The sequence below is a fragment of the Haliotis asinina genome, chromosome 2 (genome assembly GCF_037392515.1).
Source record: "Haliotis asinina isolate JCU_RB_2024 chromosome 2, JCU_Hal_asi_v2, whole genome shotgun sequence".
Taxonomy (NCBI): domain Eukaryota; kingdom Metazoa; phylum Mollusca; class Gastropoda; order Lepetellida; family Haliotidae; genus Haliotis; species Haliotis asinina.
In genome coordinates, this window is record NC_090281.1 from 96,867,989 (window position 1) to 96,936,444 (window position 68,456).

The window sequence follows — 68,456 nt, forward strand, 5'->3', positions numbered from 1 at the left end:
GAAAATGCCTTCTGCTAGTCAAATTTTAGAGTGGCGGCAAATTTGACTAGGATTACGATATATGGTATGTAGCGATAAACTTCATTCTGAATCTTCACATTTCTAAATGTGAAAGAGAACTGAGGACCATTTTAAATTGTTAAGTTTTAAACAATAGAATACTACATAAATATTCAGTAGTATGAATGCATTGATAATCTGTTTATTTTCAGATATTTAAAGACCTCTTTCAACAATGTCAGCATTGAGAAGAAGATCCAAGTCCCTTGACTCTTTTGTTGTTCCAGATACTAAACCATTTAAACTTCAAAGAGTTGCCAGTTTTCAAGTCTATGCTCAGAAAGAGAAAGTTCGTCTAAGTACCCTTTATCCGTTTCTAACACAGGAGCAAATCCATCTGAAAATCAAGGACAGATGGAATCACATGAAACAAGAAATGAAACAGAACTACACCAAAGCTGTCCTGTATACAACACCTACTAAACAACATACCTGTAAGAAATCCCCAGCTGAGTCATCACAGTCAGTACTGCCAATGGAAGATGGACAGTTGAAATTGTTACAAGACAGGAAGCAAACTGGTTATGAAAATGATGTTTGTGGGAATGAAAATATGCTATCCAAATCTGTTGCAAGCAAGGCAAAAGTTGTGGATTGGCTAAACAATCCTAAGCAGAGGAGACTTTCAGACCCAACTGGACTAAAGAAAACTTATGAAGGGACAAGGTACAATCTGTCTTATGGAATACCTACAGTCAATGATCCAACACCTTTCACACAAGCAGGCATTCTGAAATGTGGAAACAGGTATGTAGGCATTGGTACCTGTACTTTTTGATACAAATGATGATATTGATCAGCTGGTATCTAGGTTACATGGAACACAAAACACAACTTTCGGATTCTGATACCTTTCGGTATGGACTTACAGAAACAAATCATCAAAAATGCAAATTCAGCTTACTAAGTTGAAAAATAACTTAATGAAACAGGGATTGGGAAAGATGAGTTTTGAATGGGCCACTGCCCTTGTATCAATAGTGAACTTCAAAATTGTAATGGGCCATTTTTCATTCTAATGTGCAGAATGGCCCATGGCCCCTGGCTTTCCCAATCCCTGATGAATAAAAAGCCTGTGAAATCAGAGTCCAAATGATTCACTAATTTTCACCCAGCACTGTCGGAAAAAGTGGTTTCATCAGCTATGCTGCGCTGTGCTCATAGCGCATGCGCTGTGATTAGGTTTGTGCAGCTTGAACCTGCAACGCAACTCATGCAAACACAGCAAGTGATGCATGCAAGGACTATCCCTACGAACGAAGCTGGAGAAGAAGAGATGATGTTTGTTTCATTGACACCAGTGTGTCTGCTAATGACAATATGCAGTAGACAGTTTCAATCACTGACCACATGCAGTTTGATCTTAACACCTATCAGGCTATACACCTTAAACAGAATACACTCATTTATGCTTTTGCGACCCATGAAGGTCTGGTGTAGAATAGGCCTTCAGCAACTCATGCTTGCCATAAAAGGCCACTATGCTTGTTGTAAGAGTCCACTAACAGGATTGGGTGGTCATGCTCGCTGACTTGGTTGGCACATGTCATTGGTTCCCATTTGCGCAGATTGGTGCTCATGCTTTTGATCACTGGATTGTCTGGTCCAGACTCGATTACTTACAGATTAACACCATACAGCTGGATTATTGCTGAATGTGGTGTAAAACTAAATTCACTCATTATTTTGTACACCTGGGTTCTGTCTCTGTCACATTATTACACAGGCTGGTGTGATACTTGTACACATGACATGTTATTGTATCTGTGGGTTGCAAACAAATTGCATCCTTTTCTCGCAGTTGACTGGATCCGATGGAAACCAGTGCAAACTCAGATTGTCAGTTTCAAGTTCTGCTTTTTACTTGGATGAACAACAGTTTTCACCCATGTAGTAGTTCACCAGCTCAGCATTTGTTGATTGGATAGCACACAAATGCATGTATTTACAAAACCCAACATCTCTGTATACATTATTTGTGGATAACAACTTCTATTGTATATGATGCAAAATTCCAGTATGGATTCTTATACTGTTGCTTGCTTACTGTTGCTTCTCATCACTCTTGCTTGACAACAGTATATGAATCTGTACCGAAACATTCTTTACAATAAAAGAGGTTGTTATCCATAAAAAATCCTTCTTCCTCAATACTCTGCATACTTCTCACATGCCAGTCAAATCGATCATCTCCACAAACACACAATGAGCATTCATCTTATCAGCAAATGCATGAACCAGTCTATGAAAAGTCTTTGTTTCACTTGAGTGCACATTAACCTGCTCTGCCTGGGTTTGGAATCCTAGGTGCTTCGTTTTGACGAAAGTACATCCAAGGACAAAATATTGCACTTTTGATTCGCGATTGTATGCATATATATAATATTTCGTTTATTTCTTTTTTTTTCACAATCAGCAATGTACATTATATGTCATGAATAACTGATAATTCTGTTTCAATTATGTTTTTTGTTTTGGTTGCATGTGACCTTTAAGTGAAGCACAGGTAGACACACAGCTGAAATGGTCATATATAAATAGTCCGCAGTGTATTTCAGTAGTCAAAAGTTGCTTTGTGAAAAGAATCCCTGGTCATTAAATACGGGGGGAAAAGTTTGCATTTTGAGGAATAGAAGGGATTCAGCTTTCATCTCTGCCATTTGCCCAGTTTTCCAAGGAATGCCATCCGTGCATGGGTCTGTCTGTGCAAAAATAATGTTTTTGGAAGAGGTCATGGAAACTAAAGCATTTCTTTCCCAGACTTAACATACAGATGTATCAGTGAACATGTGTATTTTCATAGTTCAAGATTATAAATGTATGATATTAGAGTTTGGCATAATGGGCATTGCTGTATCTCCATTCCAATTGCCCTGGAGCAATCATAGCTTTATTTTGACCCTCATTCTCATGACAAGATATTAAAAGCTAACAGATAAATCACATTACTCTCTTGAGTGAGGCAAAAGAATGAGTAATTCTGTGCTCAAAAGTTTCAGTTGTCTATTTAGAATGGTAAATCTGGGACCTCGTGACTTTTTAACATCAGGGTGACAAAAATGTCTTAAATATGAATGCTGATTACAACATATTTTCTTGAATGTATTCATGTTATAGTGAAAAGAAGAAACAACCAAAGAAAAGCAAAAGAGGTTCATGTGTCAGTTTTTCACATAGTAATGAAAGTCTCACAATACCAGATTCCCCAGCAGAAAAAAGAGAAGGAAAGCCAAAGAAAAATGTCAAGAAGACTATGAGCTCAGAATACACCAACTTAAGTAGCTTGTACTGTGAGGACACTAATGAGAGGCGTGGTGAATGTGGACAGGGTCACTCAGCGACAAATTCAGAGTCTAGCAACACAGGAGGTCTAATTTTTCATGAACACATTGAAGATGAATTGTCCACAACACCAGAAATTGGAAAGATACCTCTGCAAGAAATTGGTAAAGCTCCACGGAAGAGGAGGTCATCAGAAACAAGGACAGAACGACTTTATAGTCGAAGTAGAATTGCAAAATCAGGTAAACAATCAAAAATGAAAACCTTAAACATAACAGCAAAGGAAAATTCATGCAACTCTATTGAGTTATCATCAGATGTATTTGGAAAAAAAGTGTGGGCAGCCACAACTTATTCTAAACAAGGGAGAAAAAGGACGCCCAAGAAGACAAGTGGCAAGAAAACTGACAAGAAAGCTGAAGAGAGAGGAAGATGGCTCAGAGATGCAGATGATGGTATTGTTAGTGGGAGAAAAGAAATTTTGTTAGGTCCAGTGAAGAAAGATTCAGATGAAGATGCTGCAGAGAATTTCATCAGGGATAGAAGAGGTTTGATTGTAGGACCTGTAGACTGTGATTTTGATGATATGGGTGATGAAGCTGGGTTGTCTGATGAGAGTGAGAATGACTTTATTAAGAACAATGAAAGTGACTGGCATGATGAGAAGGATTTGAAGTTTAGGAAAATAGACCAAGTGCTTGACAACAAAGATAATGAAAGGCAAGTCTCCAAATCGAACCGAAGATCAAACCAAACAGCTGGAGACTCTGCATTTAAGGAACAGCAACTAGGTTTTAAGATGAAGAAATCAACAAAGAAAGGGATGAAAATGAGGTATTGCAGTGACTTTGATGATGGTGCTAATATTAAGTCCACCCAAAAGGAGACTGAAAAACAACAAAAGAAAGAATCAAAGAACTCAAAAACAGAAGAAGACATATTTAGTTCAGAATCTCAGTTGAAGCATGAGATGTTGTCATTGTGTAAAGACTTTGTTGTAGAGAAACCTGTGTCCCCTATTATTTCTGAAGGAGACAGCAGCCTCAGTGCCTGTGGAACTGATGATCTGTCCTACCAAGGAACCACTGCGAATATGGATGGAAACCCAACACTCATGAAATTTCTACGAAAGATGAAACAGATCACTTCACCCAGTGTTGTTGACATGGGAGACACATCTCCTAAACTGCTGTCTCCAACTCTCTCAGGCATTACTGAGGTAAGATTATTAAATAGTTTTCCACATTTCAGTACTTTATAAAATAGGGGAGGTAGGCCAAAAAATCAAGATATGAAATTGATAAAAGTTCTGTAAACTGAAGTGAGTTAAATACCTTAACTAGTAATGAAGATTTCCATATGGCCTGCAGTGTCTAACAGTAGGAAGCTGGCAGCTTTGTGGAAAATGTGTCTGTGAGATTAGAAATAATTTGACTGTACCAGAATGGTATGAAATGTGAAATAAGAGAAAAAGACCCAAAAGCTTGAGGTTAAGGGCCAGGGACTTAAGATTAGGATTGGTCTTTTCACAAAAAAACATTATTCCTATTACGCACTGAGAGCTATTGACGCTGACACTAAGCAAACTTTTCAAAGTACACATTTCCTCTTACTAAAGTGTACTTTGGACATGAGGATGATTGTCTTCAATGTGTGCCTAATATTTTCTTGTATAAGTTATCAAAAGGGTTGATTGATACAGTTAATAGTTCATAATATGTTAATAGCTGTAGAAGTGGTTAATTACTTCTCAGACATACAGTTGGATAAAGAAATTTTATAGAAAACAGTTTAGGACAGAGCATTGTACAAGGTCACTGCCTCATTTGACGCATATTGTAAAGCGCATGATATTTCTGTGAAGGGGGCAGATGTGAGGGAGAGAACTCTTTAGCATTTAATGTACATTGTTAAAATCGACTATACAATGAGGGCTAATTACTAGTAATTACCTGTAAATAGATTTCAGAAATACAGGCTAGGATTTGGTGTGAACACAAAGGATGCAGTGATATTGACTGACTACTCTGATCTTATGAGCTTAATCTTTCCTACCCTTTGTAAATCCTTTTTGTGTGGATATTGCTTACTTCAATCGCTTTGATATCTTTCCATAATTATTTAAGCCCATGATTATCATTTGTACCACACAATGTAGTGAGGGCTACAAACATTCCAACAAACCTTTTCAGCAAAATGTAATTAAGTAGGGCTTGATATCAATATACTGGTATATCTTAGACATCAAGAATCATGACCTCAGTATGAATCAGTTATCAAAAAATGCCGGAGAAGTAACTTGGAGCAAACATGCAAACGAAAGTAAAAAACAAATCAACATATTTCGCAGCAGTAGAGTAAACGGAAATGTTTATGCATCAGCCACCATAAAAATCATAATCTGGAAATGGCCCATGAATAATGACATTATTTTGTGTATGGTGTGTGTAAATTAAAACTTAATTTCATGACAATTGTTTATGTGAGATAATATTGATTACACAATGTTCATTTCGATAATCCCTTCCATCAATGATTTTTCCAATGATCAGTCTTTAAAGCTAGTCCTACCACTGTTGAATAAGTATCAAATGATTATCACTAAGAAACACAGAAGTAACTTGCAGCATGACTGTAAGAGACATCTCCTACAAAAAATTGAAAAATATTTCATGTCACTGGTGAGTGATCATACATGTATGGATTACTGAAACAAGAATATGGGCTAACATTTTGTAATTATTTCACAAGGAATATTTAATAATCATGTAGAAATCTGGTAAGGATTTTTTAATAGGATCAAAGCTTTATTTTATCACAATAGTTTATATGCAATATATTACCAATAACACAATTTTTTTCCAGTGATAGTTGCTAATTTTCAGCCAGTCTTAGAGGTATTAGTAACAATGAACCTAATGAGTAAATCCTTTCATTGTTCAGCTGTCAAGCCTGTCTACAACATCAACTGCCAAAGAGTGTGATGAACCTGTCCAATCACGATTAAGGACTCGAAGAGCCAGTGATGTGAAACAGCCACTTGAGGCAGAGACGTTTCCTTCAACCTCCAAGTCAGCTCTCAGACACAGCAACAATGTAGGCAGTCTTGGCTTCCTTGTTGCATATATAGTCATTTTAAATGTAAAACAAATCATTATAACAATGTGCATTATAATTCAAAAGTTGGAGGCCTGAGTCTAATATGATTCTGTTCGTTATAGTAGAATGATCCAACCCATGAAGATCAGGGTTATAACTGATCTTCAACAATTGATGCTTGTAAGAGGTGACTAACGAGATCAGGTGGTCAGGCTCCAGGTGGTCAGACTCGCTGACTAGTTTGACACATATCATCAGTTCATACATTGCTTAGATTGATGCTCACGCTGTTGATCACTGGATCGTCTGGATCAAGTTCTATTATTTACATACCCCTGCGTTTTAGCTGGAATATTACTGAATGCGGTGTAAAATTCACTCAGTAAGATCATCTGATAATTCTTCTATGGCAGACAGGCAGACAGGTGTCAATAAACCGGACATTGAGTTTTCCCTGTGACAGAGTCTGCTTATCACAGTCAACATGCTTTTGTTTTATGTAACAAGTAGATTATATTACCTCATCAGTGTTAAACTTGGGTGAAATTTTGAGTGGGTCCAAATTGATGAAATTAATGTTTCTGGACCCCCTCCAATGTTAAATAGATGGGCAGATGTAAAATAGAGGGGGTCCTCACTGAATTTGATGAGTCAAAACACTCCCAAACCATCTCTTGAGCCAACACTGCCTCATACTCCAGACAGGTATACTGTTTCGAACCTATCCACTTCTGTGTGTGTTATGAGTGTGGCGCAGCATAGCTGTTGAAAGTTGGAACCACTTGTTCTTTTCAGTGCTGTGGGAAAATTAGTGAATCGTTTGAACTCAGATTTTCTGTGACTTTTTTTCATTGTGGGTTGTTTTTTTTCAAATTTTTAGGTTGAATTGGCATTTTTGATGATTTGTTTCAGTACATGCATACCGAAAGTATCAGAATCTGCAAAGTATTTTTTTAGGTTGCATGTGACCTTTTAGATTTGTTGTTTTTTATATTTTTTAAAAAAAATTTTTTTCACATTTATCTCTACAATTTATGTTCTTGATACACGAAAGTATGAAATATCTGTTAAACTAAGTTCGGCCTAACTACAGTTCCAATAGTATGGAGATAGGAAATGTCAAAAGAGGACTTTACTGAGGTCAGATTAGTGCACAAAGGAGCAACGCAGATTGCCCCCCACCAAAATCCAAAGTGACTTATTTAGAACAGACCATGGCTTTATGCAAATTAGTGTGCAATCATATTGTATTACAAAGGACACTGAATGCCCATTTTGAAATTAGGCTTAGCTTTATTAGAAATGATAGCTGACATAAAAAATAACAACTTCCATGCTGAACCTCTTAAAGATGTACCACCCATGGAGTCTTTCTATACCTATAGAAAGAAACAGGTGGGAGGGGTTGTCTCTAAAGCAAAACCAGGACAGGTGTAGCAGTTGATGATTGGGGGTCGAGCCAGGGGATAGACATATCAGCTAATATATGAAATCCATTAGGGGAATTATACTGTAAGAAAAGTACAAAAGTAAAAGTACATGGCATGTCATAACAATCCAGTCTTCCTGATCTTTAGGTTTTTATACCACCTATAATTTTTGACACATTTAATACAAGGCTTTTCTGTGGGTATCAGGTATCATACTCTTACATATTTCAGCATGAACCTCCTTAAAGAAAGACACATAAGATGTAAATCAATAGATGAGACATATTCAACACACATTAAAAAGCACAAAATTTCTTTGAGGTGACCCCCAGTGCCAGTTGGCAGCGCATGTATTTCATGCCAGGTGAGTTGATGGTCTGTCATCATACCTGACTGTGCGACCTAATTGCCATCTATAGTCTGGTCTGCTGTTTTCAGCAGCTAGTTGTATTTTTTCTAACTTTTGCCCAACTTTACAAGTAAACATGCTGTTCTGGAAATCCCCTTACACATCCCACTAAGTGGGTTATTTTGACATATCCTATTTGCCACTGGGTAAATTTTAGGGGTATCATATATAGTAACAGTCTAAAAACTTATTTTCGTCTATTTCTGACAGTACTTTCTTGGGTGTGAAGGGTAATGCTCATTATAGATAATGATTTAATGAAACTACATAACTTTATAAAGGATAATTTTATCAAAACATTTTTGCATATTGTCAAGGACACTTTCAAAAACACATTGGTACTACAGTTCAATAATAAACACAATACATTCAGCATAATATTGTTCTGGAAAAAGTTAAAATACAAAACAGCATACCTTTGAGTTTGTCATGGGTTTTTCGTATGCTTAAGAACATCCATTGTTTCCCAGAACAAATGTAAAACATATCACTACCTGATCAAACTGCTGTCCAAAAACATATGATATCTGAAAACACACAACTCATAATTTGTTTGTTTGAACTCACATTTAGTTAGTTTGAATATTACAAACTTATATCTCTTCTGCATACAAAAAATATTATACTCACTGCATTACATGGACTGTTCTTGGTACAGGACCTTAAACACAAGTATATGTTTTGCCCCAGTAGTGAGTCGTTTTACACCACATTTTGCCTCATGTAGAGTGATGAGATTGGTTAGAGCTGTATTGTCTGTTGCAGGGACAGAGGGGAGCCAAGGAATACACGCTGTGCAGCATGTTCCAGGATACGTCACAGCCGACACGGGACATTCACAAGTCCTCAGCAAGGAGGTGATGCTTCCTATTTTCTCCAGATATGCCTGTATACGTTTAAATCACATATATTTTCCCTTTCATGTCAGAAGTCTTGTTGTGAAAATTAATGATAATCCAAAGCTTTTCAATTTAGGTACACCATGATGCAGCTTTGAATATTATTCAAACAATGTTAAAGGCTTCTATGGTTATGGTAAGCCAGGTATTTGGTGTGATAAGTAGTGCTGGAGCGACTGATCATTTGATTGACTGTACTTCCATCAGCATGTATCAGTTACAGGCACCCCCCTAAGTAATTGAAGGAATTACAGCAAATTTGATGGAATTGCATCTCAAATGTAAACAAGCGCAGCCCACTTGCAAAACAATAGCAGCGATATCGGTAGTTTAGCGGTAATAGTCATGCCCCTAGAGGCTCCCGATGTTCAGACATAGACAACCTACAGGGGCATGACTTATGACGCTCCTCTGCAGTGACGATCTTTTCCTAAAAAAATAATCAATAGCTCCGACGACACCTCATACATAAACGCATTCAACACGGGTGGTCAAAGGTGGATAATTATAAAAATGAAATAGTAGGAACTAAATACAAAACTCACCGAAGGGGTGCTCCTTCCAGTGGTGCCATGTTATGATGTGTGAGTTTCAGGACTGACAAATCACAGAACAGAGCCAAGAAATCTCTGGAAATGGTTGAGCGTGTTTCAAGTATTACCGACATTGCTTCAGATAGGGGCATTGTGTTTATGTAATTACCGCTAAGCTACTGATATTGCTGCAATTGTTTCGCGAGTGGGCTGCGCCTGTTTACATTTCAAAATGCAATTCCTTCAAATTTGCTGTAATTCCTTCAATTACTTAGGGGCCCCTGAGTTATCCAGGAGATTAATGATGCATCGAATTAAACTTAAGAGAGCATGTTTCTTATTGTCATGTGTGTTAAACAAAGAAATAAATAACTTATGCAGTTTCCTGTCTCATGAAACTGCAATGTGAACAACATACTTGCATGAGTGTCTAAACAGGAGGTACCCTTGGCTGCCTTGATCATGGTATTGTTGGCAAGATATTATCCTGCTATTGCCCACATGAGTTTTGTGGTAAGATGCACCATTATAATCAAATGCTGAGATCCGATTATCCAGAGATGCCAACATCTACGATTTTTGCTACGAATTTTAACTTCAAACTACACCAATATGATTCCACTAGAAATCCTCTGAAATTTGAACAAAATGCATTAAAATTTGTATATAGAGATAAAACCATACATTTTCAACAATGAAATACTTTTTCGGACTTCATGTACCTTCCATTCATCAAATTTAATGACATATTTGAACGGGAATGATTGCAAATAACAAACGTAATTTAAGCGAAGGTGATTTGAATACCTTTGTGATTTGACACATTTAGTTGCGGCGGTAATAATTTAACCATGTGACCGTAATGTCATTCATTTTTTCTCAGAATCCATCATGATTTAGTTTATTTAGTTGACTACTAATTTTATGGTCAAACTACTAATTTTGAATGTTGAAAGTAATGAAACTACTATTTGCAACACTTTGAGGTTGGCATCTGTGGATTATCAATCTGCATTTTGTGATCAATAACCAGCACTAGTGCAATGTGACCACATCGACAGCTTGTCTACCCAATACAGCTTTAGAATTGTCTTAAGGCTCTAAAGGGATACCTTACATCCTGTACTGACTGGGAGGTGTATGTGGAAAATATCTATCCCTATAAAGAAACTAAATTAGAATATCTACTAACTGGTAACATTTATACAAAAAAAGTCATTCAGTTCTTCAGTTAATTGTAATTCCAAAAATTTGAAATATTGCTTGTGTTATTATGGTAAATATTGTTTTAGGGCCTTTATTGTAAAAGTTTGCAGTTTATTTTTTGAAATATGCATTTTGGCGGATTATAGTAAATAACATTTATGCTAAACATGCTTATATTAAACTGATAGATTACGCAGACCTTTTTTGCCACTTGAGGTATATTATATCAACATACATGTAGCAAACTACAGTTATAAAGAAATAAAATTCACATTTCTGTAAGTCTGTAGCATTTTGTCAAAGCAGACTGTACCTCAAGTTCAAACTGTTGCCACATTTGTGACTGCACAATGAAGGACTGAGATATGATGTGTCTATTAGCTGATTCTGACAAATTACTTGATGATGTACAATAACACATGAATATTCCTATCTTTGCTTCGTTTCAGACTTGTTAGGAGCAATTGTATGCCAGGCAGAAGCAACTTCGATGACATGTTTGAAGACCAGGATATATTCCAATGAGCTGTAGACCCTCTACTGTTTGTCATCTAATCATGTGACTTATTGCCATGAGTTTCAACTCAAACTGAATACTGAATTACATAATCACCTAGATGTCTACCAGTCTTATATTGACAAAACATGAGAGTAGCTTTGGTAGTTGTGTCAAGAGAGTGTTGTTTTGAATATTTTCTCTGTTCCAGTTTCCATCTCTAATGTCAGTGTTCTTTGTCACTGTTAATTAGAATTTACAACCTCTATACACATCATGAAAATGTTATTTTCTGGCATAAATGTAACCAGTATCTCTTCGATATTTCTGTTGTCACACTCTGTACCATAAATCAGAAAACACTGGCAAAAATTTGTTACGTTTTGCTGCATGTCCTCAACCAGTTTTAGTTAACTTGATCTTTACTAATCCCCTCGAACACATATCCATCGGTCAGTATGAACATTACTGCTCTTTCACTAAAGGATCATCTAATTATACCAATATGCATATGGTATCTGATCTAGGACAGTCAGAGAACTGTACATTAACATAGCTTTGTATATACATACATTCAAAAGCCATAATTACATGTTCATTTCATACACAGTAATATTTTTACCTATCTCTTGGTATAAAATGTTTGTCTGTTTTGTCTGATATAACATTAGTTGGATATTTCTAGATTCTATTTATATTCAGAAAAAGCTACACCATATTCACATGTGGAAATCAAGCTGTCAAATCTCAGACCAAGAGTCACAACAACCTTCTTTCATGGTGAAAGTGAAGTTATCATGTTGAACACAAGACTTTAGGATGTTTTTTGTTGACTGTTGTTTTCAGAAAATGTTGTTTCATTGTATTACCAACAAAAATAAAATATATTGTTGAAGAAATGATTGCAGTTTCATTCTGTGTTATTAATTTAATTTATGCAGGTTTGGTTCTGCATATGCTTTCAGCAGAAAGCTTGGTAATTATCTACTCAGTGTTATGTAGCAGTGGGTCAACGTGTTACTGTAGCACCCTTCTCTGTGACTTGACCTGGTAATTTCCTGCCTTGGCTGAATACAAGTGTTAGAAGATGAACATTGTGCATTGTCATATCTAGTGTGTGTGTTTGTGTGCGTGCTTGTGTGCGTGCCAGCTGGGAGGACATGGGAGTTCAGGGCTCTGCCTTAATGCAGGCTGCATGTGGTGTCATATGTCACATTACAGTTGACAAACCAGCAGCAGACCTCATGAATTGGAGTTATGACTGTATGACTACAGCTCAGCTGTATAGAATCAGCAATCCAGGTAGAAGTGTCAATCCCAAATCAACTTATAACACATGAAGCAAGCCAAGTTTGAAACTTAGATTTAATCTGCTATACAATGTACACACTAATGTGTCGGCTGCATGACACATGATTTATATGATCATTGTTGAGATAGTAATATACCATCTCTCCCAAACTAGAGAGCACACATGCCAATGGAACAGCATGCTGATGTATACTGATGTATATGTCGTCACTGACTAGAACACTGTCAGATATAAGTTGCCAGCTAGGCACACATGCATGTCATAAACATGCCATTACAGATAATATGAGTACTGTGGTTGTCTGTAATAGACACATTGTACCAATAGTGTGACAGTATTGCACTCATGTCAAAGCTAACAAACTCACAATTTCAATTCATCATAAAATATAAATTTTTCAGTAATGCATTTAATTACCACAAATGAAAAATTAACAGTTAAGAACAAACCAAACTGCTACCCACATGAAACATGTTTAGTTACACTTCTTCAAATTAGTGGACATGCTTATTGATAAATGGAAATATACACCTTTCATAAGAAACATTGTTATACTTATAGATGTTTTGCTTTGATGACAACAAATATCAATGTCCATGAAACTCTGTGTACAACCAACACATGATAATGTTATTTACAAAAACTCATGATGGATACAAAAAGAAACATTTATACAGCACTTGGATCATAAAACAAGATGTGGAATATATACTGTCATTCAGTTATGTTGTATTCTTTTGTGACAATTGATGAAAAGTAGTGGCACTTATTAGTTGTTGAGATTGTCAGTGTCCAGTTTTCACAGTCACTGTGATCCTGTTTAGCATTCTGCAAGTAAGTTCTTAATAGTGGTGTTCTATCTCATTTCTTTGATGACCCGAAGCCTGAGAAGCCCATGACTGCTGCCATATCCGGATCAATATTTGTGTTGAGTTCCTCATCTTCGGGGTCCAGCTTCCGTTTCCTGTTCTTACTTTTTTCTCGGCGGTAGGCTTTCTGCTTCTCCTCCTAGGGTCAAATGATAACAGTAAATTCAACTTTTGACAAACACTCATCTTTGATATAAACATATATTTGACAATTACATACATTTTCTCCAAAAAGAGACAAGAAATCTAACACTGATAATTTGGAAATCTGCTGTTGTGAGGGATGTGAAATTAAAGCTTCAGTCTACAATAGTGTCATCGTTCTCAAAACCCATCTTGATTTTAAATATTTAGTTAATAATGTCATCTTTCTCAGAATCTACCATGATTATAAATATTTAGTTGACTATTAATTTTATGGTCAAACTTTCTAATCTTGATCCTTGGAACTACTATTTGCAACACTCTGGGGTTGGCATGTCAGCTCAGGATTTTAAGTGATCTGATGTTCAAGTAAAATTCCCTTCATCAATTCTTAATTCCTCACAGTTGTAACATACTCAATGGCCAAGAGTAACCATGGTAATGTCATGAGTCAGTTGAGGAGGACAATGTGGTCAATGAACATGTTATGGGTTTTCCAGTTGGCATGGCCATGTGTCACTTTACTGTGAAAGGAATATGGAAAGAATGTAGGTATTTGACACGTACTATGGTGAATAGTAAAGAAACTCACCCTTGTGGAGTGTTAAGGCCAAAGAAGAACATGTACTTTGTATTAAGAACATCACATCCAATTAATGGTTGTATAGGTGTGTTTTTAAGGTGTACTCCCGGATTGTCAAAAATGAAATTTTTAATTCAATGTTTCGGTTATTGCTTAAGGAGGTAATTATGGCGTTTGACGCTCCGGGCATTAAGGAAAGCAAAACATGTTATACAGTACATTCTTTATTGTGGACACTTTGTATTGTGGCCACATAGTCATAGTCACACCAAACGAGCAAGGTAGCCACTCTGATCAACATAGTTCATGGCGGAAATCTCTTGTCTCTGAAGCTGGTCCTTGAGACACTGAAGCACTATGTCTAGCTCACGGTAGCAGTGCTTCCTTGCTGGTGCACATCTGTGGCCATACACTTGAGCAAGGCAGGCCTCCACAAACAACTGCTCTCTCTTCAACACATCAACCTGCTCATAAATGTTGGGATGACATTTCCCCCTGATATTGTTCAAACGAAGATGCCAACCTTCTAGATTGTTGTTGTGTGACAAGCCAGTGCAGGGGAAATATACCACAGGAGATATATGGTCATATCTAGAAGATCAAGACAATTCTGGCGGAGGTGTTCTGAACTTTCTGGAGTTGTTTTATGTGTTCTTTGGAGAGTCTGGTTAGAAGGCTGCTGCAGTAGTCGAGGCGGGAAATTACGAGACATCTAACTAGGCTATGTGCACTCTGCTTGGTAATGTACTTCCTGATTGTGCAATGGTACTAAGATGTTGGTGGCACATCTTACACAGTTGTTCAACTTGTGAGGACATGCACATCAGCTGCACTCCTGGATCCTTGACTTGTCTTGAGGGAGAGTTACAAAAGCAGAGGCAATTTTCACTTGATCCATATTCATCTTCTTGATGTGTTGCTGTCTTCCTACAAACAATGCTTCAGTTTTCTTGTCATTTAGTTTTAGTTTCCCTTCAATCATCCATGACATTATTTCAGACATGCATGCTTCAATCAGCTGAAGCGTACTATGTAAAGTCTATATTGAATTTATTCATCAGTTCCACATAGTCAGTATATGAGAATCAAACAGGTTGAAGTGAGGAGTGTCGCACGTGTCAGTGACATATTTAAGATGGCTGACATATATAAGAAAGAAAACTGGCTACACGTACTGAACCTTGCAGCACACCACAAGAGAGCACTGTTTTCTCAGATAACTTTCTGCACACATGCTGCAGAGATAAGATGTGAAGCAGGTGAACACAGTTCCAGTAATGCCTACTTGATGCTGCAGGCTATCAAAGAGTTTGTGGTGGTCTACAGTATCAAACACTGCACTGAGGTCTAGGAGAGTCAACAGTGCCATCTAAGGACCAAGGTCTCTGTTGAGTGATCGTCCAGATAGGCAGACTGATAGTCATCGAGGGTGTCATGCAAATTCAAGTGGTCCATCTGTCTTCTTGTAACAGCTTTCTCTAATAGCTTTGAAAGATAAGTCAGATTTGAAACAGGTCAATAGTTCTTCAAAATGTTACCATCTTGTTTTGAACTCTTTAAACAATGGTGTCACAACAGCATCTTTTAAACAGGAAGGGAAAACTCCAGATGAAAGGTTTTTGTGAATAATGTCTGTGATAACTGGCAGCAGATGATCCAGATGATCCGTCACATGATTACTTGACATCAGATCAATGAGACAGGTGGTCTTGATAGATGACTTGATGAGAGCCTGTACTTCTTTTGCAGTGCAAGGTGTGCACTCCCTCAGACACATGCTATCAAACAAAGTATTGGTGAAGAACATATCTGACTGTTGATACTCCTCAAGGAGTTTCCTGATCTCAATTATCTTATTGTCAAAGAACATACTGAAATCATGGGCTTGCTGGGAAAGACTGTCATGAGCAGAAAGAACGACATCTTTCTTCTTACCCATGAGAGAGTTCAAAATGTTGTGCAGATCTCTAGGCTTGTCCACACATTGAGCAATTTCTGCTGGCAATAAATGAACTTTCGCTCTCGTACAATCTTGCAGAAGGCATTTCTTTAGGATCTGAATATTTGTTGATGTATTTCAAGTTTGGATCTCTGCCACTTGCGTTCCGCTTTATGTCTTTGATATTTGGCCTCATGAAAAATGTCATTGTACCATGGACAGCCTGTTTTCTGTATAAAAGTTCGCTCCCTAAGAGGGGCATGACAGTCCAGAAACATAGACAGTGAAATATTGTCATCGCAATCTGATACAGTATTGCTCATAAGATCAGACTTTGCCAGGTCACTACTAAATTTCACCTTGTTAATTCCTCTGCTATTCCAACTTGCTGTCGTGACAACTGAATTCCTTGGTCTCTGCATGTTCAGAGATATCAGTATCAGGAAGTGATCAGTGTCTTCATCAACAGTTATGTTATGTTGTTGACAAGAGAATATTGTTAATGTTACTTACCTAGCTTAGATAGTTTACATTCGTATCCGTGAGAAGGAAATGTGACAATTCTGATACAAATCTAGTTAACGTTTCTAATTTCAACAACACCAGTGGTGTACTTCCACCTGTATCTGTATCATTGAGAAGGAAATGTGACAAATCTCATTAGCTCAAACTCTTTCCTCATGTCAACAATAGTACTCATGTTTTCTCCCTTGTTAAATAGAGTAGATCCCACTAGCGCGGTCTATCTGCTATTCGCAGGTTCATGTTCTCCAAGTCAGTTGACACTTTGGGTGTAATTAGAGCAGTGCTGAGCACTGCCATGCTCCACTGCTTTTCGACAGTATGGGTGTGTATTCGATAAAATATTTGACAGTCCGGGTGTGAACCATTCGGATTGTATATTACATTGAAGTTCCTCTCTCATGGTATGGTTTAAAAATATTGTTACTGTCTTGCGATGAACCAGCAAGCATGTTCTGGTCAACCTGCAGGATATATTTCAGGAAAAAAAACCCAGCAGGGCATAATCATACCTCCTCTTTCAGTTCCTTCATTCTCTCTTCAAAGTCATATTCTTTCTTCTTTTCCTCTTTTTTCTTCTTATTCATCTCAAACCTCTGCTTGACTTGGTCCAGGGAGGATCTTTCAATTCGCATGGACATTCCCAGGTTACGTTGATCTGTGGAGGTACAAGAGTGAGTTATGCAGTTGAGAAGTAGTATTACGATGATGGTACGATGGTACTACCACACATGCAGCATAGAAGTGCACTGAACTTGGTCCTTTGTTTAAAGGCAGCCTTTATAGGAGTTTTAAAATCTGACAGGTACCATGACTTTTGGCAACCGAAATGCAATGGAACCAAAAAAGCCCAACATTTCAAGATTTTCCATTCAGACACTTAGTGCCCAAGCAGGTATACAGCAACCTATCTGTATTTCCAGAATGGCAGTTGAAGCAGCATGTGAAAATATGGGCTTGTGAGCTGAAAATGCAGTGGCATTTTTCTACTGGGAAATACCGTTGGAAGTAATCTTCTACCAGGCATTGCCTGAGTAGACTATCTTGATGGCAGTCTTGGCAAAACAAATCTCCAATCCCTGGAAGGTCTACCTACATCTGAGGATGATATCTACGTATACGACTATCTTCAAGAATATGCCATAGATGCCCGTCTGCAATATGAAGCAAAGAATTGAGAAAGAAACCAATCCTGCAGCAAAGAAGCACTGGGAAGATCTACGCATAGATGACACGATATTCAGAACATTCATAGCCCAGGTGGATGTCTTGGGAATACCTATGGAGTACATACAAGCCAGTATTTCCAAATTCAAATAATTCTTGTTGGCACATGGCTATGGACTGTATTCCATTCGCCTAAATGGCCTCCGATGTGTTCCATTTTGTTGCAGATTTCGTTAGCATGGTGTAGCCATTCCAGGTTCCAAGGCAAGTACAGACGTGGTTGCCTACACTACCCATATTGTCTGGGATGGTTGGTTCCTTACAGTCCAAGAGCTTGCAAGATCTCTTTGATTTCAAAAGTCGTGGATGTTTCGGAGGTACTCCACGAGACTCTTTCTGGCTAGGAGTAGGATGCCTAAGAAATTCCTCGTATAATTGATGAATTTGGAAATACTGGCTTGTATGTGCTCAATAGGTATTTCTGACACATCCACATCGTACAGTGATTCATATAGCAGATGGGACATCTATGGCATATTGTAGCATAGGCATGACTTGGGTTTGCATGTAGCCCTCCTCTTGCTAGAAAGATTCGCATACTGCACTTGTTATGCTGGAAACTACAACGGATGCCGTTCCTTTTTCTCCGATGGTGCAATCACGGCTCCTTTTCTATAGACACAGCTTTTTTGTTGAAGACGGTCGTTTACATAGATATCGTCCTCAAATGTAGGTGGACCTTCCAGGGAATGGAGATTTGTTTTGCCAAGACTGCCATCGAGATAGTCTACTCTGGCAGTGCCTGGTAGAAGATATAGGAGAAGGCATGCCACTGCTTTTTCGGCTCACATGCCCATATGTTCATATGTCACTTCGACTGCCATTCTGGAAATACAGATAGGTTGCTGTATACCTGATTGGGCACTAAGTGTCTGAATGGAAAATCTTGAAATGTTGGACTTTATTTGGGGACACACCAGAAAAGGACTTCGACCATAGACTTCCTTAAGTGTTACCTTATCAAATTGACTTGTTCTTCCAATGATGGGACACTGCTATCCTTGAAGTTCACTTAATATTAGATAAGAACATGTTAATTAATCCTCTCTACATAAAACCCCACAAAAACATGCTCTGTTGACTGAGTGAAAGATTAAATAGTTACCTAAAAGAAATACTTACGTTTCTTTCCATTGATGTGATCCAAGAAATTAATGGAATCTTTGACAACACAATCACATACATTGCAGTAGTACCTGAAACAACAGATTACCTTCTACAGTGAAATAGTGAGTGAGTGAGTTTAGTTTTATACCGCACTCAGCAATAATCCAGCTATATGGTGCCGGTCTGTAAATAATCGAGTCTGGACCAGACAATCCAGTGATCAACAACATGAGCATCGATCTGCACAATGGGGAACTGATGACATATGTCAACCAAGTAAGTGAGTCTGACCACTCGATCCTGTTAGTCACTTCTTAGGCCTAGTCGCCTTTTATGGCAAGCATGGGATGGTGAAGGCCTATTCTACCCCGGGACCTTCATGGGTCCTACAGTGAAATAAGAATATCAGTTATTATTTTCAGTAAACTGAGTGTTGGTATGTGGATTATGATTAGCTGACAGGGTGGTACCAAGACAAGGATCCCTAGCTGAAATATGAGGGCCCTATAAAGCAATGAAATTGTGTAGTGTACTGTATTGCAAGATTTAATACTACTTAAGTTACACTAACTATATATTTCAAGCCAAGAATTGGATACAACAGATATTAACATTATACTTATTCATTCATCAGTTGAGCATATACGACTGATAAATGTTTCACTGGACTTCAGCATCAACTGTTATCAACTGAATCTGGTAATTGGTTTGACTGTAACACTAAAACTCACATTGAGTTTAACTGAAAATACAAATACTAAAATATCAGCAACCCACAGGTGAATCCTGTACTATGTTTACATATACAACATGCATAACCAATGGACACATGACACTTCAGGTTGAAAGTGTAAGGAGTTGTGTCAACAAAGTGATTTAAAAGCCATTGAAAGCATTGTCAAGGTATTGAAGATATTGAGCATATCTGACAACCACACAATGCACCTCTTACCCTCCTTGTTGTGATGCTGGAGTTGTTTTTGTGATGACTGTGGACTTGCCAAGTTTGGAATCAAGATCAACCTTAAACAGAATACGGATCTCCATGTTATCAAAGGACATCCACACGTACAGCAAATGACAAGCATGAAGCCATTTGGATTGACTGTGCTGTTTGCATGCATATTGTACTGTTTGCATTAACATTAAATACTGATACATATTGTCTTGTGTATCCTTGGTGACATAACTGATCTCACAATCGTCAGTCTGAATTACTGAGCAATGCAGTTTTGAGTTGATATGATCAAGGATGAAACCATCTGAACATATAAAATCTGAACCTTTATACATTATTTCTGGATTGTAATCTGTACTGCAGAGTACTCTGAAATATTAGTCAACTTTGGAAGGTTCATTAGTTCAGTTCAGAGCTTAATTCACTTCATAGAATACTGCATAGCCTTATTTTGTCATATATACAGAAATATCACTAAACACTTTCATTAATTTCATTAAGCATTCCACAATGATGGTGGAACATCGTGTACCATGCCCATGAAGTTGGATCATGTTGACAGAACTGATACAAACCTTGTACTCTCTTGGCTTGAGAAGCTCCCTCTTGACTGGTACTTCATCATCTTCATCGTCTAGCTCTTTTGCCAAAAGACGTTCTGCTGCGATTTTCTCGTATTCATCTCGATCCCACTTCCTCCTGTGGTCTGGAATTGGTTTCTGGAAGAGACACAGTCATGAAAATATAAATTATGGTCAAAGTGTTGAAAGTTCACCACAAAGGATTGGAATAACATGAATGAATACTACAAGTAAAAGAGACAATTCCTCAGTGGAAGAATATTCCTCAAACTCATTTAAACAACTCTGCAGATATGTCTGTTACCCATTGCAGAATACTGACACAAACATCCATTTCGGAAACTTTTACTGTAACAAGGCTACAGGACAAACATTACATTGATCAAGTGTGAAAACACAGTTTGTCTTTTGAACTTGCGTAAGTTCAAATTCTTTGCAATTAGTTTGTCAGCAGTGTAAAAGATGTAACGTTTTATTGCTGAATTGATAAACTGACATGTTGAATCTGTTCAAAACGAAACGAAATTTTGTTGGATTCTACTTCATTTGATTTTAAAACAAGACATTCCTGAAATCAACATCCCCCACATAAAAACATCACAATTTTCATTCTCATTCACAGTAAATCTCCAGTAAAAATAGTGTCACTGACTTGGGTTGAAATATTTACGGCTAAACGGGTATATGTACAAGTGGAAAATTAATACAAATATTCTGAGCCATGTTCAAAATAGGACAAAAGAATAAATATATAATTTAGAAACAAACTGTAGTCCGAAGGGACATAGTATTTACTTTCATCAATTTGCTTTGCGATGAAGTTAAAAAAATACATGATAACGCCAGCAAATTCTACTCTCATCAAACAACAGAAAATAATCTCGTTTGTCGTTTCTGACAAAAACATACTTCGTACGCCATGTTGTCTGTGTAGGACTTGGCTTCAGTCAACCAGTTCGCATCAAGTCAGCTGCAAGCATGATTCGAATAAGAGTTACCGCCCTTTAATCTCACGCTCTATGCCAAGACTTCATGGCTATGCGCCGTTAAACCAGGACTAAGAAAGCATTTCGTTCCGATGTGCAATTTATCAGTTGGCAAGGCATGGTCAGCTTACCTCGACAGGGGTGGTAGGTTTGCATGGTGAAAGAGTGCTCAGGAGCAACAAAGAAACATTATCTATATCAACAAAAGTTATAAAGTGTATTGTTGATTAAAGCCACAAATGTAGATGAGATTCTTTCTACTTCATGGGAGGAGATAGGCAAAGTAGACAATCATATTTTTGCCTCAGTGAAGATATGGGTTTTTAGTTCAGCTGATTACTAGGCTTTTCTCTGTTTGAAGTATAACAATGCATGTTATTCGCATCTAATAGAATCTCTGCATAAGTCATTGAAACGGAGGACGCAAGCCGGAAAATGCGTTATTTTAGTAAGAAATACAGTCGATATATGTCCTATATGTGCACATACTAATGCATCAAACAAATCAGGGCGGTTGGATATGATACTGTACAGAACTGTCATTTTACCCACGTTACGAAACAGTTACTGATACCTGCAAACCAAGGCTTCAGACGATAGTTCCCTGAAAGAGTCTATAATTAACACTCAATGTTTAAATTTCTCATTGTCACGTAATCAAATCTATAATAAATACACAATAAAGCCGTATCAAATAAAACAGCTATCGAAGCTTGACACTTGTGTTCCTAATACCTTGTGCCAATATTAGAAGTCAGTAAAACCACTGTTCATACCTGCAATAAACTCCTATTCATGCTTATGTTTGATTCTTGTAGTGACATTACACATACCTGGGCTTGCTTAATCTGTTGAAGCAAAAAGTGGTAAAATCAGTTACAAAGAATAGTATTGGCAAACACAAAGACAATGGACATGTGCAGTGCAGAAGTATCCTAAAACACGTGTTATGGTATGTTGTATCTGTGATTAGTATCACAAAACGGTATCACCCACGTAACGAGTTTTGACAACGTAACCAGTAATCCTTTACTTCATCAATATTCATTTAATCGATAATGTTTACAAGTTGTACAAACTATTCATTTTACCACAAACATGACACACATATTTTAAAGATTTGTTAAATCCCGTATCACTTGATGGCTGTCTTCAGGAGTGGAATGCTATATTGGAAAATATATTACTGAACATAAGCATCAACAGTACACTGATTGTGTGAATGCAGAAACGTGTTCTGATGTAACAACTGGAGAAATGATATCTGCAATCAGGGAGCCTATATAGAGGCTGTAGAGTATTCCTGCTGCAATAGACGATGCTGAGCTGACGAAGTCAACAGGAGACGACGGAATTCCGGCAGAATCTTGAAACTAGCATCTCAAGGGGCATATCGTTGTTGCAAAATCTTTATTTGCTTTAAACTTTACTTACAACTTTACAGCATATAAATACAACGCGTTACATGTTTAAAAACGAGCGATTGAATTAACGTGCACAAAGAGAACAGAGACACGTGTGATTAATCAGTTTGTCCTCCAACAACAAGTAACAGCATGTACGCTCTTCTATCGATAGCATAACGGTACACAGTAACTGGTTTAAACAGGTTTGAAAATATGAAGCCTTCGTATACATCAAGGGCTGTGGATCAGGGCAGTGGTTAAACAGTACGTATTCAGGGTTTTAATTGCTATTATTGACAGTTTTTATTTCCAGTCTCCCTTGTTACAGTTATAGATACAGTAGAGCCAAGGGTCTCTAGGGTCTTTTACAAGAAAACCTTGTTTGGTAACAGAAAAAACAGGATATTTTTCTAACAAAGCACAAAACAACAACAACAACATCAACAGGCCCCACAACACATTCACTCGCCAATTACGTACACTTACAAGTTTCAAATACTTGTAATTACAGTAAGTTTGTTTGCGTTCAAGTGCATTTATCATATAAAAAGATATTCAATACCTTTGTCGAGAATGAAGGTGTAATACCAAGGAGAGTTTACAAAACATCATATAACATATTCATTCTTTAATCCATTGCTCAAACGCATACTAAATCGAAGAAAAGGCAGATTCAGCTCTGTTTCGTGGATTTCAAGAAAGGGTTCGACATGGTTAACCGAAGTAAATTAGTTTCTTTTCTTTTAAGAAATGGTATCCGTAGAAATATATTACGTGTAAATCAACATTTATATGACAGTGTGAAGTCTGCTGTAGAAACATAAGGGAGAAAACTATCTGATTATTTTTATTGTTTCACTGGTGTTAGACAAGGATGTCAACTTAGTCCCTAGTTGCTCTCAATATTTAAAAAATTGTGGACCAGGACATTCATTAATTAGTGATAGGTAACACAGCCCAATTACTTAGAGTGCTATTTTTATCTGCATTTTGGGAGGTCTTCGTTTTGGGAGGCCTGCGTTTTGGGAGTGAACCGCACAGATAGTCTTCTTCCATTTTCTCGAGAGTTTAAATGGTCGTTTAACACAACTTAAGGACAAAAATGTGGGGTGGGGAGGCGATGGTGTGGGCACCCCACTCTGGATCCGCCTATGTCGGCAGTAGTGATGTCGTCTATGGAACAATCTAAAGCAACATATACAACTATTAGATATGAACTCCCATATCAAGACACAACAAAGGTATTGCTTGTATCGCGAACGTTAAGTCCCCGAAGCACACGTAAAATGTTTCGTGGTGGCATGGTGGGAGAGCGAGGGAACAAAATACCAGCGCCTTGAGCATGTACTGTGGTCCATTTGGCTCAAAAGCGGACCGATAAATTTCAGTGTAACTCGAAAACGAAGACGCACAGCAAACTCAATGAAACGCTGATCGCAATCAAAACATCATACAAACTCTGTGAGGTTTTTGCAGAAGTTTTGTCCTAATAATGCTAAATTTGTTTAACAAACTATCAGAAAAATGTTTGCAAAGTTCACTGATTATTACGAGGGAGGAGTGTGGAGAAAGGAACAGCCAGGTGTTCGAGAAACACGTGCACAAGTGCCGAGAAAGTTATTTATATATGATCCTGTGCTGCCTCCATGCTTTCTCGTACACCTGACTGTCCCTTTCTCTGCACTCCTCCCTCGTAACAATTAATGAACTGTCAATATTTTAATGATAGTTTGTTAAACAACATTTTTTGTATTTTTAAGAAAGATATTCTGAAAAAATCTCACAGAGTTGGTATGATGTTCTGATTATGATCAGCGTTTCCTTGAGTATGTTATGTTTTTAATAGTTTTCGAGCTAGATTGCAATTCATTGGTCCGCTTTTGAGCCAAACGGACTGTAGTTATGTGGATATGTGCACTATATATACATATCCTGTCCCAATCCTAGGGAGAAGATGTCTCCCTCCGATTATTGAGGAAAAACGTCTTAAATGATGGAATTCATGGCCCGTTAAAATTGTATAATTGCTGAATTGCCAAGCAAAAATAATGTATTGTACGCGGGAATATGCTTCAGTAACAGAATTACAGCCGTGGAACGCCCTCAAACCGCATGTGAACGACCAAAAAGACTTCAAAGGTAAAGTGAATTATTTGCGATGGGTTGGTTGAGTGAACTCAGTAGCAGCCGTTCGAGTTCTGCAGTTTGGCAGAAGCAATGTATGGGCACAATCAACTGTCTGAGAGTACCACACGCTGGAAATGTCGCACTGTCGCACTAGAAACGCACACAGTTTATTGAGGCTGACTTTAAGACCAGATATTACATAGTGTTCATGGTATTACTGTGAGATATGCACACACACGTTCTGCACTGCTAGGTAAACTGTGTCCACTCAGATAGGAGATACAATTATATGGTAGTAGACTTACATCAGTAGAAGTGTCTTTTATCTTCCTCTTTCAACATGCGAGTTGCGACTTGATTATAAATATTATCAATTTGCAGATGATTATCAACATAGGATGAAGGTGTAGTATCTTTAATTTCAAGTTGTTTGTTCAGTTTGATGGGGTCACCATTGATATTCTAAGACAATCTCCGAGATCACTGCGAACTATAGCCCAAGACAATGTGAAACACATGGTGTGTCGTGTAGTGCGTATTTGAATTCGTTATTGCTGATTTCAGTTGCTTTGTCAACCTTGGTAGAGTCTGCCTTCTATGGGGCGGTGGAGTAACGTAGTAGGTAAAGCATTTGCTCGTCACGCTGAAGGCCCGGGTTCGATTCCCCACACTCACACACTCCCCAAACTCACTCACTCTGTCTTCTTTAATGGGTAGCCTATTGCATGAACAAAAATCGTGTGTTTGATAGACGGGGCGTAATCATGTTCCAAGTTTCGATTTATGCGGTATGTGTGGAACCCATTTTCAGTCCTCTACGGCAGGTGTATTTAGGTATGTTTTAATATGTTTTGATCTGTGGGACCCAAAAGGGTGTGTCCATCTGTCCATGCCTCCACACTGGGATGATGACTACGATGTTGTGATTGCATGAGCGCTTCATGTCCTAATTTTGTGTCTTAAATAGTTTTATACACTGAAATATTGGAATGTATCCGTCACAAGATTCAGAATGATGTGTGGCTGTCGCAGCTCTCTGATGAGTCCCCTATAGGTGTACATTAAACCCTCTGGTAACCAGGAACATCCTTATTCTTCAAACGTCTAACATATGCATGTGTATAAAATACCGTTATTCTAAAGTTATGAATTGTGAGTGGTGGGTGGTGTATGTGGATGATAGCAGGGAGGCTCTAACTCTAACTTGTAGATTATCCCTGGTGGTAGTTGCTGGTGGTGGTCCTGGGGTGGAAGATGGTGACAGGTGGTCTTATAGCCTAACTGAAAGGTAGGACATTTTCGTGTAGTTAGCAGCCAAGCGTGCAGCAAGTAAATGTTTTTCGTGTACGCACCATAGGTTGCAAAGTTTTATATTTAGATAATACTGAGGGCTTGCCCAACTTTCGTATGACCTATAGCAAAACCCACGTGTAAGCCTGGGCTTCTTCTTACAATGGTAGGTCCGCACTTGGCAACCAGAAAGCGACTAAAGGCAGTGTGTGAAATATCCCCAAACTCAGCAAGACTCAGGACTGGTGACTTTATATGTTACCAGCCCAAACTGGATTTAACCAGACAGACACCAAGATCTGGTGAATGTACTCAGATGTATGGAACATCTATAATTTTTTACCAAACCATCGGGCTGGCCAGCTGTAAATTTAGACCGTCCATTTAGAGATCAAGAAGACCCGCCAAGCAGCTTACTTATGAAAACAAACCCATCCCTAGCGGCACAATCCTGAATATAAAAGGTTACATATGTGACACATCGCTTTACATGCTTCAAATAACAAATAACAGATTTTGACCCACAACCAGGGAAACTTGACCCACAACCAGGGAAACTTGACCCACAACCAGGGAAACCTGACCCACAACCAGGGAAACTTGACCCACACCCAGGGAAACCAGGGAAACTTGACCCACAACCAGGGAAACTTGACCCACACCCAGGGAAACCTGACCCACAACCAGGGAAACTTGACCCACACCCAGGGAAACTAAGAGCTTCAAACCAATGAACTATGGATCCGGATTTACGTCCGCATAACAAGGGACATAACTCTGGATAGCCAGTTGTGATGGTGTTCATTCACTCTTTTAAGTGATGCAACAAAATCAGAATGTTGTGTAGATATATCCTTGTCACGACAGCCTGATGTGCATTTAAATAATCTCTGCGATGAGACCATAGAGACTATGTGCCTTCCCCGATGTGGTCACCTGTGGCAGCGTGATGACAATATATCTGTTACGATGTTGAATGGCACATGTAAAGCTTGGAAAGAAGAAAAATCACAAATATTGCTTATCAGTCTTATTCTAGTTTTGAAGTACACAATCTACTCAAGGGCGATGTGACATATGTACAAGCCCTCCGGCCACAGACAGCCCCGATTAACTACACAGCGAATGATCAGTCTGTTACATGGTAGCCAGAAGGCAGGATTTCTGCTCCTACCAATAATCACAGACACTGTCTCCCGCAATCCTCACTCTTCTCCCTCTCCCTCTTTCCCCTTTTTCTCGCTCTAGTTTTAATAGTACACAACTATATATCTTAATCTTCCCTCCCCATTTCCCCTCTCTCTGTCTCCCTCCTCCTCCTTCTCTCTCTCTCTCTCTCTCTCTCTCTCTCTCTCAATCCCGGCAAGTTTAATTTAGGAAATTAAAACCCACATTTATTCTTGCGCTGTCTGAAAGTGTCAAGTATCGATCAGTCTGGCAACAGGCGATTACCTTAAACACAGAGATCCAATACCTCATTTCACAGACCTACCTCATTGTAGTGTTTAAGCGACTGGAAATTGAATCCCCCTTGATCGGGGTCCAACTTGAAGGTACATGCGTATAAGAAATAGTTCTTATCGAAAAACAGCAATTAATAAGAATTAACATGTCCTTTGGTTGTTATACATTTTGAGCATGCTGTAAAACACTAGATTTTAGTGCGAGGACGTGTGTCAAGCTATTTACCCCGATGTATTTCCGTGTCTCATTGTCTTACACACCTTACACTGTAAAAGCGCAGCAAAACATTAGTGTATGGACTCATGTTTTTGAAGATTTCATAACGCAGGTGCGGTGTCTTTACACTGGAGAGCGTCATGGCTTCGTTGGGAGACAGGCAGATGTTCAATCGTGGCTTTTTTCTTCTCAAGGGCTGAAAAAAAAGACTCGAGTGTTTAAAAGACCACTATGGCATTAATGAACTTTCTGTTCGATGTATGTTTTAGTTCAGGCTTCTTTAAGCAACTATTTCAGCTTTGGGTTCTTGGGACTGCAAATGGACTATGCAAGACACGCTGTAAAGACACAAATGCCAGTCAGCGTCGAAATAAATTCCTGAAAGTGTTGCTTTAAAGAGACGATTTGTTATCATGACTTTCTCACGGAAACGTTTCCTTATGAGCAGGCTGTTGTTTTTTGTTAAGCATTATGAAACAATATGAAAAGAAAACAGTGTTATTCACGAGTCCATTTTCCCTCTGAGGCAATCAAAAATCTGTAAGAAAGAGACATAAGAGAATTAAACCAGCAAACAACACTATGTAGTCAATCATGTTGACATTTATAAGATATGTTCTTTACCTTATTTCCAAGGGAGAGAAACCGTCCAGTACATGAAGATAAGGTCATGCAATAATTTTGCTTCCCGCGTGTTCTTTACCTGATGCGTGGGTGATCATGAGGTGTTTGTTGGTAGCGGGCAGGTGATACCGATGCAGGCAGAGGCTACTTCATCAGCCATGTTGTCTGTGATACTTTAGGTGAGTGATGAGCCTATTTCATCTGCCACCCGTCAATTCTTGAACAGTAAACTTGCTTAGCTTAACATATGCTAGCAGCAAATTTCAGTGAACTGACAGAGATGTACAAAATGTATTGACATTATTTATACTGTAAAAGGCAGGACGTGTAAATCAAGTCAATGGCGGGAAAAGGGGACACAGAGAACAAAGTTTGACAATCGACTAGTTGTGGCACGTCATTACATGAATGTCTGTTGCCTTTTGTGCTCACCTGAAGCCTGTCTATTCTTCCTTTTCTTACCTTTTTGACGAATGAAACAACAAATCATGCGATGTCGACACGTCCAGGCAAGCACGACGTCTCTTCACTAGTGTAATATAAGAAGGCAAATGGAACATTCTGAACGTCTTCCTCTACCCCTGTTGCAGAGCATTAGTACTCTCCATTCGAAAAAGATGTTAAGAAGGGGACAGGTGATAAGAAGGGGGCGGATGAAGAAAAGGGGTCAGGTGATAACAAAAGGGCAGGTGATAAGAAGGGACAGGTGATGAGAAGGGACAGATGACAAGAAGGGACAGATGATGAGAAGGGACAGGTGATAAGAAGGGGGCAGATGATGAGAAGGGGACAGATGATGAGAAGGGGGCAGGTGTTGAGAAGGGGCAGGTGATGAGAAGGGAGCAGATGATGAGAACGGGGCAGGTGATGAGAAGAGGGCAGATGATGGGAAGGGGGCAGGTGATGAGAAGGGACAGGTGGTGAGAACGGGGCAGATGATAAGAAGTGGCATGTGACGAGAAGGGGCAGATGATGAGAAGGAAAAGGTGATTAGAAGGGGCAGATGATGAGAATGGGGTAGGTGATGGGAAGGAGGCAGATGATACAAAGGGGCAGATGATGAGAAGGGGCTGATGATAAGAAGGGGACAGAAGATGAGAAAGGGACAGGTGATAAGAAGGGGGGCAGATGATGAGAAGGGGGCAGGTGATAACAACTGGCAGATGATGAGAAGGGGACAGGTGATGAGAACGGGGCAGATGATAAGAAGTGGCAGCTGATGAGCAGGGGCATATGATAAGAAGGGGCAGATGATGAGAAGGGGCAGATGATGAGAAGGAAAAGGTGATGGGAAGGGGGCAGATGATACGAAGGGGCAGATGGTGAGAAGGGGCTGCTGATAAGAAGGGGGGCAGGTGATAAGAAAGGGACACATGATAAGAAGGGGGGCAGATGATAAGAAGGGGCAGATGATGAGAAGGGGGCTGATGATAAGAAGGGGCAGGTGATAAGAAGGGACCGGCGATGTGAAGGGACAGGTGATGAGAAGGGACAGGTGATGTGAAGGGGCAGATGATTAGTTTGAGACAGACATCCCCGCGCAAGGTAGATCTACACGTGTCTTTGGCATCTTTTGTCATTTGTTCTCCTTGATGTTAAGTAATACAACGTTATACAATAAAAAAATATTTTGACTTTATCTATAACCATTTTGACTACTGGTTTGTGGCCATTTTGACATGGATGTTTTATGGCCGTTTTGACGTGTGGTTATTTTGACAAGGGCTTCGTGTGTGTCCCCATTCCAAAAGTCTTCGATATGACAGATTTTCAAGTTTCATTGACCAGACTGATAATCCTAATTGTCCTCTTAATAAAGTATTGTGTGACACTTAATTATTGTAAGAAAGGAAATTTCGCCTTAAATTAGAGATGGAATTACAATCATAATATTGGTTGTATCGGTACAAATATACAATATGCCATTCAGTGGTCTCTTGGCAAGATTTCGCCCCTCGCATGCACTATGCATAAAAGTAAATACCACACCTTGGCCCCATGAGAGAAAACCGCCCAGGATGTAGTCTTTGTGTTTAATTTACAGATGGTTTGGTGTCAATTTAGAGAGAGAGGACAGGACATTCTGGAGATAACAAACCTACTTAGGGACTGTTACCTGCAGCCAATAAGAGTTGTGTTCCGATAACCTACTTCATTTCAAGGATGATAGATTTCTAATGGGAACTTTTATGTACTCATTAAGGGAAGTCCATTATAGAAACATAAATGTCATAAAAGAATAAACGTATATATCCAGCCAAGTAATGCTTTTATAATGTCGCATAAAATAATTCTAAATGCCATGTGCAAAAGCAGAAGTGGAATTATTTGAGTTGAAGTCCGAGAAAGAGTTTGAAAAATGAATTTAAGTATAATGAAATCCAGTAACATGATATTAACGCAGAGGAATACTTTTTTCACACTAATTTAAACGTGAAATGAAACTGATGTAGTGAGCTATGTGGACGATTGTGATAGGGTTTGTTTCAGAAATATACACTTAATTAATTAATTATGCCTACAAAATAAAAAGTACACATTTGAGACAGAGCTGAGAACAGTGTTGAGACAGTGTAGACTTGCCCAGTCAAGCCTCCCTTTTTCATTTATTCTGTCTTGGAGATAGACAAACGGTATGGGGTTGATATACTCTGGTATTGGGTCGGTAGCACTCAACAATAGAGCCTGGGCTCGACAAACTAGTAGCTGTTATTATGAGCAATAAAAGTTGCCCCACGCCGTCAGGGGAGATTCGTCACACAACGATCCCAGTCACCGAGCCTGACCCCCGACAACCATATGTTGATGGGTGGTGGAGGGTGCGATGTGAAGGGCTGTGGTGCTGTTTCAACTTTGTATTCCAGAGTAGACTGAATCACAATACGCTGTAGGGAGAGTGCAGGGATCCCCCAACCCGCTTTGTCCTAAAGTGTTTTAAATGACCATTGAAACTCTCGTGAAAATGAATGGTGCACCCCCCACTTTCTCAAGAGTGTGCACACCCCTTGCTCTAAAAAGCTGCTTCAGCCCCTGTATTGCCAAGAGAAAGGGTCTACGTGCACTGTCTGTGCTTGTGGGCACTCTTTGTTAACGACGGTCTGGGTTTTGGTTTGTCTCGACCACACTGGATTATATACAGGTATCCGACATCCACTAAGAATATTGCTTAGTGTGGTTTCATGGTTTCATCAAGAAACCAATAAAAATATCTATATTACTAAAAGCACATGACCATGTACATCACGTGCCCAAAACTGGATCTGTCTTTGTACTGGGCACTTTGGTTGTTAGATGTAGACAACAGGTCACATAATGAACACTAATTTTGAAATAGTAACATAGGATGTTTTAGCAATGTGTACAGCTCAACGGGTGAAACGACTGCAATATGGCTGGTGCGCCCTTACACAACATGTACTCATACACATGCTTGCATGGCATTGCGGTTGTTCCGAACACTTCGTTATATCCAATGTGTAAATAGACAGAAAGTGGTAAAACACCATTATATAAGCGCCTAAAAAGAATGATCGAATGTTTCACTTTTGTTTATCGTAGTAGTGGGTTTTGATTACCTTACACTCACGGAGGGAGCCCTTCCTGTAGTGGATCTGACGACAACTTCAAGATTAGTTTTAACAAATAATCCCATGGGAGTCGAGTTCTTTTGCTGAAAAAAGATTATAAAAAGCATTCGTGGGAATCTTGAAGAAACGTTAAAGAAAAAGATACATAAATTGAAACTAATTTACCATTTTTGTGACTTTTCCCATTTCATTTCTTTTGCATCCGGATTCATGAACATACAAAAATGAAAAATATTTTTTGCTACTAATATCAGCAGATCGATCGCCAACCGCCTTGTATGCTTACAGGTTTGAAACACTGTACAAAAAATAGCCCCAACTGTTAACTCCATGTAAATGACGAGTAATACTTGATCATAATGTCGAGTGAACACATTTTGATGTTTGATCATTATTTAGATAATTATTTGCTTTGATTAAATTCATTTTCGAAATGTTGGATATTAACGAACTCGGATTATACACGGTATATTTCGACTGTTCAGTCGAATCTTCGTGTTTGTCATGAAAGTTTCAACAGCCTGGATAAAAATGTTGTTTGTAATAATTGCACTTGATGTGACCCTAGCCGAGTATTAAAAAATGCTTAACTGACAAACATGGAGTGGCGAACAAAAGTACATTGGTGACAAAACGTGTCAATATTTCTGGCAAGGAATCACATTAGCATCGCGCTAAACGTCCGTCTTATCCTAGCCAAAGAAGTAAATATATTTGAACTGAAAGCTTAATCAACAAAAATAATACCTTGTGTCAAATTTACGGCCAGTCGAAAAGGATGTCAAAACTAGAGTTTCTTGATCGATATAATATGTTTACATGTCGGTCACGTGCTGAAGGCGAAAGAAACCGCCGTGGCGATCACGAGAGACTTATGGTTCTAACAAACAGCTTAATGTCGATTTCCTTGTTATGATAACCGGCTTGGGAACTCTATAATGTTGGTTTAAAATGATAATGTGTTTTTGTTACGACGGAAGATATTGTCGTGTTATGTGGAGCGTCGACGACGTCCTGTTGCAACGACACCACACACAACGTACCGCGGGATAATTGTTCGGTGACGGATGTATTTATGGGAATAAATGTTTACGTGATACAAAATAGCGCATGTTGCCTGAAATAAACCTTTTTGCGCGTTTTGCGAGTATCGGTATATTGTTTTCATTTTACAATCCTAACGGATTTGACATTGTCTGGAGAATGTGAAAAGTGCGTGCATCACAATATGAATGTGTGCCTGAAACTCCAGTGGTTCCGGACAAAAATATAAGAAATAGCATATTCTGACAGATGTAATCGTTTGTAACAAAATGTAATATCGCTATTGTACAAAAACAATGTCTTCGTACGGATGAATAAGTATACTGATCAGTACACATGCCAAAATGAGCATTATTCTTCTTTTCAACTGCATCTTCCCAATTCATGTCTATACCTTTGTTTCACTATTCAAAGACAAAGAATCAAAACAGACACACGGACGTTTACGGTTATACTTTGGAGACTTATAGTAAGGAAAAGTCTGTTTGATTTATTGAATACTCCTCGTAGAAAATATGTTTGACCGAGTTGTTTCAAACTTTATATGTTGTGGCCACCGTCTCTGGTTCCCAGAGTCATCTGTTGTTCCCGTCATCCCATCTTACAAATGTCCACAAGACAGGCGTGAAATTTTCCACCTTTAAAATATTAGCTGGGATCAAATCGTCAAATATACTCTGTCCACTCGGGCTGTCGGGGGATAAGGCGAAGGTCAGAAAATGACCACACCAGTATTCAAACAAGGAGCAATAGACATCCTTGTAGTACACCTCGCCTGAGTATAAGGGTTTCAGTTAATTACCATGGCGTCTGCCATCTTGGTTTGGTGCACCTGTAGACTTGAGTTGTGTCCATGTAAGGAGGTGTGTTTTCGTTTGAAGTTGGCATGGCGTCGGCTTATCGACTCCGGTTGCTTTGGCCTTATGAGATAAACCGACACAGGAGTTATATATGCTTAGGACTTCACGTTTACTGTCCAGTCTCAGAGCTAACATGTTCGTCACTGTTTCGGTTTACTCCATGTCGCAAAGGAGCCTTACTGTCGTGGCGGTGGCCGGTATGGTCATGGATGTGGTCAGGTTGATGGTGAAGGTGATACAGCTAGTGGCGATAGTGATGGTGGTGGCGGTGGTGGTGGTGGTGGGGTCATGGATGTGGTCAGGGTGTTAGTGACGGTGATACAGTTGGTGGTGATAGCGACTATAAAAGTTAGCATTTGTTTTAGTGTCTTCGACCCTAAATTTTGTTTGCCTTGGGAACATATTGTCGTTACGTTTTGTTCATAAACCAACCACAAGCCCAAAATGTGCAAAATTCGGATATCGGGCAATAATAAGTGAGTGAGTGAGTTGGTTTTACGTCGCTTTTGGGAACTTTCCAGCAACATCGCGGTGGTGACACCAGAAATGGGCTCCACACATTGTACCCATTAGGGAATCAAACCAGGGTCTTCGGTGTGGCGCTTCGACCACAAGGTCCCTCAGGCAATCATGACAATGGTATAGAAATATATACCGTATCCTGATATCATCAGTATATTGTCAGTAGTTAACGCGTCCTGCCCTCACATCGCCCTGACCTTTATACTGGAGCACCAACATCAATCTTACATGACTGATATATAATAAACACGTAAACATGAATACAGAATGAGCTCGATCGGTATTAGAAAACAGATGGAAAATATTGATATATTTTTACTTTAGTTTATACTATAGTTTATATTCCAAGGCAAAAGTTACTGCGACACACACGCAACAAAAAGATCAGTGTTAAACTGCTGCCAATGAAATGTCATTATCTGGAAAGACCATATTTGCACGACATGATAGCGATCAACTGTCCAAATAAGAACAGCAGACCTAACAAATGTTAATCAGCCATAACAAAAGAGACCGAGTATTCACCAAGAGTACACGTGGCCCTGTCCACCTTGTGCATTGACAGACGTCGGAGAAAGTCCAGTGGTGTGTTTTTGAACTATACAGCTTTTAAAGAGTGAACATTGTTGAGTGCTGAGTCCATGGATAAACCGTAATTCTATCCTTCGAAGAGGCAAGTCTAGATAAGCGGACATCAAGTGCCCCATTCTGTTATTTATCATTTTTCAGAAATTATCGTTTAAACTAGTATTTTGTACCTAGAGACTTGTGCAAGTCTAGTGTATGTCCGTTTAGAAAAGCCACACACAATGAATAAAAGTATTACTAACATTTCCATTTTTGCTCCCTTTAATTATTTTTTACGCATTTGTACAAAAGATTGATGACAAATCAATACGAAATATCAGATAGAATACTTAGTAATATTCTCCAGCCAGAGGGCGGGATGCAACACATGTGATTTACTTCCCTCTCTAACTCCAGGGATATTGTATCCAGGATGATATCCACTTACGTGATATCACATAGCAGACTGGCATTAATCAGAGCAATACTGAAGATAAATCATTTATTACCCTTCCCCTTTCTGTCGTGGAGAACAAATGGTTAATTTTTCTCCTATGTCAACGTGAAAATTGCACAGTGATGTAATTTGAACTCACAGACAGACACGAACACACACGCACGAAAACACACATCAACACACGAACACACACACACACACACACACACACACTGATCCATGGCAATATGGCGCATACAATACAGGAGACAGTTTGCCACATACAATCCAGGAGACTGTTTGCCACATGCAATCCGGGAGACAGTTTGCCACAAACAATCCAGAAGACAGTTTGCCACATACAATCTGTTAACAACATGACACAGAGAATTCATACAAGTTATCAACAAGGGATAGCAACAACGTATCATTTGCATAATTAACAAAATTGAGATCAAATGCTGATTTTTAAAATTAGCTTTACACCCCAACAAACAATAAAATGCTAGGTGGATTTTATTTGATTTAAGTTGACAGAGAATTAAGAGCTCAAGTCAACACGACAACTTTATCAGGGAAATATAAACTTGTTGCTGTTGCCTGCTGACAATTTGACAGATTCGCTGTCAGCTTTCATGGGCGACTACCCCTGCAAGTAGATAAGTTTCCCCTGTAAATTACAACCCTCATTGTTCCCCCGGCCTGTGTTTATTTGGCGCGGGGATCATATAGGGTGGAAGATAAGGCACCCGTCTCGTATTACTGATATCTGAGTTTGCTTCCTATTGTTTGGAGGTGTCAGCGTCCCTCGCCCTGGTCCGGAGTGGCAACTGTCCAAGATAGAATTAGAACAAAAAGCTACTAGAGCATTATTTCCCTCCTAAAAGCCAGTTTGCTTTATTCAGTTTGAAACATTTCATATATCCAAGGAAAAGGATGTTTATTTGAGTTACCTCAATCTTACCTACCTCCCCCATCCTTCCCCTATCTACCTACCTCCATATTCGTCCGTCCGTCCGTCCGTCCATCTATCGCATAAACAGGTTAGGACAGGACATTTCATGCTTGTAATTTGACTTCTGATGTGCAGAACTGGAAGGGAAAGTTTGGGTCAGTTCGACTTATCCGAGGCTCGCTATTATCTTGATCGATGATTAGTGAGGTATAGATGGTTTTAGCTCTGTTGTTTACACGAGGTACCTCTCTGTACCACTGTCACATGATCCAGTACCTCTCTATACCACTGTTACATGACCCAATTAAGTTCCGGAGGTTACCGAATGCCAGTAGCTTAGATTGATGCTCATGATGGAAAATACTGGATTGTGTGATCCAGATTGGAATGTTACAGGTCACTGACACACAGAAATAATACCCAAGCCGGTTGGTGTCCGTAAGAGTCCCATAGCGAATTGCCTAGCCTGAGACGACTTCGCAACTACTTGAAGTTGAGAGAACTACCGAAGTGTTTAAAGGCATCATCAGTAATGTCGCTATGTCGAGCAATATTACTATTATATAACATATCATTATGTAACATTCTGAAAACAACTGTATCGGGTTTGGGAAACGAAACAGTGTAAAACTGCTAATACTAATGTGTTCATCTGCACCAGGACTGCTCACAGAGCTAACAATGAATAACAGCTCATCATTTGCAAGGACAACCCAAGCAACCTCCCAGGCGCTAGACGGTTATAGTTACATGACTTGTCTCCCCGGGTACCTGTTCTCTACTAAGTGAGCACAACAAAATTAAACAACAATCCGCGCTAATTAAATCCTGTAGGATAGACTAATACCCAAAGTCTCTTAATTCTAACGATATACACAAAGAGATAAGTTAAATTCTCAAAATACAATATGATAAATGACTCATGGCATTCCCTTAATTTTCGGAACCGGAGTAAATCTAGAATTTTTTGTAACTTTTTAAAAAAAATACAATTTCAAGTTGCATGTACAGAGAGATATCTATCTATCAGTCTATCTATATCTATCTATCTCTCTCCCTCTCTCTCTCCCACCTCTCTCTCTCTCTATATATATATATATATGTGTGTGTGTGTGTGTGTGTGTGTCTGTGTGTGTGTGTGTGTGTCTGTGTGAGTGAGTGTGTGTGTGTGTGTGTGTGTGTGTGGTTGATCGAAGGAAAGTGTTTCTTATATGATATCCCATGCACAAATAAGCACCTCGTTTACAAAATTTCATTTCTTTTATCTTATCTCCAGTTGGAATATTGTTTAACAAGTGTTTATAGTTTAGGAATGTTCCCTGTATTCTGTACCTTTAATTTACATTTTCCAAAACAAAGTCATTTTCATCACATATATCTTTACATTATATATATCGCGACTAAACAAGTTTTTTAAATATGATGTATGATGGTTTAAAGAAATGATTCAACCAAAGTGGCTGTGTCAGATCTGGTCTACATCAATTTCCTAAAAAGTAATTTTCTTACAAAATATCCTTCAGGCAGATAAAACGTCTTTCGAATAAGGATTATCATGGTCAGATAAACAGTCAACAGCACTGGAGTCAAGTGAGAATAAATTAATTACAGGAAAGATCTTTATCGATTCTTTACTTTTTAATTTTCAGTGAGAATAAATTCAAAGCATTAATGAAACATTCTGTATCTTGATAACCTCTGTGTATAGTTGATTGATTTATTTTGTACTTTTTATTTTTCCATAAAAACTCAAGAAATTATTTCATTTAATTCTTTAATGAATGCTTTAGTTGGGTTGGACAGTGCAGAGAAAACATGTGCAACAGTTGCGGTTGCCAAAGTTATAACTCAAGATTAGGGCCATTGACCAAAGGTATATTACTTTCAGATATTGAACCTAACCAATTTGCCTTGGTTTTGTCTATGCTCATTTGAAGTCCTGATGTTTGTTGATTTTTTTCAATTGCTGCTTTGGGGCTTTGTTTTCACATCCATCTAGAGTTAAATGAGTGTCATCTGAGTATTGCCCTAGTTTATGTTCAGTATCATCAAATGTTATATTATGCCGTTTATGTCCGGATTTTTCCTTATCATAGTACCTACTATTTAAACTGCAAGAATGATTAGTGCGGTGACATTATATCTCCCTGAGTAAATCTAGAGTTGCAATATAGACTTTCAGGTGCTGTAGTGGATATATTTATTTAAGAGTCTGTATGACCGTCCATCGCCATCAGTCAGTAGCATGTTAAGGGATCTGGGAAGCTTTTCTGACTCTAAATCTCATTTGGTCCTAAATCGCAATTTGATCGTGAAGATCGTTGATGGAAAGAGTAACAAGTTCCCCAAAACGATTGTACTGCATCGAATGAGCTCAAGGTTTTTATCGGAATTCATTTCACTTAAACTGACCCTGGGCCGCGAGCATGCTTGGACCCACCACGATGGTGGGTCGTAATTGGCCTCGTTAATGTGATCAATACTGGCCTTCCACAGATTTATTTAAACAAGGCAGGATGATCGGTTTATTTTGAAGTCTTTAATTGCATTTCCTTGTTAAGTAGCCAGATTAAAACAAATCCACTAAACAACGACGAGAGTGCTATCATGAAGCGTCTTTAGTTTTCATTAAAATTCCTCCATAAAAGCAACATATAGACTTCATTAATTGGAAATCGATAAGCCCTTCGTGAGGGTATCGCCTGTCTAGACTCCTATGCACAAATAAGCACCTCGTTTACAAGATTTCATTTCTTTCAACGTTCCAGAACTACGACATGTAACTGTTCTTTCCCAGGCAGCATGTGGTGTCTCAATACGTCATCACTCACTGCCATCTCCGTGCACCCTTCACTGACGCCCTCCCCAGCTCTCTCGTCCACCCTCGCACACATGGTTCTTCGTTCTTTCAACGGCGGTAGAATGCCCTTCAATTGCATTGCCTCCTTGTCAGTCATTTAAATCACTGGTGCATATGAGGGAATCTTGGTAATCAGGAGAACTTCGTTAATGGCTTCCCCCGTCATTGGTACTCCGAGATTTTGATGTTTGGCAACTTTGTTTTTTTTGTGTGGAACGATAATTCCAATGGGAATAACAGTCAGTACCATATCATTAAAATTCCGGATACCTATGACAAACTGTTTTGACATCCTTTTTATTCCGGATATCTTTATTAAACCGGACATGTTAATCAGAACAGTAAATATTGACGGAGTGAACCTTGATAATGTGGACTAAGAGTGTTTGTGAACTACCGTGCCGAGAGTTATCCATGAAATACTTTGTGTAAATCTTCAGTTGTCCGTAAAATGAGGGTTTTCTGTGTTTGGCGTCCTCGTTTAGTCAGCTTCACAGTCCACGAATGCCATCTTTCCCCTTCCCACCCAACCCTGTAATGCGAAAGCAGTAAATGGATTTCCCCTGGTTTCTGAATCTCCTATATCATTGGGATTCCTTTTGCATTACAACCGAGGTATTTCTATCGAATTATTTATTTTCAGAAACTCTGTGTAAGTCTGACATTCCGCTGCTGCAACCTCCCGAGAAACCGTCAGGTAACCCAGGTTGTCTTGTCCTTGTGTTTGTATTCATGACTTAATTAGACAGTTGGGAAATTATTTTCAGTCGAACGGTTTTGTCGATATTAGAATAAACGGCTTGCGATTAACGAGCATGACTATATACCCATGCCCACACTTGGCGTTTGAAGGCCGACGAAAGATCAACATGCTTCTAGTACTCTCGCCGTTAAAACTATGCCTTTTTCAGGATTTCTACGATTTCGACTTCAGCAAAGCAGAAACATACTACAAAGCTACAATAATGTTATAGAAGGAACAGTAGATCTTTAAACATATTAAAGTAATGAACACACAAAAAGGCTCATCGAAACGTGTAAAGAAACAAAGAAAAAAAGAAAAAGAGTTTTGTGGCAAAATTCAATACTCTCCTGACATTTGCCTCTCTTAACGGTGCGGTATGATAGGACGAACACGACTGATACCAGAAAGAAACTATGGACATATACCGAACACATGTCAATGCTCCTTACGTGTCTTCGAGGCACTGGTCAGTGTTTAGACGTAACGCTAACGGAGATACACAGATATACATTACAGCTGTTCCAACTCTCATTCTACACTGTCAAAGTTTGTAAAATGTCAAATCTGCAAAACTCTTCCCACCATCACCTATTTCTTTTATGAAACGTATTTCCTGATATACTAAAAAGTTGGATTTGGAATTGCAGATTTACATATGGTATTTGTACAAACCGATAAACATTTAAAACCCTTGTCATTTACAGGGTTTAGCGAGAAATGTTGTAGCTGATACCAGTGAATCTGAGTACGTATCGCCGTTATCTCGGCAATTTGAATGCGGCGTGCTAATATTTCTAGGCTATTTGCACAACTTGAATATTTTACGACAAAGGACAGGAGTTCGAAACTTGACACACGTTAACATTTTCCACATTCCATAATTTGTATAACTGTGTTACATAGGTAACAAGAGATATACTGGTGATCTTTAGGTTACTGTTCATCTCTATAGCGACTTAACCCTCAAACTCCTGTCGCTTAAAGTCAAGAACTTTGTGTAAGGTCTAAATCGCAACTAACCGTGTTTCTGTCGACAGTTGCAGTTACTTATGTGGGTATCAAGTACGGATATTTCGAACCTCCTCCTGACTCTTCTGGCGCATAGCTTTAATTCACTTGTTAAGTGAAGTATGGCTATGTCGAACCTAACCTGATTTTTCTGGTGTATAATATTAAATCACTTATTAAGCGAACTACGGATACATCGAACATAACCGGGATTCTACTGGCACTTAACGTCGCTTCACGTGTGAAGAGAAGTATCGATGTTCATCCTGATTCTTCTGACGCTTACTGTTAACAAAGTACGGATGTATCGAACATAACTCTGATTCTACAGAGACTTGACGTTACTTTATGTGTTAAGCAAAGTACGGAAGCACTGAATCCTCACCCAGACTCTGTCGGCAGTATTTTATGTCAGGCGATATGCAAGTATAGCGAACATCAGTTTTGAAAATATCAACCCACCAGCAACCTATGCTAAATTATACGATTTAATGGTGAAGTCGGCAAGTAATTATAGGTCGTATTTGGAGGGTCGTGATGGCATATCTGCTGTAAGTGCAGTTCTTTAAAAGCTTCTAATATTGCTTTTAATGTAGACATTTGATCTGCATCTGTGCTTCTCAGGCAGTGGCTCAGTTCTGGGAGATAGCGCGTCAGTTCGTAGAGATGCCTCTTTCCGCGTTGTCTGGGCGTAATGCTAGTTTCGTGTGATAGGCAATGTGTGTTAAAATGTAAGTACCAGTGTGTGGGATTTTTTTAGAGTGTCTGTTTTGTATGTTTTTGGGGCTTTTAAAAAAAAAAAAAAAAAAACACACAAAAAAACCCGGGATGTAATAAACTTGTAATGTACATAATGTGTGAAAATATGTTTGGAAAATATGCTTGTAAGAATACACACATTGTCCAAAACCTCTTTTAAATCGAAAACATATATATGCTGAATGTTGCTTTTTATCATTCGGGCTTCATATCATTTTTTAAGTTTAAATAGTCTCTCATTAGTCGTATTCCACTACTTCAAAGACTGCATGGAAGCGAGCCGAAAATTTTCCATTTCGGGCTGACTGTCTACAGCCACAGCCTTTTGACTCGCCCGCGTGAGGTTGTTTTAATTTTTGGAGTTTTTTTTCTGAAAATGACGGCCTCACGCACGCTTATCAAAGTACGACATGGTTAGATCCTCAAGTAGATTCTCTAGGCAAACCACTGCACAGTACCGCATACGCAGGGCTCGACATAGAGAAAGGTTCCATTTTGCAGTTACTTCCGGTGCAGCCTTTGGTAATAATCTTGCTATACCAGAGAAAACAGATTGCATTGCTGCTCAATAAAGAATTCTACTAAACGCTTGGGTTTTGGTATAAATGGTTGAAAACAACATGTATAACAAAAATATTATGCATCTGATATTATATTTTTTCTTCCTTCGTAGAATTTCATGGTATAAACACTGATCGCCATTCAATTACTGCCTGTGTAATATCTGAGTTTCCGCTTTAAGCAAGTTCTTCACCATCCTGTTTTCCAGTCTTTGAACAGAAAATAATTAGTATGCACTAGGTCCAGTCTGGTATGAGGTTGAACTTTGTAGTTTCAGATTGCAGCAGTACAAGTTCTACATGCTGAACTCGATCACTTTGTCTGTCATACCGGCTATGGAAGAACTGTACCCAATACAGCTCATGAAAGTCAGGAATGTGCGGCAAGTATAGATTACCACAGTTTTAGAAAATGAAGAAAGTCTGTGGGTTCCTTTATATTACGTCCTATAGGTTCATTTCAGGGACTAGATGGTATTCTAATCGATCACTGTATTAGACATGCCATCAAACAGAACCAGTAAAAGACTTTATCTCAGAGGCAAATGTTGATCATGATGTTCCCTGCCCGCACAGTCGTTAATACACGCTAGAACTAGTTCAACGTACAGACACGGTCCGTGCGCTAAGCTGGAATCTGATCACATCTTACACATCTAACATATCTTGCAATCATAAATTTTACATATCCTACGGTACTTTGTTTCACATATATTCAATGAGTAGAGAACTTCCATACCTTACATACCGTACATGGTACACATGATCTTACATACTTACCGTTCATGTCTCGCTCACATCACACATATATATGTTCTGTTACTTACCATGGAGTCGGGAACACCAGCCCCATATGTATTTGTCCGTGTGTTAACCCATACGTTCTGACTTCACTAGACAGGCGTTTATTACTTTTCTATGATAAAACACTCATTCATTCGAGTTATCTGCTTTCCTCATCATGGATGAAAGACGTCCGATCTGAAATTGAATTAGTTTTTAGGTCAGCGTGATGCTTTCTAATGACATTAGGTTATGGACTTGCATAAAACATGGATGCAATTTGAAGTTCAGACGTAATGTTTTCTTTTCTCGTCAAGTTTCACGCATAAACAACGGAAGAAACGGAACACAATACTTAAAAATACCTCCCCATTGAATAACAGTTCACACACCTAACGTTTCCAAGTGTCACTGAATTAAGGAAAAAATGGCTGATTTCTTTACAGATATATTGTTTTTTTATGATTAAAGCCTTCTTTGTGAATATTATCTGTTTTGTAGACCCAAGACAATTAGGAAAAAACCCAGAAAACAACTCATACCAAAAACATTTGGCAGGTTTGTATCAAACTTGAGAAAATGCATTTGTATTTTTAATTGTGCAATTTTGTTTTTTGTTTTGTATGTTGTAGATACATATTATAAAATAAATCCGGGTCTGTAGTCTATTGTGACTGGTCCGTGTTTTTTTCCCAAGAAGCATACATATGTTTTCAGTACGTTCATTTCCCGTGTCGACGTGGTGCGCTACACCAAAGGTCATAATCCCAGTGACCTGAGCACCTGATGTCCAGCTAATTAACGCCAGTCTCCCCACTGACATCTGGAATTCTAGGGTAGTTTGCACATGAGGCAAGTGACGACAACGAGCGGTCATTTCTTGTAGCTACAGCTGACCAGCAGACAGCCTGGAAGTGGAGCATGACGAGTGAAGCAGTCAAATCTGACCACAGGGGCTTGTCAGCAATGAGTGCAATGCACATCCCGTATTGACATGACGATTGAGCGGCCACGTCACAGTTCAAAGACGTGTTCACTGTTTGATGTCTTATCGCTGTATTCAGATGGGACCTAATTAAAACATGTAGTCTGTTTTTCAAGTTTAATAGAGAACACGTTTCCAATTATAAGCGATATTTCATCCCAAAGTTCAACAGCGTCTTTGGGGGAGAGAAAACAATACGAACCAGGAGCGTCACATTGATATTTATTTTTCAACTATGTAATGTCTAGGAAAAACACACGCAAATGATTGCTGTCTGTTTTTTACCGACACTTTCAAAGATAAAAAGAGTTCTGTTTACCCACTTTTTTACATTGCGCGCTGACATGTTATTAATTGTTCATTTATACCGTTGTGAACGCAGACTGATGTGACATGTGGACAACACTGCCAACCTAAGAATTTATTCGAAAAGTTCAACAATATAATGCCATATTTTATTCAAGAAGCGAACGCGTGGTACCAATGCATTATATTACTTTATTGGTAATTGATTTGTTTTCGCAACTCAACATTTCAGCTATAAAAACGGAAATACAAGTCTGTAGAAAGAATCTTGGCATCCAGAAAGTGCGAGAGTTGAATTCATCCCTCGGCAGGACGAGCACTTTCTCATGTGTAGATCCGGGATAGAATTGATCTTCATGTAGCCCATGTTTGTCGTAAGGGGGGATTAACGGGACCGGATGTTCAGGCTCGCTGACTTGGTTGATTCATGTCATCGTATCCCCATTGATCGGTGCTCATGCTACTGATCACTGGATTGTCTGGTATAGACTCTGTGATTTGCAGACCGCGGACATATAGCTGGAATATCGCTGAGTGTGGCGTACAACTACACTCACTCACGCATATACGATAGCATGCATTAGAAACAAGCCATTTACACCCACACTACGTGAATATAAAGGAAATTGAAACCAGCTTTTGCCAACACAAAGGTATATATCGAAACATCCCGCTACCCTTCCCATGGCCATCTGGTCTCACTGCAACCATACCATTGTGCTTCATATAGAAATGGCAAAAGTTCATGTCTCAGGCAGGTTGTGGGAAAATTGACATGTAGCCATATGTAGTATATACTCTGATCCGCAATTGGCAGAGAAAATGATTATGTACATCAAAACAAATTTGAGTTTAAAACAGCGAAAGTAGTCTGTACACAGTGGTAAATCAGAGACCAAAGTGTGCGTTTTTAACATGGAGTACGACGCATGAGACTTAATGACGCCGGTATTCTAAACATCAAATAATTGATTTTGTGTTTCGTCAGCACCATTTAGGTAATATTTTGTTTGTACAAGAAATTCTGAAGCCATTTTGACAAAACAAACTGCCAGTGTTGCAATTAGCTGATACATTAAATTTCCAAATACAGAATCGATATAAAAATGATTCGCCATAAACAAGAAAAAAACTGAAAAACAACCTTTTCGAGTTTAAATTTGTATAATTATCCCTTCCACGTGAACAATAATCTTATTCCTGATCACGATTATGGCTTAAGAAACAGGTAATTTTGCGCGTCACATTAAACATTATGCATTAACTTCGTTCAACATGTCTGTAAACACAAAGAAGATACCATTAGGGCTCGTTGAAGTTTGAACAACGAACGGTGGCATTTAAGAATTCCGCCCAACAAACGCTTTTTGAATTGCAGTGCAGAAGACAAGCTTTTATTTCGATTCTCAAGATCCAGTGTATCGCCTAATGGCCTGGCGATTATTCTCGCCTGCTTCGGTCTGACATATATTACATTTTCTGGATGGCTGATTTGACCTTTGTCTGTGCAGCGACACAACCTGCTCGTGCGCGTGTCTTTAGATAGATGGTAAAAAGGAAAGTTCGTGATAAGCCACGAGAGAGGTTGTGTTAACATCCGACTGACAAGAGGGTAATTATCAAGGCACAGCTGTGATATGAAATAAACGTATGTATTCACATGTCTGCAGCTGCCAATCAGAGGTGGTGAGTTATATTCCTGGTCATTGATTAGGTCTCCACAAAGATAACTCAAGATTAAGCACGTGTTGTTATGTCGATTTCAAGAGACTTGAAGGAACTGTACATCAACCTGGCCTCTTTGAGCTGCCGGGTTTTTCAGCATCTAAACGTTTGAGTTATGCCCCTTGCCTTTTCCACAATTCTGTCATGTAAAAAGGTTTGTAGGTGATTCCGAAGTTAGGTCTGCCACTTTCCTGAACCCTGTTGGCATGCCTTGATGCAGGTGAACATAAACATACGCGGGACTTATCTGGGATTCGAACCATTTTACAGGATTATCTCAAAGTAAAGGGAAGAAATTCTGTTGCGCCTTTGACGAGTGAGTCACCGCCCACCTGACTATTTTACGTTGTCACAACGTTCTACTGTGGACTCCCAGTTACGTTGTCACAACGTACTGTCTGACGCTGTGATGCGTCTGTTCTACGCATAATTTTGTTCGTTATTCTACCGTAATTTACGTTGTCTTTGCGTTCTCTTTAACGTTACTTGTATATTTTGACCAGTAGTGAACAGTACATATGAAACAAGGAAGAAGTTTACTTCCATGTTTATTCGTCAGTTTGCACTCTGGTTTGGTCGCGTGTTTACTGAAGCTGTAGCTGAACAGTGAAGAAAGAATCCCAAAGTGAAATGTTTACATAAACCTCTGTGGCCAAGTTATAAGACATATTGTTATAAAGTGGTGAGGTGCCCAATCTAACGTTTCCTAAACGTAAATTTGCAATGCTGTTTTTACGCTGTGGCATTACGTTATAAAATGACGTACTAATAATGTTGTGACAATGTTGTGTCGTGACGTTACCAATGTACAACCTTCCCACAATGTTGCGGAAACGTTATGTGTTAGTTGGGGTATACCTTGTATAGGTGTTCAATTTTATCTTTTAAATGTAGTGAAAAGTATACTTCAAAATGTTGCGTTGTCTTATATATGGCAATCTCAAAGTTTTCCTTCCTCATCTTGGCTAAAAATCTCACTTAAATAGACACTTATAAGATCAGTTTAAGCAATCATGGAATGCTGACTTTCAAAATCCATCAAAAAGTAAATATTGCTCCTTATATAAGAATACGTCCAACGTCGAACCTCATTTAATCAGCCTCCCATTGAAACAACGTGTCTGGATGACAAAACTTCGAACATGCAATCACAGATTACCAACTGAAAGCGGCAGATGGTGTAATATAAACACAGAAAATAGACTATTTACGATTTGTTACCACAATGCTGTATGTGACGAATTTCATATTATCGTGTCATGCAGAGCCCTAGATGATGTAAGTTAACGTATTCTCCCTAATTATTTTTTGCAATAATCCCCATACTGATAAATTTATTTTCCTTGTGAAATCATACGTAACGAAAATTGTATTACCCCTGTTTTAGTTGCACATCTGTATTATATTAATACACATGCATATAAGCCATAATGGCACATTGCATCTATCAAAATATTCAAAATACATGTATGTTCTCTATACCATTTTGTATGATTTTTGACAGGGACCATATACCGATATATCGGTACATGGTCTCTGTTTATGAGAATAACACTCCTGATTCCTGATTCCTGATTCCTGATTCTGGGAGGTCGGGGTGGGCAGTTAACCTTCCCGACGCTTAAAGTGACGCCGACATGTCCACAAGCTAACTAAATATGTCTCCCATGACCCCAAATCATAACTACAAAAGCTTTCCTGTATTGTCTATGAACGGACAACGTTGTAATGTTAAGGTACATTTATACGATAGAACTTATCGCATAGAACTTTGCATCTTGTAAACCAGGAGGTCGAGCCAACTTTTGACCAACTTTTCAAGGAACTTATCCGATGTGAGTTGTTCAGTGGAAGACTTATAATGCAGTGTAAATGCTGAATCGCATCCGACACATATGACTGGAAGTCAGGCAGTCGACTTGTCGAACAGAGTGAATGCACATTAACATATGAACACCTGCACGCAGGCAGCGATTAAAAATGTTTCGTTGAAAATTTAAATAAAAGTAACACGTACAATTCGCCCTTAGGTGTGTTATTTTTGATAATTAAAATACAAGTGAGTGATTAATGTCTTGTCACCTAGGACTTTTATGAATATTGATCAACAGACGCCAATGTGGGACATAGCCTTTCAGATAATGCCACACGCTGGTGTCAATAAATGATGCCGAGTGAAGACACCGGCTTGTCCTTGCAGGTCAGGATTAAAAACTCATTTGTTCTTGTTCATCGAATGAAGGTGTCGTTGAAATAAGCATTTTAATGTAAAAGAAAGGGTTGAATCGGCCTCACAAGTCATTTGTCAATACATCAAAAGCACGAATCATTCCTGATGACATCAGAACAGGTTAAACTGTTTCACAACATGTAAATTACACACTTATTATGCACAGAAGTGGTTGCGAAAGTGTGATTTTACTTTGATCTCGCCGTAAGACAACGAAATCCAACACCTCTCTGATGAAGCACAATTCTATAAACCGCATAATTCGACAAACTCCTAACACTCTCACCACCGTGTAAGGAGATTATTACAGTTAGGCCGCCATCTTGCCGACGGCAAACATGGCAGCCACCTGTGGCTTTAGGATGACGTAATGTCGGTCAGTTGTGGCGATAGGGGAATTTATAACAGGTCCGCGCTTTGATCTCGAGGTGTAATTAATGCTGAATATTTCATGCTCACTTATTGCGCGTCATTTAGGTCAATGATGGCCTTTCCTGTGTTTGTAGAACCCACTTCACAGTCTACTTCACAGCTTCTTACACTTGTAAGTCACATTGCTTGGACTATATCAACAGTGTAATGTAGTCATAAAATCACATTTTCTTAGTTGAGAAATATGTGTCTTTACACCATATGTTTAAACGTACATTACAACATCACTTCTGTAGTCAGTGGTACAGCGTAAACTAGCATTTAAACCAAGACGTGAAGATTGGAAGATATGCAATGCTCGCGCGCTCGCGCGCGCGCACGCACGCACGCACAATAAACGAAACCCCACGCAACTTCCCCACCCCAATCACCACAAAAAAAGAGAAAAAAACAACTCCAAACCTAAAGTAAAACAACCCAACTAAAAAGCAACGATACAGTGAGAGAATAAACCCGTGCAAAATAGAAACAGAGCAACAATTCAAAAATACAATTTCGATGAAGCCCAGAATCTAAAAATAAACTTAAATCCTCAGTGCTCGCCCAGTCCTTGAAAACTTAAGTTGGACTCCATTCTGACACATTCTGTCGCTCGCTAATGAGGACACCGTCATGCACACCATCAAAAAGCTTCATTGAAAATAAAGAGTGTCTATGGTCTACATATATTTATCTTTTAGTAAGATAATTCAGTATTTAATAAAACATATTTCCATTTTATCGTCGAGATGCTAGTCTAGCACGTCCGCCAGGTTGTCATGGAGCCTGCCGACAGAACGTTTACCTATCATTAAAGCCGCCTAACCAGGGTCAACCAGTGTGTGACTGTGATGGTTGCAAACCATCAGCTCATGCTCTCACCCTCTGTTTTTCCTTGGCTTAACCAGACTCAATATTGCTGGAATATCATTCCGTAGTATGTAGACATAACGTGATGCTGGATTAATGGGAATAAAAGACTGAAGTGGATCCCATATAACTGACACGAGTCCTTGTTGGTATTGTGCTGATGGGAGTTGTGATATTGCAACAGCATATTCACCAGTCAGACGTTAACGGAATGTATGTGGACTGCAATATCTCTCAGTCATGTGCATATTGAGAACGAAGCAGCACATTATAGAGTTTTTAACGTACAAATGTGACCATAAACAAGATTTACAACATGCCGGGGCTCTGAGTCACCATGACGCAATTGTCGAATGAGACACGGGTCGATGACGGAGAGACAATCTACATTACCCTTACCAACTCGCGCTTTGAAATCGCAGAATATATGTGTGTTAATATCTTTTCTGGAAGCAAGTTGAGCACTAGTCGCTATCGATCGTTCCACTCGTTATACGAGCTTGCGTGGTTTCTCATGACAATGTACTCGTAATGTGGATAGTTACCGTTACATTTATATGCAAAGTACGTAGATATAGGTTGGACGTTGTATTACGTTGTGTTACAAACTGTTTTCGTTAGACTGTAATACAGACTTACGATGTTGTTCTTTAGACTGTAATACTGACTTACGGTGTTGTTCTTTAGACTGTAATACTGACTTACGGTGTTGTTCTTTAGACTGTAATACTGACTTATTATGTTGTTCTTTAGACTGTAATGCAGACTTGCGATGTTGTTCTTTAGACTGTTATACTAACTTACGGTGTTGTTCTTTAGACTGTAATACTGATTCCGATTGTTTATCTGTATAGTATCATACTTAGCCACATTGTCAGTCGCTACTGTTTAGGGCTTTCTAGCGAAAGATGGTTCTTAAAAAGGATCCCAGTTTTGCGTCAATTTCGAAAAACGAAACGACAAGCATACCAGGTTGTTAGCCCCATACAGTTTACTCACTACCGTTGATTATTGTTTAATTGTTACAACATTATTCATGTTATGTTCATTGTTACAATATATGCACTACCAACATTCTGTCAGAGTGAAGGCATGGTCACGAATGGCGCCATTTCTGTCGACCAGGTTCATCGCTATAGTCCTTATTTTCACCGATGTCCCGTCTTGATTTATGGCAGGAGATTAGTGTTTGGGCACGTCGGGTGCATTCTAACACTGTCGTGCTTTTACTCGTCTGGTAGAATGTGTTTCATAGTCTGATTAGAAAGAAAAACTGACGTCCTTCCGTCAAGTGATCTTCAAACCAGATGGTGCTATGCACTTGCACGTTCCTTCCGGTCCGGAGAAGCGATTTGACGTCACAGCTAATTAGATACCGATTTCAGTCCGGGGAATTAGAGGGCAATTATTGACTTTCTTAATCCACTTTCCAGAGTGTTTTATGTAATGTGTTTTCTTTGAAAAGGTTTGAATTTCGATTTCAGCAGATTTGGTTTAATTTCATGTTAAGCCTTCATTAAGAATTCCAGGCAGACGGCGACTCTATAAACTAGGAGTGTTATGGGTTTAGCGACAAGTATTCCTTATTGAGTAGGAATCTCATGCTGGGAACAGATATGTGGCAGGAGTTCCTATTGTATCGAAATTTAATGTTACGAATGTTTCTACTGGTTTTAATGCAATGGCCAACAAAAACAATTCAGTTGGTGTAATGAAGCGAAAATTTGCGTTTCTATGACTTCTTCGAGAACGTTGAACAGAACCAGATACAGATCATATTTCGAAATTGAGATTGTTGGTTTTATGATTGTAGTTTTTGATGGGGATATGTAAATGGATATCTGAGTTGTATCAAGATGACCTTCACAATATCCATGTTTATTTAATCACAGATTTGTTATAGATTTAGACGAGGAAGCAGACTGATCTTATGAAACGATACGACTATGCTGTAGTGCGTGCTGTAGTGCGTGCTGTAGTGCGTGCTGTAGTGCGCAGAACAGTAATTGAAAACCGATATCCAGCATATGTTTTTTGATGAACAATATTTGCGTTACAGGCGGTAGTGGTGGTAAGGATTATTAGAATTTACTGTCTCTCCCATTTTTGTATCTCCACCCCCGACCCCTTCCATAAACCAGATACGATATCGTCCAAATAGGCGAGGTTTAACACTGTATAACATAATATGTCAAAGTCAAAACCCACCAAATATTACAACATGCAGGCGATCCATTTTCGGAGTAATTTTGCGCAAATACAGTGAAATCCATTCAATAGTGGGTTTGATTGATGCGATTTTGAACCTCTAGTATAAAATAGCGTGTACACAGTTTCTTTTCCACAAGTGTAGTCGGTCTCCGTCGAATTTAACAAGATTTGGCAATGTAATATTTGTTATAAAAAATCCTCTCGAACAAAATGACCCTTGAAATTAACTTTTGCTGCACCTGACCATCTAATTAGTACAAAGGTTGTACCCAGAAGTCGTTACATTTTTATCAGCAAACATTCCTTCGACTAAAAACCAAACACAACGCAACAACGCACAATAAAATTTCACGCCGTCCAAATCATTACCTAGCGTGGTCCTCTAAACTAATCCACTGCGGATCAAAGTCATTGACATATTCATTGGTTTCCTGGCATTTGTGTATAACAATAGATCCCAATGGGAACCAAACAATACAAGTGCGCTACAATTGATGCTATTTCAGGGTGATTTATTTTTAATATTGCTTTTTCGGCCGATACGCCGGCGCCACATGGTGCAGCGTATTGGCGAACTGAATACGATGAAATACCCAGGCCCTGTCACTCGCTGACCCACGCAACGGGGGTGCGTTGACAGCATTGGAAAGAATGGTGATTGTGTCGTATCATGAAGCATTAAACTGACACTGTCAGAATTACAAAGGATTAAATGGGCGCTAATTTCGACGCAATGATTCCATAAAACTCCCCTTTCTTGTTGTCATGTATGGACTGACTGACTGATTGGGTGACTGACTGACTGACTGGGTGACTGACTGACTGGGTGACTAACTGACTGACTGACTGACTGGCTGGCTAACTCACTTTTTGTTTTACGCCTCTTTTAGCAATATTCCAGCAACATCACTAGTGGAACACCAGAAATGGGCTTCACACATTGTACCCATGTCATGTATGGACTGACTGACTGACTGACTGACTGACTAACTGACTGACTGACTGACTGACTGACTGACTGACTGACTGACTGACTGACTGACTGACTAACTAACTGACTGGCTGACTGACTGACTGACTGACTGACTGACTGACTGACTGACTGACTGACTGGCTGGCTGGCTGGCTGACTGGCTGACTAACTGACTGACTGGCTGACTGAGTTTTTGTTTTACGCCGCTTTTAGCAATATTCCAGCAACATCACTAGGGGAACACCAGAAATGAGCTTCACACATTGTACCCATGCTTGAATTCGAACCAGGGTCTTCGGCGTGACGAGCAAACCCTTTAACCACTAGTCAGTGATGGAAATAATATATTATATGATATACAAATAATATATTATGATATACAAATTAGGGAAGCAGTGGTCGAACTATTGGTGAAATTATACAAACCGCCAAAGTAACTGTGTCCTGTTAAATCTCGATTTTCTGGACGTTATCCGGGGAGTCAGAGGAATGATAAGGTTCCTGGATGTATGGATTTACGTTTATAGTTAGAGGTCCCCATCAGTTCCCGTCAGTCGAGTAGGAATGTGGTTAAACGCGGTGAAGACTAACTATACTTTTGTAAACGTACGCAACACCAAAGTGAGTTGGTCTGGAAAGGGTCTGCATACATATGCAGCTCTAGGCATTTCGGGATGTAACCGTGTAAGCGCTGCAGTTGCTGCCGGTCAAGCTATGTCAAGGCTGCCTTCTGTAAGAACTAGTAATGCAGAAGGAGTCTGGCAAATCAGTGCTATACTTCAGCAACTTCAGCAACTTCAGCGACAGCTTTCCATCGGGGCTGACCACCCAATCTGCTGTAGTCCACGTTCGACACGCACAGGCAATAGAGGACCTATTTCAACCTCGATTCTCCGCGGAGGCATACAATGAATAAATAGACTCCTGCAAATACACTTCAAAGAAATACAGTGTATAATTTGGCGAAGCATGTAAAATTCAACCTTAAGAATCCACTTAAGAAAATGGAAAAAACGAAAGTCGATCTCTCCCCCGACGCAGGAATTCGAAGGGCTGGGATCAAGCACGAGTCAACACCTCCTGTTATTGTAAGATCGACAGAGTCCCGGTCATATCACTTGGGGATCTGGGCTTCAAAACCAAAATATGAATGCAATATTTACGCAAACCCAAATGTCACACCAGAATATATTTTTACATTGTAACACTATAATGTATATGTCAGCGATTTTCTTTCTTTTTGTAACAATCGTTTGTTGTATGTAGTTAAGCTGACAACTGTTTTTAGAAATTGTTTTGAGAAGGGCGTGCTACTCATGCTATCATGCATTGGTTTTGTGTTGGTGGCACTGAGCACAGTAATTTGGTCCAAATCAGGTGAAGTAAAGCAACGTTGGTCTCGAAGATTGGGGCTGGGTACGTGGTCATGTTCAGGACCAGAGACCTGAAGAGTTTCTGACGTCTTTGTCCCACTCTGAAGTACACTGATGTGTCTGCTAACCGGTTGCGAATGGGTACCCGGTAGTATGGGATTGCAATGTGAAAGTGAACGCTCAAGAACCTTAACACAACCGAGGTTGTATATTCCCCCGGAATGAGAATTGAATGTAGAGTGGTAACATATAGCAAAAGCATTTTTAGCCTCTCCGGTAAACGGCCTTAAAGAGGTTACGATTGTGCGTGTCATCATCATCATCATTATCATCATCATCAAAACGCAATAACTGGGGTGACACAAAGGCTGTCGTGACTCCCATATATCAACATTGACTTAGACTCGTCCAAGTTTCGATTACTTACACGTCGCTGCGATATAGCCTTAGTGTGGTGGTTGCATACAACTAGATTCTCCCCTTTAAGTACCGTCGATGTGTGTAATCAATGAATACCGGATAACCCTATGTCGTTCGGGGATCTACCCTCACTTATCTTGCAACGCAACACATGATCGTCTGAAGACTATTTCTCTAAGGCCTACTTGGCATGTCATGAATGCTGGATGTACAGTCTCAGTCTTGAATTCTGCTACAATTGAAATACACTTCTTTTCAATATTTCAAGCCCCCGGGGATGATCGGTCGATCAGTACTGGAGTCTGTCTCATGAACCGCATCTTTGCCTGTTGTCCTTCACACAATACATGAGCAAATTTGTAAATCTGCCTACTCAGAATATTTGTCATATCTCTAAACGTACTAGAATACGTTATTTTTCAAGCGCGAATCGGATTAAAATTGAACAAAATTTTTGAAGATACTTCTGCATTTGTTGTTTGACATTATATTTGTAAATGCAGTAAAAACTCTCATAGTTGTCGAGTCACATTTTCACATTAACAATTTTTGGTAACTCGAACTTGATCCTCCTTGTCAGAAGAAATCAACAAACAAGTTTTCTTGAACGATGCATCTATGGTCGTGTTCAGCGATCGCAATAGAATATTTCTTACTCGTCATGGGCCTTCGGTGCCATTTTGACAGGCATGAATTATCCGCGCGTTTTTGACAGGCACGTGCGTCTCTCGCGCTGCTAATAGCCTCTTAAACAGTTCAGATGTTTTCAATGAACTGGATGTTGGCAAATAAGAACGCGGTTCAACTTCATGCATTTTTACCCCGCTCGCACAGTCATCGCCAAAGTTAAAAATATGTAGTTTTCCCAAGAGCAGGAATACTTTAGCGCTTAATTGTGGAAAAATGTTCCGCCTAATCCACACTAGACGGGTAAAGAATGTTCGTTCGCCATACTTTTGGCGCTGTCAGGTGTCGCAGTGAGGTAATTGCCGACGATTAATTGTCTCGCGCATTTCCCATGTCTGTGGAGCACATTTCGTCTACTTTGTTGTAATTGGCTGCAGTACCAAGAGACCATATTTCACAGTCTGTTGTTCAAGTGCAACATACGACACTTGTCACCAGTAGTTTCAGTCATGTACATAATAAAACGTCAACAGAAGCGTATAAGCAGTCTCGATACCTGCCCAAGCAGATTCTTCTGGACGTTAAAGGCAGATAGCGGTTATACGTATGTCGACTGATCATTAAAACAACGACACCAGGTGTCTGCATGTCATTTCACATTGGTATTACCCGCCGCTCACACAGCTTGCACAAAAATCGCCTAAGCATGTTCGATTGATCAGTTGGCATGGCAAATGGAGTGTCTTAATAATTGAACTTAAGCGTTGCAATAAATTACTTACACTTTAGAAATAATACTGCATCCGCAGAAAAAACAACAACAATTATATGAGCTTGTTGTATTCCGTTTTAGCGTAATTACGTTATTCCTGTTAACATTGTAAATATTAGGCATCAACGTACCCTGAATACATTAATTCTGTTCTTTGATTCCTGTTTAAAACTGCATACATTAGTTCCCCGGGCGAACTGACGGACAGTTTCTAACGGACAATGTACAGGAAGGTTAACAATATATGGATGAACAACTTCTATAATTATAGTGCGATTGACGTTTCGGTGGAGGTTCTGCTTGATAACGGTGTGAGAACGTACACTGAAACATCAAGTCTCGGTATTCGCGGACATTCTTTAAATTGTAGGCATTGACGCGTGAAACAATGATGTGCTTCTCGTCTCTACTTCTAGCAGCTATTTGTTATTGGTGTGTGAAGATCCGATCAGAATTGATCTTCAGTAAGAAGCGACTAACGGCATGAATGGTCAGGCCTGCTGACTTTGTTGACACATGTCGTCGTATCCCAATTGCATAGATCGATGTTCATGCCGTTGATCACTGGATTGTCTGGTCTAGCTAGACTCGATTACTTACAGACCACCGCCATGTATTTGGAATAATGCTGAGTGCGGTATAAAGGTACGCTCACTTTAAAACCTTACGCATGTGGGCGAGACAGTCGACAGGGTATGTTATCTGTTATAAGAAATACGTGAACGCAGTGATAGGTTTCAGAGATTCTAAAGATTACAGTACGTGTTTTCCTCACATACCCAGTTGGCATGTGTGTTGTCTAACTGCGATAGTGTTCAAAGGGGATTCTACTCATTCAGAACATATATAGGGAAGTTAAAACCAGTTCATTCGCTTTGTATAAATCTGACTGTTGTAATTTGTATTGACCAGATCTGTTGGTGTTTGAAATTGAAAGAAACCTGTGACAGTTATGGAGCTTGACGGTGAAGTTAACACTGATCAACACACAGGATGACAGCTCGTCATCAGTTAATGGTCAAACAGGGATTTATTGCAAATTTAATTCTAACAAGTGTGGGGTTTTGAGGAAAAACAGTCACTCAAAATATATTAGGACAATTTCAGCTTCTTTGTGGTTGTAGACGGTGTTTAATTTCAACGCTGCTTCTTGCCCGTTAAGAGGAGGCAGGGACGCGTTACATCACAGGGGGTTTAGCGTCGTGCTGGGGAGAGTGTCTGTTATGTCAAGGCTCTTCAGACTGATTTTGGAGGAAAATCACACAGATCGCTGACAACAGACATCTTGGTGAAATATCCGAGTTACGCCTGACCTGACCAAAAACAGATTGAACATGTGCTTCCACCCAATATTCAGCAGATCCTGCAGCTTCACATACTGGTATACAGACAATAGGCTGCTGGACAAGCCACTTGTCGCACATCCACATACAGTCGTTGGAATCGCCTGTCTTCATCTCGGTGTTGTTGGTATCCCACAGGTTTAAGCGTTCGCTCAGGCATGGGGTTCGATCCCACACATAGGTACAATGTGTTAAGCTCAGATTTGGCGTTCCGCGCCTTGAAATTACTGGAATATTGCTGAAGGCGATCTAAAACCATACTCACTCACTCACTCAGTCCTTTACATTTATTTATAAGCCACTGTCACACAGCCATGATGTCGCAGGAAGGTGTCCCGTTACTGTTTGTGACCGTTGCTGGAACAACCTTCAGTATCACACTCAAAGTCAGGTCACTCACTCTTCATCTCAATACACACACCTGTGAAATTAGGAATATTCACCTGGCATTGAAGCCTGGCATTGTGGTCAAACACGCACGCACGCACGTACACACACACGCGCGCGCGCACACACACATATATTCGAGCATCGAGCATTACTTTATCTAACGAGTGTCTGGTGAACCGTTCGCAATACATTTATCACGACGTTTCCCCCATCCTAGGAAGAATTGCCGTTTTAAAACTGAGGATAATTACAAACATGGATGCTTTTCAGAATATAAATGTTTCAGAATTAAGTATTTCATTTGATGCTTTTTCATTATTTGGTTCAAGATGTAATTTGTGATGGGAATTGCAGAGGGAGTATTCTATTTCTGTGGCACATACAATGTACTTGGATGCCATCAGTGCGATGCTATCCAATATGTTCACTGACTATCTGCAATAAATATCAATGTATCAAACAGTTATTAATGTTAGTAGAATTTCATATTTATTAAAACGAAGAATTAAAGGTTATTGTAAATGTGGTCTTGGAGTGTTGGTAAAACAGTGTTTAAAATGGGATTCTATGGGATTCACTCCATTGTCTCAGTTTGCATTAATTGCATTAATTGAAAATTTCATCAAAATCGCATATTTGAAGGATGAATAACCACTGTACTGTTTTTTTGTTATTTCAAGAATTCAGATTAACATAAAGCATGTCAATCTCGAGGGGCAGAAATGCCACGTGAACACTACAAATTTCACAGGTGTGGGTTTTGTGATAGAGTCATATCAATGACGAAATATTACAAGTTACATGGGCACAGTGAAACTAATAACTATGTAACGCTGTTGTTTTGGGGTTATGACGTCATATACAAACCACACAACCAAATAACTGACAATATTCGCCTCGTATGAAGACTCTCCCAGAATACTTTTCCGTCACGTCCGGTAAACAAAGATGGCGGCGAAAACAAGCATAAGCAATGAAATCACAGGTGATGCTTGAACGTCGCGACAAAGCTCATCTGTTGAGGTTCTAGCTTAGATTCATGTGTGAAATATTTATGATAACAAAACAGGTGATTGTTGATCGAATTAATAATTGAGGGGTCACCAGTGAGTCAAGCTGGATGGAGCTATCATGGTTAGGGTTGTAACAGACCACTGCTGTTCTCTCTGTTTACGCCGAGAAGTGCTTTGTTTCCGGCCAGTGACGAACAGGAGAACCATTTAAATAGGATGTGCCTTCTTAAGGGTTGACGTAAATGCACTGAATTGAATAGAAATGACCTTGAAATAGGCCTTGAGACTAAACAGAAAAAACTGTGACTCTTGAATTGTTTTCTCTTTTACATAATGTTTTGATATTTCTTTTGAAACAATCTGTTTTTTTCCCCAAAAAGTCTTCATTGTTAACCTACATGAAATTATGAATATATAATTGCTATGTTACTGTTATTTTAATTCACGGAACGACTTTGTAGCTTTGAATACCTTACCAAACCGATGGCATATTACAAAATCAGAATTATGAAAATATCTCACTGTTAAACACATCAACAGCTTCATTACTGGACCAGTTTAGGCATGAATATGACGATCGTGAGGACAAGGGTCTTCAGCAACCCCTCCATGTCGTTTGAGGCTAACAACGGGATTGGAAGGTCAGGCTCGCTGAGTTTACTGATACATGTCAGTGTGTCCCATTTGCCTGGATCCATACAAATAACGACAATCACTAGACTGTCTGGTCTACAATCTTTATGCACATATGTGCATAATATCTATGGAATTTTGCTGAGTATGGTCCTGAACAAACAAAGACAAAAAACTGAAATGTTACCCCTCAAAATGTTCTCTAACCCTCGAGACAATTTATCATGAAACATATAAGCTGAAGACGTGTCATGAATCTACTGCCTTCAAAAAAATTGTTCTAAAAATGCATGATTAAGAGTCATATCAGTTGTTTCTGAAAGGACATTTATAGGTTTGTCCAGAAACTGGATCCCTTATGACAAGCCAAATTGTGGTTTTAATGCACACAGATCACTACAGTTCTACAAGCAATTGTTTCCATCGTTTGTTATTCCGTATAAGTCAAAAGGGAAACATAAAACCCTCCTCTAAGGCTCCGAGCTCTGTTTTACAATTAATATTAATAAGCATATGGTCAGTCCGAGACGTTTCTGTAAACGTTAAAACAATGTGTCCACTTTGCTGATCAAGAACAAAGTATGACTATAACGTGATGACTCAGCGGAATCCGTAGTAGTGAGTGAGTTAGTGAGTGCGAGAGTGAGAGAGTGGGTGGTTTTACGCTACTGTTAGCAACATTTCATCGATGCCATGTCGGGAGACACCAGAAACTGGCTTCACATATTGTACCCATGTGAAAAACGAACCCGGGTCTTCACCGCGACGAGCGGACGTTTAAACCACTAGGCTACCCAGCCGCTCCTTTTCAGTTGTAAGGGTTGTGTGTATCAATTTGGTTGCACCCACTTGCATCATTGCAGTTGTAGTCGTCTTTATTGTCCATCTTATCATTACTATTACTATTATTATTAGACGTTGCATGACTTGAGTAACGAGAAGTAACTAGAAGTATGGACATGATACCTTACGTTTCCTTACCGCAAAGATAATAGTGCACTGTCACCCGTTTGTGTGGGTTTTCTTTCACAAGATAATGGTTAATGATGGTAAGTAAACTGGACCCAATGACGAGTTCATCTTCACTTTTTTTAGTCTGAACTTACCGCAAAATTACCGTCAAATATACTGAAGAAAACAAATAAAGGAACACAGGAAATAACAGGTTTTCCAGGTTCTTTTCCAGGTTCCTGCACAAGCTTGGTATCTTACGGTAGGTGAGAATTTGGGAAAATATAGGAAGTAGCGTTCCCGTATTTGTTTCCCTAAGGCTGTCAGTACCCTCAATGGCGAGACACATCCAGTACTCAGTAGCTGTTCCAGGCGAGACTGGTGACGTCACTTCTAAAGCGAAGCTATGATTGTGCTGGATATTTATTACAACAGAATCCAGTTATATCCTGAATATCTAGGATCCTCCAGATGACCTTAAACAAAATGGAAGTGAAATGCCAGCAGGAATGCTGCACTACTTGCCTAGATATTGGTCTTTGCAATGGACACCGGGTGTTCACGGGATGTGCATGCATGACCTATTGTTAGCGGCCCTGTTTTGTCCTTAATGTTGTCGACCGTCTTTTGTATTTTCAATCACTGTTTCAGGTCATCAGCCAAGTGCAGATGGAAAAACAAATACAAGACTGGGGTTTAGCAGAATGACCCAAATAGTTGTCAACATGCTAAATGTCAGAACCTTGTCTTCCAGATCAATAATGAGCCCATGCCCTGAGATCTTGAATGGTATGGCATGTCAAGACTGTCTTAGCTCTGAAATAAGTAATATTGTTTGCTTCATATGAATGTTATTAGTTTCATTTGTAGATGCATATTTTAATCAAAGTTATCTGTTTATTAATGTTAGTCTACGTGCTTGTTTGGTTGTTGCTGTTTAACGTCACGCTCAGCAACACTCCATCTATATGGTGGCAGTCTGTAAATTGTCGAATCTAGACCAAACAATGCAGTGATCTACAGGATAATCATCCATCTACGCAACTGGGATACGATGGCATGTGTCAACCAAGTCACTAAGTCTGACCACCCGATTCCGCAAGTCGCCTCTTCGGCAAGTATGGGTTGCTGAAGACCAATTCTAACTCGGATCTTCTCGTGGTCTTCTACATGAAATCCTGTATTTCCGGGATTTCTTCAGTATGGAAACATTTCGTTTATAGGTAGCGTACATAAAAAATATCGCCGTGAAACACTGGACATTGAATCGTTGATACTCAACTTGTCAAATGGGATGATAATCCCAGGAAAGGTACTTTCCAGTGAGTCATCCTGGTTCGCAGTGTGTTATCTGGACGATATACCTTCGGACGTTACCGTTCGGGTTAACAGGGTGTCCGTTCACCAGGGAGTGCCGTGACATACAGCTGGATGCAACCCAGGGGATACGTCATCAAGATTCTGAAGAGCACTACCCTCCGGATTAACAGAGTTTGACTTAAAAACCGTACGATGCTCATGCTCGTGATCACAGGATTGTTTGGTCCAGACTCGATTATTTACAGACCGCCACCATATAGCGGGAATATTGCTGAGTGCGGCGTAAAACTAAACTCAATTTAAAACCTTACGCATGTGGGAGAGAAAGTCGAGTGGGTGTGTTTTCTGCAATACGAAATACATGAACGCAGTGATACCTTCCGGAGATTCTAAAGATTACCGATAGAAATAATAATTTCCGTTTTGTCGACTCATTTCCTGAAAAGAACAATTCAGATATATAGAGGACCGTCGCAGAGGATACTGCACCTTCTAAGATCGCTATCTCGTCAACAGATTTGAATTCCTGTCATACGTAATTGGCGGAAATTCAACCATCGCCCGTGCAGTCACGCACTGGTCTCAACATGGCTGTATTGTAAATTTGTCTGAGATTGGAAAAGACCACTACTCAAACAAACCATTATCAGTGCATAATCAAATATTTATGAATATTGCATGAACGTGCCTTCCCGTTGCGTGTCTGTACGTGTTGCTGTGGCCGTGGGTGTAGAAGTGATTACTTTTCGAGGTATTTCATTGGCTCCCGTTCAACTGAAGCCACACTCGAAACTTAATTTGATAAAGTTTCATTAAAACCAAACAAAATAAAATGAGACTGTCTGTTCATTTCACGCAATTTTGAAATGATGGGTTTTGTTCTGTGGAGGAATTGATATAAATTTTAGATTTGGGGATTGGTCTGACAGCTGACACAGCCATTGACAGGTATAGTGTCAGTCTTCAAATTAAAACAGATGTTTCATAACGTTACAAATATTCTTCTATAAAATGTGACACTTAATGTGTACTTAAACGACGATGTCAGTGGTTGACATTTGGTCTTAAAGCTGCACTGTCACCAGTAGGCCTATCGTACCTGGCGTACATTCACGAAGGGGCTTCGTTCCACGGAGGTCAAAATTATCGAGCTTATTATTAATAATTTCTCTGAAACACCCAAAACAAACATATCATTGATAATATGTTTGCTCTTCTCCACCTGTTCCCAAACAGGTTTGTTTTTAACAGGAAAAAAACATATTGACGATTTTCTGTATTATTTCACATATGATAGCAAGCCTAGATGAATGACAAATCGAGGGAGTGAAAATATTAGTGATGTTTACCCCTACTTTGGGCATCCTGGTCAAGCAATTTCTGATGTCTTGACCAGAAATTCTCCAGCTCAATTTTCGTCATCGTTCGTTAAATTAAATACCACCAGCGCATTGCATTCATCGTTCGTTTTCTTCCCATTGCCTGTTTTTGTACTCCCAGGGATGAGCGAGGGGCTCAAATGTCCCATCATTGTGGTGGAATTTACACAGCCACATGTGGGGCTCACTACGGGAGGTGTTCAAGTGCAATGGAAACTTATCTTGTCTCTTATCTGTTTGTTTTCATGTCTCTTCAATGCTGGCTGGGAATCTTTCAGGAACGATATGACGTGTCTTCCACAAACCGTAATTACTGTTTTAACTTTAGAACATCTACACATGTACTAGTTTGGTGAGCGAAGTATATGATGGTCATAACCATAACAATTTTTTCCATGCATTTTGATACAGTCATGTTGTCATGATATTGACGATGATGATGATGATGACTGTAGTGGTACTGTCCATCGTTTCGACCACCGCCATAACATCCATCATCACAAACACCACCAGTGTCACCTTCGCCCACAACACGCTACAACTATAGGCAAACTCCTACTCGTCGTCCTCATCTGCTGTTTCGAACACTTGGTCGGTCACGTCAACATCCTCGACAACATATCATTACATCACCTACACCACTCACTCCCGCCCTCGGGGTTATCAAGCCTATATTAATCATAAACCCAATACCAGTCACAGAAGAAACCAATCAATAAATTCCATTAACAAGAACAGTGTTATTTTAGTGCTCTTCGTATCATGTATTAAATGACCAGATTGTGTTGTCCATGATTGCCTCGAGTACCACGACACTCCCCCTCTCCCAGCATCAGTGTACCTGTTGGATCCCCATCTTTCTCGGATGTTTTGACGGTAAAGTTTGAACAAAGATCAAACAAAGCGCCAGCGTAATTCACAGCAGTTGAAACAAGATTGGCCTTTGTTTAAACTGGGAACTAAATACACACTGGAATTATGGATTTATCTCGTTCGTATTCAAAATTTTATGTATGGAATTTTGTATGAAAATATTATCTGAAGACCTCCCGTAAGAAAGGGCTTTGTGAAAGCGTGTGAAATTATCTCCGAGATCGAGACGATAAGCCAGGACACACATTAGCATGTTTCCCCAGGATCAGTGATGCTGGCTTTGTACAGAACTTTAAGCCCAAGATGGTTTTATCAGCTCAGACAGGAAACACACTTTAATTGTTCAAGTTTATATTCATAGTTCTCATCAGATTGATCCACGTGATTAGCGGCCTCCAATGTACACCTTTGTTGGACTTCTGGCATTATTACCTCGTGATAAAGATAACCTGCATATAACAGCCTCCTACTCGCCATCATTGTTATATTACATGGTCGTGAAATCGGTCATTTCATGAAATGACTAAGAGGCTCAGCAATTTCGCGTCATTTTGTATAACAACAATCTATACACTTCAGTCATTTCAAGAAATTTCTTTTTATCTATGTGTGGTGGACAGGTACTTGCGGGGCGTGGCTGCTCTGGATACAGCAAGTGTAAATGCTTCAAAGCCAAAACCAGAGAAACCATCGCTGACACAAAAGTTTTAACTGATATTGACTCCAGGTGATGCTCAAATTGTGATCCACTTTTGCAGCTTAAGTCATTAAGTGCAATTTCGTAAAACGAATTAAGCACATCAATTGTTGCACAAAATGACTCGAAATAGCTCACGCAGTTAGTAGGTTTTTACCAAATGACAAATTTTACAATCTGATTGTAACATGTACACACTATCAAGAATACAAAAGTGGTATTTTTATATTTTGAAAAAAGGGAAAAGACCCCCCCCCTCTCTGTCTCTCTCTCTCTCTCTCTCTCTCTCTCTCTCTCACACACACACACACACACACACGCATACCCCATTAACACTGCACGCGTATCTAGTGCATTAAGCAATGAAGCATTATCGGTCTCTTACACACGAGCCGCAGCTTTGATAGCAGTACCGTTCCATTGAAAAGAAAGAGGTTTAACATCCGGTATTTATTTAAATAATCCCCATTCTCTTATATTAGGCTTTAGATAATTATTGAAATACTACATCTTTCAACTTCATCAACATCCATTTCAAAGGAATTCCTAAGCAGAATATAAACCGATAAATCATATTTCATTAAGCTTTTATGTCAAACCGATTCTGTAATTACTTTCTCGGGACGTGTTTTATCAATAAAAATTCAAATTTAATTAACACCAATCTGAAGAGTTCTTGTTTAGGTGCTGACTCAACCCCACAAACCAATATAAACAAATAAAGAAAACAATTATCTGTCAATGTATTGACCTCCTGGCGTGACGTAACGCAACACTCGACAATTCGCGTCTTTATAAGCGACTTTTATTCAAAGCATAACCAATTACCTTAATCAAAAGCAGATTGTGTGAAATCTACATAAGTAATCAATTTCATCAGCCACCGTCGGTCCCCTTGTCAGTTTCACTGCCCCCTGGCTTGTATGCACAGCTTGAAAGGACGAACTCTTCAAATTAAGGGAATGTTTTTCCTCACGAAACGAACTCGTTTAACGGCGGTTCTAATCCGTTACCCTGCTAGATTCCAGTGATTGATTGAAACGTATTTGACGAAAAGTGTTTACACAATAACAATGAAGTCCTTTTATTTGTTTGCCGGAATTCATTCCCGGGTATTTTAGATAAATAATGCCATCGCCAGCAGCTCAGGTGACCAACAATACCCGCTGATGTCCAGCTTTTGTCCACCGAAAATTGGTGAGGTGTCGCCCTAAGCTCGAATCGTAACATTTTCAGTTCGGGGTGGCTGTCATTGAAATGCTTGTTTTTAAAGAAAATCGTGATTTTGCCATGGGTGCCATAAACATCCGTCATCTAAGTCACATTCAGGTGTCTGTGTTACATGGCTGGCAAACAACGTCGTAAGAAAACACCTGGATGAGAAGGTGAAACGACACGGCCAATTACTTGGAAATGACACGCGGAAATACAGCGCTGCTCTTTTCGTAAAAGACAAGGATGCAGGTGACCGGTAAGGTGAGCTATGGTCTCGTCTGACACATGTATGTATACATCTACTGACATGGGTGTTTAATCTGTTTTCAGCGGTGATGTATGGTACATGCAATCATGTCTGATACACCTATATTGACATGTTGTCATGGATCGATGCTCATTTCACGCCTGTTATGGTGAGAAGACAAAACCATTCATGCGACACATGTGAAATGTTTTGAAATATGTTCATTTCCTACTGACCACAGTAAAGTACTGAACTGCATTTGGAGATACACTTAGTATCTAAACAAAATATTGTTGCCAATATGCAATATGGTGTCATATGAGGAGCATGATGGGTTGGGGGTGTACTAGCTCCTCCTCCTTCATCAGGTATGCGTTGTGTAGCATTTGTATCCACTGTCACTTTGTGTTAGGATATAGTGATATACGATCAGCGTTCCAAATAGCTAATGCCAAGCCAGACAAATACTTCATAACTGATATAGCTGATTGTGAATCGGGCCAGTAATGCGTTGTTAAAGCTATCCCAACTCAAAATAACTCAAAATCTCAAATACTTTGTTCTTTACTGACTGCACCCAGATATGATCATGTCAAGTTATGTGGTAAAAGTCGGTCCGTAAAGGTTTCGTGGTGTTTTTATCTCTGGTCACACGAAGATCGCTGTATATAAATTATTAATAGTGTTGCGAATAGGGGTTAGAAACCATTACAATGCTAATGTGACGTTTAACATCTTCAGTTGCCAATCATCACAACAATTCTGACAGATATGCATTTTGATATTGATATTTTAGGAGACAGTTACGTATAGTGTGAGCTGGCATCATTTTACTGAACTAGTCTTGCTGGTCAGTGACTTCTCAAAATTAATTCATAGACTGTATAGGATGTTCATGTATGGTGGTTATGTCAAATATTGGATGAGGTAATGCCATTAAGGCACTTAACCATATCAAACGTCAAAGTGATAATACCATCATGATCAGGTGACTGGGTTGAGATGTCAGTGTGCCATGATAATGTGATACGAACATATGGAATGTCTATACACACTTATCAGATCTGATGAGGTAATACATCACAACAATAGCTTCATTTACCTTACGCTGTTATTACCTGTCGGTCGAGACTGATTGCTGTAATATTTTGACAGCCAACATTATGCACGATTATTGTGTGGCGATACTGCGATGCTAGATTATCAGTTGTAATCAGTTGTAATCAGTTGAGTAGATATCGGTTTCACACTATCACTAAAAGACAGACTGTGTTCCACGAGACTGATCAGCTGATTGGTTGATTGGCGTCTAATAGTTCCTCCCTGTTAACGCTGAGGTGTGATGTATGTTGAAATCAACATTCCGGAGATGACAGGTCACAAACATACTGAGTTTGTCTTCCTGTGTGAAATCCTTCACAAATGTACCTCCACCAGCTTGTAGCGGTTCTCAAGTTTTACTTTGTTATCGAGGGGTGTCCGGGGAATTCCGGGACACGGATGTAAAACTGAACTTAAGTACCTATGCTCCGTAAGAGCTGGCAAACTTAAAATCAGATGGTTACATGCCTAAGTGATTAAGCTCCAAGAAGCTTACTCAGATGCTGTAAGTAAGTGAGTGAGGTTTTTTGAGTCGTTTTTCACTTGTTTGTCAACATGACACAGGGGAACCCCGGAATGATATGATTGTAGGACGTTAACCACGAACATAGGTTCATCCCGAAAACAAGAAAAAAAACCCAATCATTTCCACTGTGGGATTCGAACACGATCAGGAGATTTAGGCTAGCCCAATTCATGGTAGCTACTTTGCTGAATGCTCAGCTCCTCCACTGCACGGGAAAGGCAAGCATCCATACCGCTTCACCAAACAGAGGCACTCGCTTGCAAGGCATTGTGAAGGTTTGTGCACGGAAACAAGTAAAAGTCTACTCCATTAAAATGAAAAGGAAAAGAAAAGGGTGACTTGTGATTACAACCGAGGAAGATGCAATAAAGCATTTTGCTTTACGATGGACCACTGACATCATGTCATCA

At 39.3% G+C, this 68,456-nt stretch overlaps 2 protein-coding genes across 2 annotated transcripts; one reads left to right on the plus strand and one right to left on the minus strand.

Annotated features, from left to right (window-relative positions):
- The first annotated feature begins 235 nt into the window (after nt 1-235).
- On the plus strand, nt 236-11,443 carry LOC137272137 (transcriptional regulator ATRX homolog). The gene is made up of 5 exons (XM_067804490.1): nt 236-807; nt 3,178-4,561; nt 6,286-6,438; nt 9,046-9,137; nt 11,368-11,443. The coding sequence occupies exons 1-5, from the start codon at nt 236-238 to the stop codon at nt 11,441-11,443; spliced, it is 2,277 nt and encodes a 758-aa protein (XP_067660591.1).
- A 1,322-nt stretch (nt 11,444-12,765) lies between these two features.
- LOC137273053 (zinc finger matrin-type protein 2-like) lies at nt 12,766-21,599 on the minus strand. Its single transcript, XM_067805493.1, has 6 exons — nt 21,566-21,599; nt 20,651-20,794; nt 20,070-20,140; nt 19,133-19,206; nt 17,296-17,441; nt 12,766-13,734 (listed from the first exon to the last, which is right to left on the minus strand). Exons 1-6 carry the CDS (start codon nt 21,575-21,577, stop codon nt 13,588-13,590), a joined length of 594 nt encoding a protein of 197 aa, XP_067661594.1. The 5' UTR covers nt 21,578-21,599; the 3' UTR covers nt 12,766-13,587.
- Nucleotides 21,600-68,456: the final 46,857 nt, after the last annotated feature.

Coding starts and splice junctions, on each gene's coding strand:
- LOC137273053 (XM_067805493.1), bottom strand. Junction 19,207..20,069: donor CCAGCATCACAACAAGGAGG/GTAAGAGGTGCA, acceptor CTGTTGTTTCAG/GTACTACTGCAATGTATGTG. Junction 13,735..17,295: donor TGAAGGAACTGAAAGAGGAG/GTATGATTATGC, acceptor ATTTGACCCTAG/GAGGAGAAGCAGAAAGCCTA.
- LOC137272137 (XM_067804490.1), top strand. CDS start 236: ATGTCAGCATTGAGAAGAAGATCCAAGTCCCTTGACTCTTTTGTTGTT. Junction 4,562..6,285: donor CTCTCTCAGGCATTACTGAG/GTAAGATTATTA, acceptor TTCATTGTTCAG/CTGTCAAGCCTGTCTACAAC. Junction 9,138..11,367: donor CACAAGTCCTCAGCAAGGAG/GTGATGCTTCCT, acceptor GCTTCGTTTCAG/ACTTGTTAGGAGCAATTGTA.